The sequence below is a fragment of the Chlorocebus sabaeus genome, chromosome 8 (assembly GCF_047675955.1).
Source record: "Chlorocebus sabaeus isolate Y175 chromosome 8, mChlSab1.0.hap1, whole genome shotgun sequence".
NCBI classification, from domain to species: Eukaryota; Metazoa; Chordata; class Mammalia; order Primates; family Cercopithecidae; genus Chlorocebus; species Chlorocebus sabaeus.
In genome coordinates, this window is record NC_132911.1 from 47,622,556 (window position 1) to 47,693,144 (window position 70,589).

Genomic DNA, 70,589 nt, shown 5'->3' on the forward strand with positions numbered 1-70,589 from the left:
ACATCTTTCCCTTCAAGAAGCCTTTCGCTAAGGCTGTTCTTGCGGAATTGGAAAAGGGATATTTGGAAGCCCATAGAGGGCTACGGTGAAAAAGGAAATATCTTCCGTTCAAACTGGAAGGAAGCTTTCTGAGAAACTGCTCTGTGTTCTCTTAATTCATCTCACAGAGTTACATCTTTCCCTTCAAGCATCCTTTCTCTAAGGCTGTTCTTGTGGAATTGGCAAAGGGTATTCCGAAGCCCATAGAGGGCTATGGTGAAAAAGGAAATATCTTCCCTTCAAAACTGGAAAGAAGCTTTCTGAGAAACTGCTCTGTGTTCTGTTAATTCATCTCAGAGAGTTACATCTTTCTCTTCAAGAAGCCTTTCGCTAAAGCTGTTCTTGTGGAATTGACAAAGGGATATTTGGAAGCCCATAGAGGGCTATGGTGAAAAAGGAAATATCTTCCCTTCAAAACTGGAAAGAAGCTTTCTGAGAAACTGCTCTGTGTTCTGTTAATTCTCCTCACAGAGTTACATTATTCCCTTCAAGAAGTCTTTCGCTAAGGCTTTTCTTGTGAAATCGGCAAAAGAATATTTGGAAGCCCATAGAGGGCTATGTTGAAAAAGGAAATATCTTCCGTTCAAAACTGGAATGAAGCTTTCTGAGAAACTGCTCTGTGTTCTGTTAATTAATCTCACACAGTTACATCTTTCCCTTCAAGAAGGTTTCCCTAAGGCTGTTCTTGTGGAATTGGCAAAGGGATATTTGGAAGCCCATAGAGAGCTATGGTGAAAAAGGAAATATCTTCCTTTCAAAACTGAAAAGAAGCTTTCTGAGAAACTGCTCTGTGTTCTCTTAATTCATTTCACAGAATTACATCTTTCCCTTCAAGAAGCCTTTCGCTAAGGCTGTTCTTGTTTAATTGGCAAAGGGATATTTGGAAGCCCATAGAGGGCTATGGTGAAAAAGGAAATATCTTCCGTTCAAAACTGGAAAGAAGCTTTCAGAGAAACTGCTTTGTTTTCTGTTAATTCATCTCACAGAGTTACATCTTTCCCTTCAAGAAGGCTTTCGCTAAGCCTGTTGTTGTGGAATTGACAAAGGGATATTTGGAAGCCCATAGAGGGCTACGGTGAAATAGGAAAAATCTTCCATTCAAAACTGGAAAGAAGCTTTCTGAGAAACTACTCTGTGTTCTGTTAATTCATCTCACAGAGTTACATCTTTCACTCCAAGAGGCCTTTCGCTAAGGCTGTTCTTGTGGAATTGGCAAAGGGATATTTGGAAGTCCATAGAGGGATATGGTGAATAAGGACATATCATCCATTCAAAACCGGAAGGAAGCTTTCTGAGAAACTGCTCTGTGTTCTGTTAATTCATCTGATGGAGTTACATCTTTCCCTTCAAGAAGCCTTTCGCTAAGGCTGTTCTTGTGGAATTGGCAAAGGAATATTTGGAAGCCCATAGAGGGCTATGGTGAAAAAGGAAATATCTTCCCTTCAAAACTGGAAAGAAGCTTTCTGAGAAACTGCTCTGTGTTCTGTTAATTGATCTCACAAAGTTACATCTTTCACTTCAAGGAACCTTTCGCTAAGGTTGTTCTTGTGGAATTGGCAAAGGGATATTTGGAAGCCCATAGAGGGCTATGGGGAAAAAGGAAATATCTTCCGTTCAAAACTGGAAAGAAGCTTTCTGAGAAACTTCTCTCTGTTCTGTTAATTCATCTCACAGAGTTACATCTTTCCCTTCAAGAAGCCTTTCGCTAAGGCTGTTCTTGTGGAGTTGGCAAAGGGATATTTGGAAGCCCATAGAGGGCTATGGTGAAAAAGGACATATCTTCCGTTCAAAACTGGAAAGAAGCTTTCTGAGAAACTGCTCTGTGTTCTGCTAATTCATCTCACAGAGTTACATCTTTCCCTTCAAGAAGCCTTTCGCTAAGGCTGTTCATGTGGAATTGGCAAAGGGATATTTGGAAGCCCATAGAGGGCTATGGTGAAAAAGGAAGTATCTTCCCTTCAAAACTGGAAAGAAGCTTTCTGAGAAACTGCTCTGTGTTCTGTTAATTCATCTCACACAGTTACATCTTTCCCTTCAAGCATCCTTTCGATAAGGCTGTTCTTGTGGAATTGGCAAAGGGTATTCGGAAGCCCATAGAGGGCTACGGTGAAAAAGGAAATATCTTCCCTTCAAAACTGGAAAGAAGCTTTCTGAGAAACTGCTCTGTGTTCTTTTACTTCATCTCACGGAGTTACATCTTTCTCTTCAAGAAGCCTTTCGCTAAAGCTCTTCTTGTGGAATTGGCAAAGGGATATTTCGAAGCCCATAGAGGGCTATGGTGAAAAAGGAAATATCTTCCGTTCAAAACTGGAAAGAAGCTTTCTGAGAAACTGCTCTGTGTTCTGTTAATTCATCTCACAGAGTTACATCTTTCCCTTCAAGAAACCTTTCGCTAAGGTTGTTCTTGTGGAATTGGCAAAGGGATATTTGGAAGCCCCTCGAGGGCTATGGTGAAAAAGGAAATATCTTCCCTTCAAAACTGGAAAGAAGCTTTCTGAGAAACTGCTCTGTGTTCTGATAATACATCTCACAGAGTTACATCTTTCCCTTCAAGAAGTCTTTCGCTAAGTCTGTTCTTGTGGAATTGACAAAGGGATATTTGGAAGCCCATAGAGGGCTATGGTGAAATAGGAAAAATCTTCCGTTCAAAACCGGAAATAAGCTTGCTGAAAAACTGCTCTGTGTTCTGTTAATTCATCACACAGAGTTACATCTTTTCCTTCAAGAAGCCTTTCGCTGAGGCTGTTCTTGTGGAATTGGCAAAGGGATATTTAGAAGCCCTAGAGGGCTATGGTGAAAAAGGACATATCTTCCGTTCAAAACTGGAAAGAAGCTTTCTGAGAAACTGCTCTGTGTTCTGTTAATTCATCTCACAGAGTTACATCTTTCCCTTCAAGAAGCCTTTAGCTAAGGCTGTTCTTGTGAAATTGGCAAAGGCATATTATGAAGCCCAAAGAGGGCTATGGTGAAAAAGGAAATATCTTCCGTTCAAAACTGGAAAGAAGCTTTCTGAGAAACTGCTCTGTGTTCTGTTAATTCATCTCACAGTGTTACATCTTTCCCTTCAAGAATTCTTCCGCTAAGGCTGTTCTTGAGGAATTGGCAAAGGGATATTTGGAAGCCCATAGAGGGCTATGGTGAAAAAGGAAATATCTTCCGTTCAAAACTGTAAAGAAGCTTTCTGAGAAACTGCTCTGTGTTCTGTTAATTCATCTCACAGAGTTACATCTTTCCCTTCAAGAAGCCTTTCGCTAAGGCTCTTCTTGTGGAATTGGCAAAGGGATATTTGGAAGCCCATAGAGGGCTATGGTGAAAAAGGAAATATCTTCCGTTCAAAACTGGAAAGAAGCTTTCTGAGAAACTGCTCTGTGTTCTGTTAATTCATCTCACAGAGTTACATCTTTCCCTTCAAGAAGCCTTTCGCTAAGGCTGTTCTTGTGGAATTGGCAAAGGGATATTTGGAAGCCCATAGAGGGCTATGGTGAAAAAGGAAATATCTTCCGTTCAAAACTGGAAAGAAGCTTTCTGAGAAACTTCTCTGTGTTCTCTTAATTCATCTCACAGAGTTACATCTTTCCCTTCAAGAAGCCTTTCGCTAAGGCTGTTCTTATGGAATTCGCAAAGGGATATTTGGAAGCCCCGGAGGGCTATGGTGAAAAAGGAAATATCTTCCGTTCAAACTGGAAAGAAGCTTTCTGAGAAACTGCTCTGTGTTCTGTTAATTCATCTCACAGAGTTACATCTTTCCCTTCAAGAAGCCTTTCGCTAAGGCTGTTCTTGTGGAATTGGAAAAGGGATATTTGGAAGCCCATAGAGGGCTACGGTGAAAAAGGAAATATCTTCCGTTCAAACTGGAAGGAAGCTTTCTGAGAAACTGCTCTGTGTTCTCTTAATTCATCTCACAGAGTTACATCTTTCCCTTCAAGCATCCTTTCGCTAAGGCTGTTCTTGTGGAATTGGCAAAGGGTATTCCGAAGCCCATAGAGGGCTATGGTGAAAAAGGAAATATCTTCCCTTCAAAACTGGAAAGAAGCTTTCTGAGAAACTGCTCTGTGTTCTGTTAATTCATCTCAGAGAGTTACATCTTTCTCTTCAAGAAGCTTTCGCTAAAGCTGTTCTTGTGGAATTGACAAAGGGATATTTGGAAGCCCATAGAGATCTATGGTGAAAAAGGAAATATCTTCCCTTCAAAACTGGAAAGAAGCTTTCTGAGAAACTGCTCTGTGTTCTGTTAATTCTCCTCACAGAGTTACATTATTCCCTTCAAGAAGTCTTTCGCTAAGGCTTTTCTTGTGAAATCGGCAAAAGAATATTTGGAAGCCCATAGAGGGCTATGTTGAAAAAGGAAATATCTTCCGTTCAAAACTGGAATGAAGCTTTCTGAGAAACTGCTCTGTGTTCTGTTAATTAATCTCACACAGTTACATCTTTCCCTTCAAGAAGGTTTCCCTAAGGCTGTTCTTGTGGAATTGGCAAAGGGATATTTGGAAGCCCATAGAGAGCTATGGTGAAAAAGGAAATATCTTCCTTTCAAAACTGGAAAGAAGCTTTCTGAGAAACTGCTCTGTGTTCTCTTAATTCATTTCACAGAATTACATCTTTCCCTTCAAGAAGCCTTTCGCTAAGGCTGTTCTTGTGGAATTGGCAAAGGGATATTTGGAAGCCCCTAGAGGGCTATTGTGAAAAAGGAAATATCTTCCATTCAAAACTGGAAAGAAGCTTTCTGAGAAACTGCTCTGTGTTCCGTTAATTCATCTCACAGTGTTACATCTTTCCCTTCAAGAATCCTTTCGCTAAGGCTGTTCTTGTGGAATTCGCAAAGGGATATTTGGAAGCCCATAGAGGGCTATGGTGAAAAAGGAAATATCTTCCGTTCAAAACTGGAAAGAAGCTTTCTGAGAAACTTCTCTGTGTTCTGTTAATTCATCACACAGAGTTACATCTTTCCCTTCAAGATGCCTTTCGCTAAGGCTGTTCTTGTGGAATTGGCAAAGGTATATTTGGAAGCCCATAGAGGGCTACGGTGAAAAAGGAAATATCTTACGTTCAAAACTGGAAAGAAGCTTTCTGAGAAACTGCTCTGTGTTCTGTTAATTCTCCTCACAGAGTTACATCTTTCCCTTCAAGAAACCTTTCGCTAAGGCTGTTCTTGTGAAATCGGCAAAAGGATATTTGGAAGCCCATAGAGGGCTATGGTGAAAAAGGAAATATCTTCCCTTCAAAACTGGAAAGAAGCTTTCTGAGAAACTGCTCTGTGTTCTGTTAATTCATCTCACAGAATTACATCTTTTCCTTCAAAAAGGTTTCCCTAAGGCTGTTCTTGTGGAATTGGCAAAGGGATATTTGGAAGCCCATAGAGGGCTATGGTGAAAAAGGAAATATCTTCCTTTCAAAACTGGAAAGAAGCTTTCTGAGAAACTGCTCTGTGTTCTCTTAATTCATCTCACAGAGTTACATCTGTCCCCTCAGGAAGCCTTTCGCTACGGCTGTTCTTGTGGAATTGGCAAAGGGATATTTGGAAGCCCATAGAGGGCTATGGTGAAAAAGGAAGTATCTTCCGTTCAAAACTGGAAAGAAGCTTTCTGAGAAACTGCTCTGTGTTCTGTTAATTCATCTCACAGAGTTACATCTTTCCCTTCCAGAATTCTTTCGCTAAGGCTGTTCTTGTGGAATTGGCAAAGGGATATTTGGAAGCCCATAGAGGGCTACGGTGAAAAAGGAAATATCTTCCGTTCAAACTGGAAGGAAGCTTTCTGAGAAACTGCTTTGTGTTCTCTTAATTCATCTCACAGAGTTACATCTTTCCCTTCAAGCATCCTTTCGCTAAGGCTGTTCTTGTGGAATTGGCAAAGGGTATTCCGAAGCCCATAGAGGGCTATGGTGAAAAAGGAAATATCTTCCCTTCAAAACTGGAAAGAAGCTTTCTGAGAAACTGCTCTGTGTTCTGTTAATTCATCTCAGAGAGTTACATCTTTCTCTTCAAGAAGCCTTTCGCTAAAGCTGTTCTTGTGGAATTGACAAAGGGATATTTGGACGCCCATAGAGGGCTATGGTGAAAAAGGAAATATCTTCCCTTCAAAACTGGAAAGAAGCTTTCTGAGAAACTGCTCTGTGTTCTGTTAATTCTCCTCACAGAGTTACATTATTCCCTTCAAGAAGTCTTTCGCTAAGGCTTTTCTTGTGAAATCGGCAAAAGAATATTTGGAAGCCCATAGAGGGCTATGTTGAAAAAGGAAATATCTTCCGTTCAAAACTGGAATGAAGCTTTCTGAGAAACTGCTCTGTGTTCTGTTAATTAATCTCACACAGTTACATCTTTCCCTTCAAGAAGGTTTCCCTAAGGCTGTTCTTGTGGAATTGGCAAAGGGATATTTGGAAGCCCATAGAGAGCTATGGTGAAAAAGGAAATATCTTCCTTTCAAAACTGAAAAGAAGCTTTCTGAGAAACTGCTCTGTGTTCTCTTAATTCATTTCACAGAATTACATCTTTCCCTTCAAGAAGCCTTTCGCTAAGGCTGTTCTTGTTTAATTGGCAAAGGGATATTTGGAAGCCCATAGAGGGCTATGGTGAAAAAGGAAATATCTTCCGTTCAAAACTGGAAAGAAGCTTTCAGAGAAACTGCTTTGTTTTCTGTTAATTCATCTCACAGAGTTACATCTTTCCCTTCAAGAAGGCTTTCGCTAAGCCTGTTGTTGTGGAATTGACAAAGGGATATTTGGAAGCCCATAGAGGGCTACGGTGAAATAGGAAAAATCTTCCATTCAAAACTGGAAAGAAGCTTTCTGAGAAACTACTCTGTGTTCTGTTAATTCATCTCACAGAGTTACATCTTTCACTCCAAGAGGCCTTTCGCTAAGGCTGTTCTTGTGGAATTGGCAAAGGGATATTTGGAAGTCCATAGAGGGATATGGTGAATAAGGACATATCATCCATTCAAAACCGGAAGGAAGCTTTCTGAGAAACTGCTCTGTGTTCTGTTAATTCATCTGATGGAGTTACATCTTTCCCTTCAAGAAGCCTTTCGCTAAGGCTGTTCTTGTGGAATTGGCAAAGGAATATTTGGAAGCCAATAGAGGGCTATGGTGAAAAAGGAAATATCTTCCCTTCAAAACTGGAAAGAAGCTTTCTGAGAAACTGCTCTGTGTTCTGTTAATTGATCTCACAAAGTTACATCTTTCACTTCAAGGAACCTTTCGCTAAGGTTGTTCTTGTGGAATTGGCAAAGGGATATTTGGAAGCCCATAGAGGGCTATGGGGAAAAAGGAAATATCTTCCGTTCAAAACTGGAAAGAAGCTTTCTGAGAAACTTCTCTCTGTTCTGTTAATTCATCTCACAGAGTTACATCTTTCCCTTCAAGAAGCCTTTCGCTAAGGCTGTTCTTGTGGAATTGGCAAAGGGATATTTGGAAGCCCCTAGAGGGCTATGGTGAAAAAGGAAATATCTTCCATTCAAAACTGGAAAGAAGCTTTCTGAGAAACTGCTCTGTGTTCCGTTAATTCATCTCACAGTGTTACATCTTTCCCTTCAAGAATCCTTTCGCTAAGGCTGTTCTTGTGGAATTCGCAAAGGGATATTTGGAAGCCCATAGAGGGCTATGGTGAAAAAGGAAATATCTTCCGTTCAAAACTGGAAAGAAGCTTTCTGAGAAACTTCTCTGTGTTCTGTTAATTCATCACACAGAGTTACATCTTTCCCTTCAAGATGCCTTTCGCTAAGGCTGTTCTTGTGGAATTGGCAAAGGTATATTTGGAAGCCCATAGAGGGCTATGGTGAAAAAGGAAATATCTTACGTTCAAAACTGGAAAGAAGCTTTCTGAGAAACTGCTCTGTGTTCTGTTAATTCTCCTCACAGAGTTACATCTTTCCCTTCAAGAAACCTTTCGCTAAGGCTGTTCTTGTGAAATCGGCAAAAGGATATTTGGAAGCCCATAGAGGGCTATGGTGAAAAAGGAAATATCTTCCGTTCAAAACTGGAAAGAAGCTTTCTGAGAAACTGCTCTGTGTTCTGTTAATTCATCTCACAGAATTACATCTTTTCCTTCAAAAAGGTTTCCCTAAGGCTGTTCTTGTGGAATTGGCAAAGGGATATTTGGAAGCCCATAGAGGGCTATGGTGAAAAAGGAAATATCTTCCTTTCAAAACTGGAAAGAAGCTTTCTGAGAAACTGCTCTGTGTTCTCTTAATTCATCTCACAGAGTTACATCTGTCCCCTCAGGAAGCCTTTCTCTACGGCTGTTCTTGTGGAATTGGCAAAGGGATATTTGGAAGCCCATAGAGGGCTATGGTGAAAAAGGAAGTATCTTCCGTTCAAAACTGGAAAGAAGCTTTCTGAGAAACTGCTCTGTGTTCTGTTAATTCATCTCACAGAGTTACATCTTTCCCTTCCAGAATTCTTTCGCTAAGGCTGTTCTTGTGGAATTGGCAAAGGGATATTTGGAAGCCCTTAGAGGGCTATGGTGAAAAAGGAAATATCTTCCGTTCAAAACTGGAAAGAAGCTTTCTGAGAAACTGCTCTGTGTTCTGTTAATTCATCTCACAGTGTTACATCTTTCCCTTCAAGAAGCCTTTCGCTAAGGCTGTTCTTGTGGAATTGGCAAAGGGATATTTGGAAGCCCATAGAGGGCTATGGTGAAAAAGGAAATATCTTCCGTTCAAAACTGGAAAGAAGCTTTCTGAGAAACTGCTCTGTGTTCTGTTTATTCATCTCACAGAGTTACATCTATCCCTTCAAGAAGCCTTTCGCTAAGGCTGTTCTTGTTTAATTGGCAAAGGGATATTTGGAAGCCCATAGAGGGCTATGGTGAAAAAGGAAATATCTTCCGTTCAAAACTGGAAAGAAGCTTTCAGAGAAACTGCTTTGTTTTCTGTTAATTCATCTCACAGAGTTACATCTTTCCCTTCAAGAAGGCTTTCGCTAAGCCTGTTGTTGTGGAATTGACAAAGGGATATTTGGAAGCCCATAGAGGGCTACGGTGAAATAGGAAAAATCTTCCATTCAAAACTGGAAAGAAGCTTTCTGAGAAACTACTCTGTGTTCTGTTAATTCATCTCACAGAGTTACATCTTTCACTCCAAGAGGCCTTTCGCTAAAGCTGTTCTTGTGGAATTGGCAAAGGGATATTTGGAAGTCCATAGAGGGATATGGTGAATAAGGACATATCATCCATTCAAAACCGGAAGGAAGCTTTCTGAGAAACTGCTCTGTGTTCTGTTAATTCATCTGATGGAGTTACATCTTTCCCTTCAAGAAGCCTTTCGCTAAGGCTGTTCTTGTGGAATTGGCAAAGGAATATTTGGAAGCCCATAGAGGGCTATGGTGAAAAAGGAAATATCTTCCCTTCAAAACTGGAAAGAAGCTTTCTGAGAAACTGCTCTGTGTTCTGTTAATTGATCTCACAAAGTTACATCTTTCACTTCAAGGAACCTTTCGCTAAGGTTGTTCTTGTGGAATTGGCAAAGGGATATTTGGAAGCCCCTAGAGGGCTATGGGGAAAAAGGAAATATCTTCCGTTCAAAACTGGAAAGAAGCTTTCTGAGAAACTTCTCTCTGTTCTGTTAATTCATCTCACAGAGTTACATCTTTCCCTTCAAGAAGCCTTTCGCTAAGGCTGTTCTTGTGGAGTTGGCAAAGGGATATTTGGAAGCCCATAGAGGGCTATGGTGAAAAAGGACATATCTTCCGTTCAAAACTGGAAAGAAGCTTTCTGAGAAACTGCTCTGTGTTCTGCTAATTCATCTCACAGAGTTACATCTTTCCCTTCAAGAAGCCTTTCGCTAAGGCTGTTCATGTGGAATTGGCAAAGGGATATTTGGAAGCCCATAGAGGGCTATGGTGAAAAAGGAAGTATCTTCCCTTCAAAACTGGAAAGAAGCTTTCTGAGAAACTGCTCTGTGTTCTGTTAATTCATCTCACACAGTTACATCTTTCCCTTCAAGCATCCTTTCGATAAGGCTGTTCTTGTGGAATTGGCAAAGGGTATTCGGAAGCCCATAGAGGGCTACGGTGAAAAAGGAAATATCTTCCCTTCAAAACTGGAAAGAAGCTTTCTGAGAAACTGCTCTGTGTTCTTTTACTTCATCTCACGGAGTTACATCTTTCTCTTCAAGAAGCCTTTCGCTAAAGCTCTTCTTGTGGAATTGGCAAAGGGATATTTCGAAGCCCATAGAGGGCTATGGTGAAAAAGGAAATATCTTCCGTTCAAAACTGGAAAGAAGCTTTCTGAGAAACTGCTCTGTGTTCTGTTAATTCATCTCACAGAGTTACATCTTTCCCTTCAAGAAACCTTTCGCTAAGGTTGTTCTTGTGGAATTGGCAAAGGGATATTTGGAAGCCCCTCGAGGGCTATGGTGAAAAAGGAAATATCTTCCCTTCAAAACTGGAAAGAAGCTTTCTGAGAAACTGCTCTGTGTTCTGATAATACATCTCACAGAGTTACATCTTTCCCTTCAAGAAGTCTTTCGCTAAGTCTGTTCTTGTGGAATTGACAAAGGGATATTTGGAAGCCCATAGAGGGCTATGGTGAAATAGGAAAAATCTTCCGTTCAAAACCGGAAATAAGCTTGCTGAAAAACTGCTCTGTGTTCTGTTAATTCATCACACAGAGTTACATCTTTTCCTTCAAGAAGCCTTTCGCTGAGGCTGTTCTTGTGGAATTGGCAAAGGGATATTTAGAAGCCCTAGAGGGCTATGGTGAAAAAGGACATATCTTCCGTTCAAAACTGGAAAGAAGCTTTCTGAGAAACTGCTCTGTGTTCTGTTAATTCATCTCACAGAGTTACATCTTTCCCTTCAAGAAGCCTTTAGCTAAGGCTGTTCTTGTGAAATTGGCAAAGGCATATTATGAAACCCAAAGAGGGCTATGGTGAAAAAGGAAATATCTTCCGTTCAAAACTGGAAAGAAGCTTTCTGAGAAACTGCTCTGTGTTCTGTTAATTCATCTCACAGTGTTACATCTTTCCCTTCAAGAATTCTTCCGCTAAGGCTGTTCTTGAGGAATTGGCAAAGGGATATTTGGAAGCCCATAGAGGGCTATGGTGAAAAAGGAAATATCTTCCGTTCAAAACTGTAAAGAAGCTTTCTGAGAAACTGCTCTGTGTTCTGTTAATTCATCTCACAGAGTTACATCTTTCCCTTCAAGAAGCCTTTCGCTAAGGCTCTTCTTGTGGAATTGGCAAAGGGATATTTGGAAGCCCATAGATGGCTATGGTGAAAAAGGAAATATCTTCCGTTCAAAACTGGAAAGAAGCTTTCTGAGAAACTGCTCTGTGTTCTGTTAATTCATCTCACAGAGTTACATCTTTCCCTTCAAGAAGCCTTTCGCTAAGGCTGTTCTTGTGGAATTGGCAAAGGGATATTTGGAAGCCCATAGAGGGCTATGGTGAAAAAGGAAATATCTTCCGTTCAAACCTGGAAAGAAGCTTTCTGAGAAACTTCTCTGTGTTCTCTTAATTCATCTCACAGTGTTACATCTTTCCCTTCAAGAAGCCTTTCGCTAAGGCTGTTCTTATGGAATTCGCAAAGGGATATATGGAAGCCCCGGAGGGCTATGGTGAAAAAGGAAATATCTTCCGTTCAAACTGGAAAGAAGCTTTCTGAGAAACTGCTCTGTGTTCTGTTAATTCATCTCACAGAGTTACATCTTTCCCTTCAAGAAGCCTTTCGCTAAGGCTGTTCTTGTGGAATTGGAAAAGGGATATTTGGAAGCCCATAGAGGGCTACGGTGAAAAAGGAAATATCTTCCGTTCAAACTGGAAGGAAGCTTTCTGAGAAACTGCTCTGTGTTCTCTTAATTCATCTCACAGAGTTACATCTTTCCCTTCAAGCATCCTTTCGCTAAGGCTGTTCTTGTGGAATTGGCAAAGGGTATTCCGAAGCCCATAGAGGGCTATGGTGAAAAAGGAAATATCTTCCCTTCAAAACTGGAAAGAAGCTTTCTGAGAAACTGCTCTGTGTTCTGTTAATTCATCTCAGAGAGTTACATCTTTCTCTTCAAGAAGCCTTTCGCTAAAGCTGTTCTTGTGGAATTGACAAAGGGATATTTGGAAGCCCATAGAGGGCTATGGTGAAAAAGGAAATATCTTCCCTTCAAAACTGGAAAGAAGCTTTCTGAGAAACTGCTCTGTGTTCTGTTAATTCTCCTCACAGAGTTACATTATTCCCTTCAAGAAGTCTTTCGCTAAGGCTTTTTTGTGAAATCGGCAAAAGAATATTTGGAAGCCCATAGAGGGCTGTGTTGAAAAAGGAAATATCTTCCGTTCAAAACTGGAATGAAGCTTTCTGAGAAACTGCTCTGTGTTCTGTTAATTAATCTCACACAGTTACATCTTTCCCTTCAAGAAGGTTTCCCTAAGGCTGTTCTTGTGGAATTGGCAAAGGGATATTTGGAAGCCCATAGAGAGCTATGGTGAAAAAGGAAATATCTTCCTTTCAAAACTGGAAAGAAGCTTTCTGAGAAACTGCTCTGTGTTCTCTTAATTCATTTCACAGAATTACATCTTTCCCTTCAAGAAGCCTTTCGCTAAGGCTGTTCTTGTGGAATTGGCAAAGGGATATTTGGAAGCCCCTAGAGGGCTATGGTGAAAAAGGAAATATCTTCCATTCAAAACTGGAAAGAAGCTTTCTGAGAAACTGCTCTGTGTTCCGTTAATTCATCTCACAGTGTTACATCTTTCCCTTCAAGAATCCTTTCGCTAAGGCTGTTCTTGTGGAATTCGCAAAGGGATATTTGGAAGCCCATAGAGGGCTATGGTGAAAAAGGAAATATCTTCCGTTCAAAACTGGAAAGAAGCTTTCTGAGAAACTTCTCTGTGTTCTGTTAATTCATCACACAGAGTTACATCTTTCCCTTCAAGATGCCTTTCGCTAAGGCTGTTCTTGTGGAATTGGCAAAGGTATATTTGGAAGCCCATAGAGGGCTACGGTGAAAAAGGAAATATCTTACGTTCAAAACTGGAAAGAAGCTTTCTGAGAAACTGCTCTGTGTTCTGTTAATTCTCCTCACAGAGTTACATCTTTCCCTTCAAGAAACCTTTCGCTAAGGCTGTTCTTGTGAAATCGGCAAAAGGATATTTGGAAGCCCTTAGAGGGCTATGGTGAAAAAGGAAATATCTTCCGTTCAAAACTGGAAAGAAGCTTTCTGAGAAACTGCTCTGTGTTCTGTTAATTCATCTCACAGAATTACATCTTTTCCTTCAAAAAGGTTTCCCTAAGGCTGTTCTTGTGGAATTGGCAAAGGGATATTTGGAAGCCCATAGAGGGCTATGGTGAAAAAGGAAATATCTTCCTTTCAAAACTGGAAAGAAGCTTTCTGAGAAACTGCTCTGTGTTCTCTTAATTCATCTCACAGAGTTACATCTGTCCCCTCAGGAAGCCTTTCGCTACGGCTGTTCTTGTGGAATTGGCAAAGGGATATTTGGAAGCCCATAGAGGGCTATGGTGAAAAAGGAAGTATCTTCCGTTCAAAACTGGAAAGAAGCTTTCTGAGAAACTGCTCTGTGTTCTGTTAATTCATCTCACAGAGTTACATCTTTCCCTTCCAGAATTCTTTCGCTAAGGCTGTTCTTGTGGAATTGGCAAAGGGATATTTGGAAGCCCTTAGAGGGCTATGGTGAAAAAGGAAATATCTTCCGTTCAAAACTGGAAAGAAGCTTTCTGAGAAACTGCTCTGTGTTCTGTTAATTCATCTCACAGTGTTACATCTTTCCCTTCAAGAAGCCTTTCGCTAAGGCTGTTCTTGTGGAATTGGCAAAGGGATATTTGGAAGCCCATAGAGGGCTATGGTGAAAAAGGAAATATCTTCCGTTCAAAACTGGAAAGAAGCTTTCTGAGAAACTGCTCTGTGTTCTGTTTATTCATCTCACAGAGTTACATCTTTCCCTTCAAGAAGCCTTTCGCTAAGGCTGTTCTTGTTTAATTGGCAAAGGGATATTTGGAAGCCCATAGAGGGCTATGGTGAAAAAGGAAATATCTTCCGTTCAAAATTGGAAAGAAGCTTTCAGAGAAACTGCTTTGTTTTCTGTTAATTCATCTCACAGAGTTACATCTTTCCCTTCAAGAAGGCTTTCGCTAAGCCTGTTGTTGTGGAATTGACAAAGGGATATTTGGAAGCCCATAGAGGGCTACGGTGAAATAGGAAAAATCTTCCATTCAAAACTGGAAAGAAGCTTTCTGAGAAACTACTCTGTGTTCTGTTAATTCATCTCACAGAGTTACATCTTTCACTCCAAGAGGCCTTTCGCTAAGGCTGTTCTTGTGGAATTGGCAAAGGGATAATTGGAAGTCCATAGAGGGATATGGTGAATAAGGACATATCATCCATTCAAAACCGGAAGGAAGCTTTCTGAGAAACTGCTCTGTGTTCTGTTAATTCATCTGATGGAGTTACATCTTTCCCTTCAAGAAGCCTTTCGCTAAGGCTGTTCTTGTGGAATTGGCAAAGGAATATTTGGAAGCCCATAGAGGGCTATGGTGAAAAAGGAAATATCTTCCCTTCAAAACTGGAAAGAAGCTTTCTGAGAAACTGCTCTGTGTTCTGTTAATTGATCTCACAAAGTTACATCTTTCACTTCAAGGAACCTTTCGCTAAGGTTGTTCTTGTGGAATTGGCAAAGGGATATTTGGAAGCCCATAGAGGGCTATGGGGAAAAAGGAAATATCTTCCGTTCAAAACTGGAAAGAAGCTTTCTGAGAAACTTCTCTCTGTTCTGTTAATTCATCTCACAGAGTTACATCTTTCCCTTCAAGAAGCCTTTCGCTAAGGCTGTTCTTGTGGAGTTGGCAAAGGGATATTTGGAAGCCCATAGAGGGCTATGGTGAAAAAGGACATATCTTCCGTTCAAAACTGGAAAGAAGCTTTCTGAGAAACTGCTCTGTGTTCTGCTAATTCATCTCACAGAGTTACATCTTTCCCTTCAAGAAGCCTTTCGCTAAGGCTGTTCATGTGGAATTGGCAAAGGGATATTTGGAAGCCCATAGAGGGCTATGGTGAAAAAGGAAGTATCTTCCCTTCAAAACTGGAAAGAAGCTTTCTGAGAAACTGCTCTGTGTTCTGTTAATTCATCTCACACAGTTACATCTTTCCCTTCAAGCATCCTTTCGATAAGGCTGTTCTTGTGGAATTGGCAAAGGGTATTCGGAAGCCCATAGAGGGCTACGGTGAAAAAGGAAATATCTTCCCTTCAAAACTGGAAAGAAGCTTTCTGAGAAACTGCTCTGTGTTCTTTTACTTCATCTCACGGAGTTACATCTTTCTCTTCAAGAAGCCTTTCGCTAAAGCTCTTCTTGTGGAATTGGCAAAGGGATATTTCGAAGCCCATAGAGGGCTATGGTGAAAAAGGAAATATCTTCCGTTCAAAACTGGAAAGAAGCTTTCTGAGAAACTGCTCTGTGTTCTGTTAATTCATCTCACAGAGTTACATCTTTCCCTTCAAGAAACCTTTCGCTAAGGTTGTTCTTGTGGAATTGGCAAAGGGATATTTGGAAGCCCCTCGAGGGCTATGGTGAAAAAGGAAATATCTTCCCTTCAAAACTGGAAAGAAGCTTTCTGAGAAACTGCTCTGTGTTCTGATAATACATCTCACAGAGTTACATCTTTCCCTTCAAGAAGTCTTTCGCTAAGTCTGTTCTTGTGGAATTGACAAAGGGACATTTGGAAACCCATAGAGGGCTATGGTGAAATAGGAAAAATCTTCCGTTCAAAACCGGAAATAAGCTTGCTGAAAAACTGCTCTGTGTTCTGTTAATTCATCACACAGAGTTACATCTTTTCCTTCAAGAAGCCTTTCGCTGAGGCTGATCTTGTGGAATTGGCAAAGGGATATTTAGAAGCCCTAGAGGGCTATGGTGAAAAAGGACATATCTTCCGTTCAAAACTGGAAAGAAGCTTTCTGAGAAACTGCTCTGTGTTCTGTTAATTCATCTCACAGAGTTACATCTTTCCCTTCAAGAAGCCTTTAGCTAAGGCTGTTCTTGTGAAATTGGCAAAGGCATATTATGAAGCCCAAAGAGGGCTATGGTGAAAAAGGAAATATCTTATATTCAAAACTGGAAAGAAGCTTTCTGAGAAACTGCTCTGTGTTCTGTTAATTCATCTCACAGTGTTACATCTTTCCCTTCAAGAATTCTTTCGCTAAGGCTGTTCTTGTGGAATTGGCAAAGGGATATTTGGAAGCCCATAGAGGGCTATGGTGAAAAAGGAAATATCTTCCGTTCAAAACTGGAAAGAAGCTTTCTGAGAAACTGCTCTGTGTTCTGTTAATTCATCTCACAGTGTTACATCTTTCCCTTCAAGAAGCCTTTCGCTAAGGCTGTTCTTGTGGAATATGCAAAGGGATATTTGGAAGCCCATAGAGGGCTATGGTGAAAAAGGAAATATCTTCCGTTAAAAACTGGAAAGAAGCTTTCTGAGAAACTTCTCTGTGTTCTGTTAATTCATCTCACAGAGTTACATCTTTCCCTTCAAGAAGCCTTTCGCTAAGGCTGTTCTTATGGAATTGGCAAATGGATATTTGGAAGCCCCTGGAGGGCTATGGTGAAAAAGGAAATATCTTCCGTTCAAAACTGGAAAGAAGCTTTCTGAGAAACTGCTCTGTGTTCTGTTAATTCATCTCACAGAGTTACATCTTTCCCTTCAAGAAGCCTTTCGCTAAGGCTGTTCTTGTGAAATTGGCAAAGGCATATTATGATACCCAAAGAGGGCTATGGTGAAAAAGGAAATATCTTCCATTCAAAACTGGAAAGAAGCTTTCTGAGAAACTGCTCTGTGTTCTGTTAATTCATCTCACAGTGTTACATCTTTCCCTTCAAGAATTCTTCCGCTGAGGCTGTTCTTGAGGAATTGGCAAAGGGATATTTGGAAGCCCATAGAGGGCTATGGTGAAAAAGGAAATATCTTCCGTTCAAAACTGGAAAGAAGCTTTCTGAGAAACTGCTCTGTGTTCTGTTAATTCATCTCACAGTGTTACATCTTTCCCTTCAAGAAGCCTTTCGCTAAGGCTGTTCTTGTGGAATTGGCAAAGGGATATTTGGAAGCCCATAGAGGGCTATGGTGAAAAAGGAAATATCTTCCGTTCAAAACTGTAAAGAAGCTTTCTGAGAAACTGCTCTGTGTTCTGTTAATTCATCTCACAGAGTTACATCTTTCCCTTCAAGCATCCTTTCGCTAAGGCTGTTCTTGTGGAATTGGCAAAGGGATATTTGGAAGCCCATAGAGGGCTATGGTGAAAAAGGAAATATCTTCCGTTCAAAACTGTAAAGAAGCTTTCTGAGAAACTGCTCTGTGTTCTGTTAATTCTCCTCACAGAGTTACATTATTCCCTTCAAGAAGTCTTTCGCTAAGGCTTTTCTTGTGAAATCGGCAAAAGAATATTTGGAAGCCCATAGAGGGCTATGTTGAAAAAGGAAATATCTTCCGTTCAAAACTGGAATGAAGCTTTCTGAGAAACTGCTCTGTGTTCTGTTAATTAATCTCACACAGTTACATCTTTCCCTTCAAGAAGGTTTCCCTAAGGCTGTTCTTGTGGAATTGGCAAAGGGATATTTGGAAGCCCATAGAGAGCTATGGTGAAAAAGGAAATATCTTCCTTTCAAAACTGAAAAGAAGCTTTCTGAGAAACTGCTCTGTGTTCTCTTAATTCATTTCACAGAATTACATCTTTCCCTTCAAGAAGCCTTTCGCTAAGGCTGTTCTTGTTTAATTGGCAAAGGGATATTTGGAAGCCCATAGAGGGCTATGGTGAAAAAGGAAATATCTTCCGTTCAAAACTGGAAAGAAGCTTTCAGAGAAACTGCTTTGTTTTCTGTTAATTCATCTCACAGAGTTACATCTTTCCCTTCAAGAAGGCTTTCGCTAAGCCTGTTGTTGTGGAATTGGCAAAGGGATATTTGGAAGCCCATAGAGGGCTACGGTGAAATAGGAAAAATCTTCAATTCAAAACTGGAAAGAAGCTTTCTGAGAAACTACTCTGTGTTCTGTTAATTCATCTCACAGAGTTACATCTTTCACTCCAAGAGGCCTTTCGCTAAGGCTGTTCTTGTGGAATTGGCAAAGGGATATTTGGAAGTCCATAGAGGGATATGGTGAATAAGGACATATCATCCATTCAAAACCGGAAGGAAGCTTTCTGAGAAACTGCTCTGTGTTCTGTTAATTCATCTGATGGAGTTACATCTTTCCCTTCAAGAAGCCTTTCGCTAAGGCTGTTCTTGTGGAATTGGCAAAGGAATATTTGGAAGCCCATAGAGGGCTATGGTGAAAAAGGAAATATCTTCCCTTCAAAACTGGAAAGAAGCTTTCTGAGAAACTGCTCTGTGTTCTGTTAATTGATCTCACAAAGTTACATCTTTCACTTCAAGGAACCTTTCGCTAAGGTTGTTCTTGTGGAATTGGCAAAGGGATATTTGGAAGCCCATAGAGGGCTATGGGGAAAAAGGAAATATCTTCCGTTCAAAACTGGAAAGAAGCTTTCTGAGAAACTTCTCTCTGTTCTGTTAATTCATCTCACAGAGTTACATCTTTCCCTTCAAGAAGCCTTTCGCTAAGGCTGTTCTTGTGGAGTTGGCAAAGGGATATTTGGAAGCCCATAGAGGGCTATGGTGAAAAAGGACATATCTTCCGTTCAAAACTGGAAAGAAGCTTTCTGAGAAACTGCTCTGTGTTCTGCTAATTCATCTCACAGAGTTACATCTTTCCCTTCAAGAAGCCTTTCGCTAAGGCTGTTCATGTGGAATTGGCAAAGGGATATTTGGAAGCCCATAGAGGGCTATTTTGAAAAAGGAAGTATCTTCCCTTCAAAACTGGAAAGAAGCTTTCTGAGAAACTGCTCTGTGTTCTGTTAATTCATCTCACACAGTTACATCTTTCCCTTCAAGCATCCTTTCGATAAGGCTGTTCTTGTGGAATTGGCAAAGTGTATTCGGAAGCCCATAGAGGGCTACGGTGAAAAAGGAAATATCTTCCCTTCAAAACTGGAAAGAAGCTTTCTGAGAAACTGCTCTGTGTTCTTTTACTTCATCTCACGGAGTTACATCTTTCTCTTCAAGAAGCCTTTCGCTAAAGCTCTTCTTGTGGAATTGGCAAAGGGATATTTCGAAGCCCATAGAGGGCTATGGTGAAAAAGGAAATATCTTCCGTTCAAAACTGGAAAGAAGCTTTCTGAGAAACTGCTCTGTGTTCTGTTAATTCATCTCACAGAGTTACATCTTTCCCTTCAAGAAACCTTTCGCTAAGGTTGTTCTTGTGGAATTGGCAAAGGGATATTTGGAAGCCCCTCGAGGGCTATGGTGAAAAAGGAAATATCTTCCCTTCAAAACTGGAAAGAAGCTTTCTGAGAAACTGCTCTGTGTTCTGATAATACATCTCACAGAGTTACATCTTTCCCTTCAAGAAGTCTTTCGCTAAGTCTGTTCTTGTGGAATTGACAAAGGGATATTTGGAAGCCCATAGAGGGCTATGGTGAAATAGGAAAAATCTTCCGTTCAAAACCGGAAATAAGCTTGCTGAAAAACTGCTCTGTGTTCTGTTAATTCATCACACAGAGTTACATCTTTTCCTTCAAGAAGCCTTTCGCTGAGGCTGTTCTTGTGGAATTGGCAAAGGGATATTTGGAAGCCCTAGAGGGCTATGGTGAAAAAGGACATATCTTCCGTTCAAAACTGGAAAGAAGCTTTCTGAGAAACTGCTCTGTGTTCTGTTAATTCATCTCACAGAGTTACATCTTTCCCTTCAAGAAGCCTTTAGCTAAGGCTGTTCTTGTGAAATTGGCAAAGGCATATTATGAAGCCCAAAGAGGGCTATGGTGAAAAAGGAAATATCTTCCGTTCAAAACTGGAAAGGATCTTTCTGAGAAACTGCTCTGTGTTCTGTTAATTCATCTCACAGTGTTACATCTTTCCCTTCAAGAATTCTTCCGCTAAGGCTGTTCTTGAGGAATTGGCAAAGGGATATTTGGAAGCCCATAGAGGGCTATGGTGAAAAAGGAAATATCTTCCGTTCAAAACTGTAAAGAAGCTTTCTGAGAAACTGCTCTGTGTTCTGTTAATTCATCTCACAGAGTTACATCTTTCCCTTCAAGAAGCCTTTCGCTAAGGCTCTTCTTGTGGAATTGGCAAAGGGATATTTGGAAGCCCATAGAGGGCTATGGTGAAAAAGGAAATATCTTCCGTTCAAAACTGGAAAGAAGCTTTCTGAGAAACTGCTCTGTGTTCTGTTAATTCATCTCACAGAGTTACATCTTTCCCTTCAAGAAGCCTTTCGCTAAGGCTGTTCTTGTGGAATTGGAAAAGGGATATTTGGAAGCCCATAGAGGGCTACGGTGAAAAAGGAAATATCTTCCGTTCAAACTGGAAGGAAGCTTTCTGAGAAACTGCTCTGTGTTTTCTTAATTCATCTCACAGAGTTACATCTTTCCCTTCAAGCATCCTTTCGCTAAGGCTGTTCTTGTGGAATTGGCAAAGGGTATTCCGAAGCCCATAGAGGGCTATGGTGAAAAAGGAAATATCTTCCCTTCAAAACTGGAAAGAAGCTTTCTGAGAAACTGCTCTGTGTTCTGTTAATTCATCTCAGAGAGTTACATCTTTCTCTTCAAGAAGCCTTTCGCTAAAGCTGTTCTTGTGGAATTGACAAAGGGATATTTGGAAGCCCATAGAGATCTATGGTGAAAAAGGAAATATCTTCCCTTCAAAACTGGAAAGAAGCTTTCTGAGAAACTGCTCTGTGTTCTGTTAATTCTCCTCACAGAGTTACATTATTCCCTTCAAGAAGTCTTTCGCTAAGGCTTTTCTTGTGAAATCGGCAAAAGAATATTTGGAAGCCCATAGAGGGCTATGTTGAAAAAGGAAATATCTTCCGTTCAAAACTGGAATGAAGCTTTCTGAGAAACTGCTCTGTGTTCTGTTAATTAATCTCACACAGTTACATCTTTCCCTTCAAGAAGGTTTCCCTAAGGCTGTTCTTGTGGAATTGGCAAAGGGATATTTGGAAGCCCATAGAGAGCTATGGTGAAAAAGGAAATATCTTCCTTTCAAAACTGGAAAGAAGATTTCTGAGAAACTGCTCTGTGTTCTCTTAATTCATTTCACAGAATTACATCTTTCCCTTCAAGAAGCCTTTCGCTAAGGCTGTTCTTGTGGAATTGGCAAAGGGATATTTGGAAGCCCCTAGAGGGCTATGGTGAAAAAGGAAATATCTTCCATTCAAAACTGGAAAGAAGCTTTCTGAGAAACTGCTCTGTGTTCCGTTAATTCATCTCACAGTGTTACATCTTTCCCTTCAAGAATCCTTTCGCTAAGGCTGTTCTTGTGGAATTCGCAAAGGGATATTTGGAAGCCCATAGAGGGCTATGGTGAAAAAGGAAATATCTTCCGTTCAAAACTGGAAAGAAGCTTTCTGAGAAACTTCTCTGTGTTCTGTTAATTCATCACACAGAGTTACATCTTTCCCTTCAAGATGCCTTTCGCTAAGGCTGTTCTTGTGGAATTGGCAAAGGTATATTTGGAAGCCCATAGAGGGCTATGGTGAAAAAGGAAATATCTTACGTTCAAAACTGGAAAGAAGCTTTCTGAGAAACTGCTCTGTGTTCTGTTAATTCTCCTCACAGAGTTACATCTTTCCCTTCAAGAAACCTTTCGCTAAGGCTGTTCTTGTGAAATCGGCAAAAGGATATTTGGAAGCCCATAGAGGGCTATGGTGAAAAAGGAAATATCTTCCGTTCAAAACTGGAAAGAAGCTTTCTGAGAAACTGCTCTGTGTTCTGTTAATTCATCTCACAGAATTACATCTTTTCCTTCAAAAAGGTTTCCCTAAGGCTGTTCTTGTGGAATTGGCAAAGGGATATTTGGAAGCCCATAGAGGGCTATGGTGAAAAAGGAAATATCTTCCTTTCAAAACTGGAAAGAAGCTTTCTGAGAAACTGCTCTGTGTTCTCTTAATTCATCTCACAGAGTTACATCTGTCCCCTCAGGAAGCCTTTCGCTACGGCTGTTCTTGTGGAATTGGCAAAGGGATATTTGGAAGCCCATAGAGGGCTATGGTGAAAAAGGAAGTATCTTCCGTTCAAAACTGGAAAGAAGCTTTCTGAGAAACTGCTCTGTGTTCTGTTAATTCATCTCACAGAGTTACATCTTTCCCTTCCAGAATTCTTTCGCTAAGGCTGTTCTTGTGGAATTGGCAAAGGGATATTTGGAAGCCCTTAGAGGGCTATGGTGAAAAAGGAAATATCTTCCGTTCAAAACTGGAAAGAAGCTTTCTGAGAAACTGCTCTGTGTTCTGTTAATTCATCTCACAGTGTTACATCTTTCCCTTCAAGAAGCCTTTCGCTAAGGCTGTTCTTGTGGAATTGGCAAAGGGATATTTGGAAGCCCATAGAGGGCTATGGTGAAAAAGGAAATATCTTCCGTTCAAAACTGGAAAGAAGCTTTCTGAGAAACTGCTCTGTGTTCTGTTTATTCATCTCACAGAGTTACATCTTTCCCTTCAAGAAGCCTTTCGCTAAGGCTGTTCTTGTTTAATTGGCAAAGGGATATTTGGAAGCCCATAGAGGGCTATGGTGAAAAAGGAAATATCTTCCGTTCAAAACTGGAAAGAAGCTTTCAGAGAAACTGCTTTGTTTTCTGTTAATTCATCTCACAGAGTTACATCTTTCCCTTCAAGAAGGCTTTCGCTAAGCCTGTTGTTGTGGAATTGACAAAGGGATATTTGGAAGCCCATAGAGGGCTACGGTGAAATAGGAAAAATCTTCCATTCAAAACTGGAAAGAAGCTTTCTGAGAAACTACTCTGTGTTCTGTTAATTCATCTCACAGAGTTACATCTTTCACTCCAAGAGGCCTTTCGCTAAAGCTGTTCTTGTGGAATTGGCAAAGGGATATTTGGAAGTCCATAGAGGGATATGGTGAATAAGGACATATCATCCATTCAAAACCGGAAGGAAGCTTTCTGAGAAACTGCTCTGTGTTCTGTTAATTCATCTGATGGAGTTACATCTTTCCCTTCAAGAAGCCTTTCGCTAAGGCTGTTCTTGTGGAATTGGCAAAGGAATATTTGGAAGCCCATAGAGGGCTATGGTGAAAAAGGAAATATCTTCCCTTCAAAACTGGAAAGAAGCTTTCTGAGAAACTGCTCTGTGTTCTGTTAATTGATCTCACAAAGTTACATCTTTCACTTCAAGGAACCTTTCGCTAAGGTTGTTCTTGTGGAATTGGCAAAGGGATATTTGGAAGCCCATAGAGGGCTATGGGGAAAAAGGAAATATCTTCCGTTCAAAACTGGAAAGAAGCTTTCTGAGAAACTTCTCTCTGTTCTGTTAATTCATCTCACAGAGTTACATCTTTCCCTTCAAGAAGCCTTTCGCTAAGGCTGTTCTTGTGGAGTTGGCAAAGGGATATTTGGAAGCCCATAGAGGGCTATGGTGAAAAAGGACATATCTTCCGTTCAAAACTGGAAAGAAGCTTTCTGAGAAACTGCTCTGTGTTCTGCTAATTCATCTCACAGAGTTACATCTTTCCCTTCAAGAAGCCTTTCGCTAAGGCTGTTCATGTGGAATTGGCAAAGGGATATTTGGAAGCCCATAGAGGGCTATGGTGAAAAAGGAAGTATCTTCCCTTCAAAACTGGAAAGAAGCTTTCTGAGAAACTGCTCTGTGTTCTGTTAATTCATCTCACACAGTTACATCTTTCCCTTCAAGCATCCTTTCGATAAGGCTGTTCTTGTGGAATTGGCAAAGGGTATTCGGAAGCCCATAGAGGGCTACGGTGAAAAAGGAAATATCTTCCCTTCAAAACTGGAAAGAAGCTTTCTGAGAAACTGCTCTGTGTTCTTTTACTTCATCTCACGGAGTTACATCTTTCTCTTCAAGAAGCCTTTCGCTAAAGCTCTTCTTGTGGAATTGGCAAAGGGATATTTCGAAGCCCATAGAGGGCTATGGTGAAAAAGGAAATATCTTCCGTTCAAAACTGGAAAGAAGCTTTCTGAGAAACTGCTCTGTGTTCTGTTAATTCATCTCACAGAGTTACATCTTTCCCTTCAAGAAACCTTTCGCTAAGGTTGTTCTTGTGGAATTGGCAAAGGGATATTTGGAAGCCCCTCGAGGGCTATGGTGAAAAAGGAAATATCTTCCCTTCAAAACTGGAAAGAAGCTTTCTGAGAAACTGCTCTGTGTTCTGATAATACATCTCACAGAGTTACATCTTTCCCTTCAAGAAGTCTTTCGCTAAGTCTGTTCTTGTGGAATTGACAAAGGGATATTTGGAAGCCCATAGAGGGCTATGGTGAAATAGGAAAAATCTTCCGTTCAAAACCGGAAATAAGCTTGCTGAAAAACTGCTCTGTGTTCTGTTAATTCATCACACAGAGTTACATCTTTTCCTTCAAGAAGCCTTTCGCTGAGGCTGTTCTTGTGGAATTGGCAAAGGGATATTTAGAAGCCCTAGAGGGCTATGGTGAAAAAGGACATATCTTCCGTTCAAAACTGGAAAGAAGCTTTCTGAGAAACTGCTCTGTGTTCTGTTAATTCGTCTCACAGAGTTACATCTTTCCCTTCAAGAAGCCTTTAGCTAAGGCTGTTCTTGTGAAATTGGCAAAGGCATATTATGAAGCCCAAAGAGGGCTATGGTGAAAAAGGAAATATCTTCCGTTCAAAACTGGAAAGAAGCTTTCTGAGAAACTGCTCTGTGTTCTGTTAATTCATCTCACAGTGTTACATCTTTCCCTTCAAGAATTCTTCCGCTAAGGCTGTTCTTGAGGAATTGGCAAAGGGATATTTGGAAGCCCATAGAGGGCTATGGTGAAAAAGGAAATATCTTCCGTTCAAAACTGTAAAGAAGCTTTCTGAGAAACTGCTCTGTGTTCTGTTAATTCATCTCACAGAGTTACATCTTTCCCTTCAAGAAGCCTTTCGCTAAGGCTCTTCTTGTGGAATTGGCAAAGGGATATTTGGAAGCCCATAGATGGCTATGGTGAAAAAGGAAATATCTTCCGTTCAAAACTGGAAAGAAGCTTTCTGAGAAACTGCTCTGTGTTCTGTTAATTCATCTCACAGAGTTACATCTTTCCCTTCAAGAAGCCTTTCGCTAAGGCTGTTCTTGTGGAATTGGCAAAGGGATATTTGGAAGCCCATAGAGGGCTATGGTGAAAAAGGAAATATCTTCCGTTCAAAACTGGAAAGAAGCTTTCTGAGAAACTTCTCTGTGTTCTCTTAATTCATCTCACAGAGTTACATCTTTCCCTTCAAGAAGCCTTTCGCTAAGGCTGTTCTTATGGAATTCGCAAAGGGATATATGGAAGCCCCGGAGGGCTATGGTGAAAAAGGAAATATCTTCCGTTCAAAACTGGAAAGAAGCTTTCAGAGAAACTGCTTTGTTTTCTGTTAATTCATCTCACAGAGTTACATCTTTCCCTTCAAGAAGGCTTTCGCTAAGCCTGTTGTTGTGGAATTGACAAAGGGATATTTGGAAGCCCATAGAGGGCTACGGTGAAATAGGAAAAATCTTCCATTCAAAACTGGAAAGAAGCTTTCTGAGAAACTACTCTGTGTTCTGTTAATTCATCTCACAGAGTTACATCTTTCACTCCAAGAGGCCTTTCGCTAAAGCTGTTCTTGTGGAATTGGCAAAGGGATATTTGGAAGTCCATAGAGGGATATGGTGAATAAGGACATATCATCCATTCAAAACCGGAAGGAAGCTTTCTGAGAAACTGCTCTGTGTTCTGTTAATTCATTTGATGGAGTTACATCTTTCCCTTCAAGAAGCCTTTCGCTAAGGCTGTTCTTGTGGAATTGGCAAAGGAATATTTGGAAGCCCATAGAGGGCTATGGTGAAAAAGGAAATATCTTCCCTTCAAAACTGGAAAGAAGCTTTCTGAGAAACTGCTCTGTGTTCTGTTAATTGATCTCACAAAGTTACATCTTTCACTTCAAGGAACCTTTCGCTAAGGTTGTTCTTGTGGAATTGGCAAAGGGATATTTGGAAGCCCATAGAGGGCTATGGGGAAAAAGGAAATATCTTCCGTTCAAAACTGGAAAGAAGCTTTCTGAGAAACTTCTCTCTGTTCTGTTAATTCATCTCACAGAGTTACATCTTTCCCTTCAAGAAGCCTTTCGCTAAGGCTGTTCTTGTGGAGTTGGCAAAGGGATATTTGGAAGCCCATAGAGGGCTATGGTGAAAAAGGACATATCTTCCGTTCAAAACTGGAAAGAAGCTTTCTGAGAAACTGCTCTGTGTTCTGCTAATTCATCTCACAGAGTTACATCTTTCCCTTCAAGAAGCCTTTCGCTAAGGCTGTTCATGTGGAATTGGCAAAGGGATATTTGGAAGCCCATAGAGGGCTATGGTGAAAAAGGAAGTATCTTCCCTTCAAAACTGGAAAGAAGCTTTCTGAGAAACTGCTCTGTGTTCTGTTAATTCATCTCACACAGTTACATCTTTCCCTTCAAGCATCCTTTCGATAAGGCTGTTCTTGTGGAATTGGCAAAGGGTATTCGGAAGCCAATAGAGGGCTACGGTGAAAAAGGAAATATCTTCCCTTCAAAACTGGAAAGAAGCTTTCTGAGAAACTGCTCTGTGTTCTTTTACTTCATCTCACGGAGTTACATCTTTCTCTTCAAGAAGAATTTCGCTAAAGCTCTTCTTGTGGAATTGGCAAAGGGATATTTCGAAGCCCATAGAGGGCTATGGTGAAAAAGGAAATATCTTCCGTTCAAAACTGGAAAGAAGCTTTCTGAGAAACTGCTCTGTGTTCTGTTAATTCATCTCACAGAGTTACATCTTTCCCTTCAAGAAACCTTTCGCTAAGGTTGTTCTTGTGGAATTGGCAAAGGGATATTTGGAAGCCCCTCGAGGGCTATGGTGAAAAAGGAAATATCTTCCCTTCAAAACTGGAAAGAAGCTTTCTGAGAAACTGCTCTGTGTTCTGATAATACATCTCACAGAGTTACATCTTTCCCTTCAAGAAGTCTTTCGCTAAGTCTGTTCTTGTGGAATTGACAAAGGGATATTTGGAAGCCCATAGAGGGCTATGGTGAAATAGGAAAAATCTTCCGTTCAAAACCGGAAATAAGCTTGCTGAAAAACTGCTCTGTGTTCTGTTAATTCATCACACAGAGTTACATCTTTTCCTTCAAGAAGCCTTTCGCTGAGGCTGTTCTTGTGGAATTGGCAAAGGGATATTTAGAAGCCCTAGAGGGCTATGGTGAAAAAGGACATATCTTCCGTTCAAAACTGGAAAGAAGCTTTCTGAGAAACTGCTCTGTGTTCTGTTAATTCATCTCACAGAGTTACATCTTTCCCTTCAAGAAGCCTTTAGCTAAGGCTGTTCTTGTGAAATTGGCAAAGGCATATTATGAAGCCCAAAGAGGGCTATGGTGAAAAAGGAAATATCTTATATTCAAAACTGGAAAGAAGCTTTCTGAGAAACTGCTCTGTGTTCTGTTAATTCATCTCACAGTGTTACATCTTTCCCTTCAAGAATTCTTTCGCTAAGGCTGTTCTTGTGGAATTGGCAAAGGGATATTTGGAAGCCCATAGAGGGCTATGGTGAAAAAGGAAATATCTTCCGTTCAAAACTGGAAAGAAGCTTTCTGAGAAACTGCTCTGTGTTCTGCTAATTCATCTCACAGTGTTACATCTTTCCCTTCAAGAAGCCTTTCGCTAAGGCTGTTCTTGTGGAATATGCAAAGGGATATTTGGAAGCCCATAGAGGGCTATGGTGAAAAAGGAAATATCTTCCGTTAAAAACTGGAAAGAAGCTTTCTGAGAAACTTCTCTGTGTTCTGTTAATTCATCTCACAGAGTTACATCTTTCCCTTCAAGAAGCCTTTCGCTAAGGCTGTTCTTATGGAATTGGCAAATGGATATTTGGAAGCCCCTGGAGGGCTATGGTGAAAAAGGAAATATCTTCCGTTCAAAACTGGAAAGAAGCTTTCTGAGAAACTGCTCTGTGTTCTGTTAATTCATCTCACAGAGTTACATCTTTCCCTTCAAGAAGCCTTTCGCTAAGGCTCTTCTTGTGGAATTGGCAAAGGGATATTTGGAAGCCCATAGAGGGCTATGGTGAAAAAGGAAATATCTTCCGTTCAAAACTGGAATGAAGCTTTCTGAGAAACTGCTCTGTGTTCTGTTAATTCATCTCACACAGTTACATCTTTCCCTTCAAGAAGGTTTCCCTAAGGCTGTTCTTGTGGAATTGGAAAAGGGATATTTGGAAGCCCATAGAGAGCTACGGTGAAAAAGGAAATATCTTCCTTTCAAAACTGGAAAGAAGCTTTCTGAGAAACTGCTCTGTGTTCTCTTAATTCATCTCACAGAGTTACATTTTTCCCTTCAAGAAGCCTTTCGCTAAGGCTGTTCTTGTGGAATATACAAAGGGATATTTGGAAGCCCATAGAGGGCTATGGTGAAAAAGGAAATATCTTCCGTTAAAAACTGGAAAGAAGCTTTCTGAGAAACTTCTCTGTGTTCTGATAATTCATCTCACAGAGTTACATCTTTCCCTTCAAGATGCCTTTCGCTAAGGCTGTTCTTGTGGAATTGGCAAAGGGATATTTGGAAGCCCATAGAGGGCTATGGTGAAAAAGGAAATATCTTCCGTTCAAAACTGGAAAGAAGCTTTCTGAGAAACTGCTCTGTGTTCTGTTAATTCATCTCACAGAGTTACATCTTTCCCTTCAAGAAGCCTTTCGCTAAGGCTGTTCTTGTGGAATTGGCAAAGGGATATTTGGAAGCCCATAGAGGGCTATGGTGAAAAAGGAAATATCTTCCGTTCAAAACTGGAAAGAAGCTTTCTGAGAAACTTCTCTGTGTTCTCTTAATTCATCTCACAGAGTTACATCTTTCCCTTCAAGAAGCCTTTCGCTAAGGCTGTTCTTATGGAATTCGCAAAGGGATATTTGGAAGCCCCGGAGGGCTATGGTGAAAAAGGAAATATCTTCCGTTCAAACTGGAAAGAAGCTTTCTGAGAAACTGCTCTGTGTTCTGTTAATTCATCTCACAGAGTTACATCTTTCCCTTCAAGAAGCCTTTCGCTAAGGCTGTTCTTGTGGAATTGGAAAAGGGATATTTGGAAGCCCATAGAGGGCTACGGTGAAAAAGGAAATATCTTCCGTTCAAACTGGAAGGAAGCTTTCTGAGAAACTGCTCTGTGTTCTGTTAATTCATCTCACAGAGTTACATCTTTCCCTTCAAGCATCCTTTCGCTAAGGCTGTTCTTGTGGAATTGGCAAAGGGTATTCCGAAGCCCATAGAGGGCTATGGAGAAAAAGGAAATATCTTCCCTTCAAAACTGGAAAGAAGCTTTCTGAGAAACTGCTCTGTGTTCTGTTAATTCATCTCACAGAGTTACATCTTTCTCTTCAAGAAGCCTTTCGCTAAAGCTGTTCTTGTGGAATTGACAAAGGGATATTTGGAAGCCCATAGAGGGCTATGGTGAAAAAGGAAATATCTTCCCTTCAAAACTGGAAAGAAGCTTTCTGAGAAACTGCTCTGTGTTCTGTTAATTCTCCTCACAGAGTTACATTATTCCCTTCAAGAAGTCTTTCGCTAAGGCTTTTCTTGTGAAATCGGCAAAAGAATATTTGGAAGCCCATAGAGGGCTATGTTGAAAAAGGAAATATCTTCCGTTCAAAACTGGAATGAATCTTTCTGAGAAACTGCTCTGTGTTCTGTTAATTAATCTCACACAGTTACATCTTTCCCTTCAAGAAGGTTTCCCTAAGGCTGTTCTTGGGGAATTGGCAAAGGGATATTTGGAAGCCCATAGAGGGCTATGGTGAAAAAGGAAGTATCTTCCATTCAAAACTGGAAAGAAGCTTTCTGAGAAACTGCTCTGTGTTCCGTTAATTCATCTCACAGTGTTACATCTTTCCCTTCAAGAATCCTTTCGCTAAGGCTGTTCTTGTGGAATTCGCAAAGGGATATTTGGAAGCCCATAGAGGGCTATGGTGAAAAAGGAAATATCTTCCGTTAAAAACTGGAAAGAAGCTTTCTGAGAAACTTCTCTGTGTTCTGTTAATTCATAACACAGAGTTACATCTTTCCCTTCAAGATGCCTTTCGCTAAGGCTGTTCTTGTGGAATTGGCAAAGGGATATTTGGAAGCCCATAGAGGGCTATGGTGAAAAAGGAAATATCTTACGTTCAAAATTGGAAAGAAGCTTTCTGAGAAACTGCTCTGTGTTCTGTTAATTCTCCTCACAGATTTACATCTTTCCCTTCAAGAAGTCTTTCGCTAAGGCGGTTCTTGTGAAATCGGCAAAAGGATATTTGGAAGCCCATAGAGGGCTATGGTGAAAAAGGAAATATCTTCCGTTCAAAACTGGAAAGAAGCTTTCTGAGAAACTGCTCTGTGTTCTGTTAATTCATCTCACAGAATTACATCTTTTCCTTCAAAAAGGTTTCCCTAAGGCTGTTCTTGTGGAATTTGCAAAGGGATATTTGGAAGCCCATAGAGGGCTATGGTGAAAAAGGAAATATCTTCCTTTCAAAACTGGAAAGAAGCTTTCTGTGAAACTGCTCTGTGTTCTCTTAATTCATCTCACAGAGTTACATCTGTCCCCTCAGGAAGCCTTTCGCTACGGCTGTTCTTGTGGAATTGGCAAAGGGATATTTGGAAGCCCATAGAGGGCTATGGTGAAAAAGGAAGTATCTTCCCTTCAAAACTGGAAAGAAGCTTTCTGAGAAACTGCTCTGTGTTCTGTTAATTCATCTCACAGAGTTACATCTTTCCCTTCCAGAATTCTTTCGCTAAGGCTGTTCTTGTGGAATTGGCAAAGGGATATTTGGAAGCCCTTAGAGGGCTATGGTGAAAAAGGAAATATCTTCCGTTCAAAACTGGAAAGAAGCTTTCTGAGAAACTGCTCTGTGTTCTGTTAATTCATCTCACAGTGGTACATCTTTCCCTTCAAGAAGCCTTTCGCTAAGGCTGTTCTTGTGGAATTGGCAAAGGGATATTTGGAAGCCCTTAGAGGGCTATGGTGAAAAAGGAAATATCTTCCGTTCAAAACTGGAAAGAAGCTTTCTGAGAAACTGCTCTGTGTTCTGTTTATTCATCTCACAGAGTTACATCTTTCCCTTCAAGAAGCCTTTCGCTAAGGCTGTTCTTGTTTAATTGGCAAAGGGATATTTGGAAGCCCATAGAGGGCTATGGTGAAAAAGGAAATATCTTCCGTTCAAAACTGGAAAGAAGCTTTCAGAGAAACTGCTTTGTTTTCTGTTAATTCATCTCACAGAGTTACATCTTTCCCTTCAAGAAGGCTTTCGCTAAGCCTGTTGTTGTGGAATTGACAAAGGGATATTTGGAAGCCCATAGAGGGCTACGGTGAAATAGGAAAAATCTTCCATTCAAAACTGGAAAGAAGCTTTCTGAGAAACTGCTCTGTGTTCTCTTAATTCATCTCACAGAGTTACATCTTTCCCTTCAAGAAGCCTTTCGCTACGGCTGTTCTTGTGGAATTCACAAAGGGATATGTGGAAGCCCATAGAGGGCTATGGTGAAAAAGTCAATATCTTCCGTTCAAAACCGGAAAGAAGCTTTCTGAGAAACTGCTCTGTGTTCGGTTAATTCATCTCACAGAGTTACATCTTTCCCTTCAAGAAGCCTTTCGCTAAGGCTGTTCTTGTGGAATTGGCAAAGGGATATTTCGAAGCCCATAGAGGGCTATGGTGAAAAATGAAATATCTTCCGTTCAAAACTGGAAAGAAGCTTTCTGAGAAACTGCTCTGTGTTCTGTGAATTCATCTCACAGAGTTACATCTTTCCCTTCAAGAAGCCTTTCGCTAAGGCTGTTCTTGTGGAATTGGCAAAGGGATATTTGGAAGCCCATAGAGGGCTATGGTGAAAAAGGAAATATCTTCCATTCAAAACTGGAAAGAAGCTTTCTGAGAAACTGCTCTGTGTTCTGTTAATTCATCTCACAGTGTTACATCTTTCCCTTCAAGAATTCTTTCGCTAAGGCTGTTCTTGTGGAATTGGCAAAGGGATATTTGGAAGCCCATAGAGGGCTATGGTGAAAAAGGAAATATCTTCCGTTCAAAACTGGAAAGAAGCTTTCTGAGAAACTGCTCTGTGTTCTGTTAATTCATCTCACAGAGTTACATCTTTCCCTTCAAGAAGCCTTTAGCTAAGGCTGTTCTTGTGAAATTGGCAAAGGCATATTATGAAGCCCAAAGAGGGCTATGGTGAAAAAGGAAATATCTTCCGTTCAAAACTGGAAAGAAGCTTTCTGAGAAACTGCTCTGTGTTCTGTTAATTCATCTCACAGTGTTACATCTTTCCCTTCAAGAATTCTTCCGCTAAGGCTGTTCTTGAGGAATTGGCAAAGGGATATTTGGAAGCCCATAGAGGGCTATGGTGAAAAAGGAAATATCTTCCGTTCAAAACTGTAAAGAAGCTTTCTGAGAAACTGCTCTGTGTTCTGTTAATTCATCTCACAGAGTTACATCTTTCCCTTCAAGAAGCCTTTCGCTAAGGCTCTTCTTGTGGAATTGGCAAAGGGATATTTGGAAGCCCATAGAGGGCTATGGTGAAAAAGGAAATATCTTCCGTTCAAAACTGGAAAGAAGCTTTCTGAGAAACTGCTCTGTGTTCTGTTAATTCATCTCACAGAGTTACATCTTTCCCTTCAAGAAGCCTTTCGCTAAGGCTGTTCTTGTGGAATTGGCAAAGGGATATTTGGAAGCCCATAGAGGGCTATGGTGAAAAAGGAAATATCTTCCGTTCAAAACTGGAAAGAAGCTTTCTGAGAAACTTCTCTGTGTTCTCTTAATTCATCTCACAGAGTTACAACTTTCCCTTCAAGAAGCCTTTCGCTAAGGCTGTTCTTATGGAATTCGCAAAGGGATATTTGGAAGCCCCGGAGGGCTATGGTGAAAAAGGAAATATCTTCCGTTCAAACTGGAAAGAAGCTTTCTGAGAAACTGCTCTGTGTTCTGTTAATTCATCTCACAGAGTTACATCTTTCCCTTCAAGAAGCCATTCGCTAAGGCTGTTCTTGTGGAATTGGAAAAGGGATATTTGGAAGCCCATAGAGGGCTACGGTGAAAAAGGAAATATCTTCCGTTCAAACTGGAAGGAAGCTTTCTGAGAAACTGCTCTGTGTTCTCTTAATTCATCTCACAGAGTTACATCTTTCCCTTCAAGCATCCTTTCGCTAAGGCTGTTCTTGTGGAATTGGCAAAGGGTATTCCGAAGCCCATAGAGGGCTATGGTGAAAAAGGAAATATCTTCCCTTCAAAACTGGAAAGAAGCTTTCTGAGAAACTGCTCTGTGTTCTGTTAATTCATCTCAGAGAGTTACATCTTTCTCTTCAAGAAGCCTTTCGCTAAAGCTGTTCTAGTGGAATTGACAAAGGGATATTTGGAAGCCCATAGAGGGCTATGGTGAAAAAGGAAATATCTTCCCTTCAAAACTGGAAAGAAGCTTTCTGAGAAACTGCTCTGTGTTCTGTTAATTCTCCTCACAGAGTTACATTATTCCCTTCAAGAAGTCTTTCGCTAAGGCTTTTCTTGTGAAATCGGCAAAAGAATATTTGGAAGCCCATAGAGGGCTATGTTGAAAAAGGAAATATCTTCCGTTCAAAACTGGAATGAAGCTTTCTGAGAAACTGCTCTGTGTTCTGTTAATTAATCTCACACAGTTACATCTTTCCCTTCAAGAAGGTTTCCCTAAGGCTGTTCTTGTGGAATTGGCAAAGGGATATTTGGAAGCCCATAGAGAGCTATTGTGAAAAAGGAAATATCTTCCTTTCAAAACTGGAAAGAAGCTTTCTGAGAAACTGCTCTGTGTTCTCTTAATTCATTTCACAGAATTACATCTTTCCCTTCAAGAAGCCTTTCGCTAAGGCTGTTCTTGTGGAATTGGCAAAGGGATATTTGGAAGCCCCTAGAGGGCTATGGTGAAAAAGGAAATATCTTCCATTCAAAACTGTTAAGAAGCTTTCTGAGAAACTGCTCTGTGTTCCGTTAATTCATCTCACAGTGTTACATCTTTCCCTTCAAGAATCCTTTCGCTAAGGCTGTTCTTGTGGAATTCGCAAAGGGATATTTGGAAGCCCATACAGGGCTATGGTGAAAAAGGAAATATCTTCCGTTCAAAACTGGAAAGAAGCTTTCTGAGAAACTTCTCTGTGTTCTGTTAATTCATCACACAGAGTTACATCTTTCCCTTCAAGATGCCTTTCGCTAAGGCTGTTCTTGTGGAATTGGCAAAGGTATATTTGGAAGCCCATAGAGGGCTATGGTGAAAAAGGAAATATCTTACGTTCAAAACTGGAAAGAAGCTTTCTGAGAAACTGCTCTGTGTTCTGTTAATTCTCCTCACAGAGTTACATCTTTCCCTTCAAGAAACCTTTCGCTAAGGCTGTTCTTGTGAAATCGGCAAAAGGATATTTGGAAGCCCATAGAGGGCTATGGTGAAAAAGGAAATATCTTCCGTTCAAAACTGGAAAGAAGCTTTCTGAGAAACTGCTCTGTGTTCTGTTAATTCATCTCACAGAATTACATCTTTTCCTTCAAAAAGGTTTCCCTAAGGCTGTTCTTGTGGAATTGGCAAAGGGATATTTGGAAGCCCATAGAGGGCTATGGTGAAAAAGGAAATATCTTCCTTTCAAAACTGGAAAGAAGCTTTCTGAGAAACTGCTCTGTGTTCTCTTAATTCATCTCACAGAGTTACATCTGTCCCCTCAGGAAGCCTTTCGCTACGGCTGTTCTTGTGGAATTGGCAAAGGGATATTTGGAAGCCCATAGAGGGCTATGGTGAAAAAGGAAGTATCTTCCGTTCAAAACTGGAAAGAAGCTTTCTGAGAAACTGCTCTGTGTTCTGTTAATTCATCTCACAGAGTTACATCTTTCCCTTCCAGAATTCTTTCGCTAAGGCTGTTCTTGTGGAATTGGCAAAGGGATATTTGGAAGCCCTTAGAGGGCTATGGTGAAAAAGGAAATAACTTCCGTTCAAAACTGGAAAGAAGCTTTCTGAGAAACTGCTCTGTGTTCTGTTAATTCATCTCACAGTGTTACATCTTTCCCTTCAAGAAGCCTTTCGCTAAGGCTGTTCTTGTGGAATTGGCAAAGGGATATTTGGAAGCCCATAGAGGGCTATGGTGAAAAAGGAAATATCTTCCGTTCAAAACTGGAAAGAAGCTTTCTGAGAAACTGCTCTGTGTTCTGTTTATTCATCTCACAGAGTTACATCTTTCCCTTCAAGAAGCCTTTCGCTAAGGCTGTTCTTGTGGAATTGGCAAAGGAATATTTGGAAGCCCATAGAGGGCTATGGTGAAAAAGGAAATATCTTCCCTTCAAAACTGGAAAGAAGCTTTCTGAGAAACTGCTCTGTGTTCTGTTAATTGATCTCACAAAGTTACATCTTTCACTTCAAGGAACCTTTCGCTAAGGTTGTTCTTGTGGAATTGGCAAAGGGATATTTGGAAGCCCATAGAGGGCTATGGGGAAAAAGGAAATATCTTCCGTTCAAAACTGGAAAGAAGCTTTCTGAGAAACTTCTCTCTGTTCTGTTAATTCATCTCACAGAGTTACATCTTTCCCTTCAAGAAGCCTTTCGCTAAGGCTGTTCTTGTGGAGTTGGCAAAGGGATATTTGGAAGCCCATAGAGGGCTATGGTGAAAAAGGACATATCTTCCGTTCAAAACTGGAAAGAAGCTTTCTGAGAAACTGCTCTGTGTTCTGCTAATTCATCTCACAGAGTTACATCTTTCCCTTCAAGAAGCCTTTCGCTAAGGCTGTTCATGTGGAATTGGCAAAGGGATATTTGGAAGCCCATAGAGGGCTATGGTGAAAAAGGAAGTATCTTCCCTTCAAAACTGGAAAGAAGCTTTCTGAGAAACTGCTCTGTGTTCTGTTAATTCATCTCACACAGTTACATCTTTCCCTTCAAGCATCCTTTCGATAAGGCTGTTCTTGTGGAATTGGCAAAGGGTATTCGGAAGCCCATAGAGGGCTATGGTGAAAAAGGAAATATCTTCCCTTCAAAACTGGAAAGAAGCTTTCTGAGAAACTGCTCTGTGTTCTTTTACTTCATCTCACGGAGTTACATCTTTCTCTTCAAGAAGCCTTTCGCTAAAGCTCTTCTTGTGGAATTGGCAAAGGGATATTTCGAAGCCCATAGAGGGCTATGGTGAAAAAGGAAATATCTTCCGTTCAAAACTGGAAAGAAGCTTTCTGAGAAACTGCTCTGTGTTCTGTTAATTCATCTCACAGAGTTACATCTTTCCCTTCAAGAAACCTTTCGCTAAGGTTGTTCTTGTGGAATTGGCAAAGGGATATTTGGAAGCCCCTCGAGGGCTATGGTGAAAAAGGAAATATCTTCCCTTCAAAACTGGAAAGAAGCTTTCTGAGAAACTGCTCTGTGTTCTGATAATACATCTCACAGAGTTACATCTTTCCCTTCAAGAAGTCTTTCGCTAAGTCTGTTCTTGTGGAATTGACAAAGGGATATTTGGAAGCCCATAGAGGGCTATGGTGAAATAGGAAAAATCTTCCGTTCAAAACCGGAAATAAGCTTGCTGAAAAACTGCTCTGTGTTCTGTTAATTCATCACACAGAGTTACATCTTTTCCTTCAAGAAGCCTTTCGCTGAGGCTGTTCTTGTGGAATTGGCAAAGGGATATTTAGAAGCCCTAGAGGGCTATGGTGAAAAAGGACATATCTTCCGTTCAAAACTGGAAAGAAGCTTTCTGAGAAACTGCTCTGTGTTCTGTTAATTCATCTCACAGAGTTACATCTTTCCCTTCAAGAAGCCTTTAGCTAAGGCTGTTCTTGTGAAATTGGCAAAGGCATATTATGAAGCCCTTAGAGGGCTATGGTGAAAAAGGAAATATCTTATATTCAAAACTGGAAAGAAGCTTTCTGAGAAACTGCTCTGTGTTCTGTTAATTCATCTCACAGTGTTACATCTTTCCCTTCAAGAATTCTTTCGCTAAGGCTGTTCTTGTGGAATTGGCAAAGGGATATTTGGAAGCCCATAGAGGGCTATGGTGAAAAAGGAAATATCTTCCGTTCAAAACTGGAAAGAAGCTTTCTGAGAAACTGCTCTGTGTTCTGTTAATTCATCTCACAGTGTTACATCTTTCCCTTCAAGAAGCCTTTCGCTAAGGCTGTTCTTGTGGAATATGCAAAGGGATATTTGGAAGCCCATAGAGGGCTATGGTGAAAAAGGAAATATCTTCCGTTAAAAACTGGAAAGAAGCTTTCTGAGAAACTTCTCTGTGTTCTGTTAATTCATCTCACAGAGTTACATCTTTCCCTTCAAGAAGCCTTTCGCTAAGGCTGTTCTTATGGAATTGGCAAATGGATATTTGGAAGCCCCTGGAGGGCTATGGTGAAAAAGGAAATATCTTCCGTTCAAAACTGGAAAGAAGCTTTCTGAGAAACTGCTCTGTGTTCTGTTAATTCATCTCACAGAGTTACATCTTTCCCTTCAAGAAGCCTTTCGCTAAGGCTGTTCTTGTGAAATTGGCAAAGGCATATTATGAAGCCCAAAGAGGGCTATGGTGAAAAAGGAAATATCTTCCATTCAAAACTGGAAAGAAGCTTTCTGAGAAACTGCTCTGTGTTCTGTTAATTCATCTCACAGTGTTTCATCTTTCCCTTCAAGAATTCTTCCGCTGAGGCTGTTCTTGAGGAATTGGCAAAGGGATATTTGGAAGCCCATAGAGGGCTATGGTGAAAAAGGAAATATCTTCCGTTCAAAACTGGAAAGAAGCTTTCTGAGAAACTGCTCTGTGTTCTGTTAATTCATCTCACAGTGTTACATCTTTCCCTTCAAGAAGCCTTTCGCTAAGGCTGTTCTTGTGGAATTGGCAAAGGGATATTTGGAAGCCCATAGAGGGCTATGGTGAAAAAGGAAATATCTTCCGTTCAAAACTGTAAAGAAGCTTTCTGAGAAACTGCTCTGTGTTCTGTTAATTCATCTCACAGAGTTACATCTTTCCCTTCAAGAAGCCTTTCGCTAAGGCTCTTCTTGTGGAATTGGCAAAGGGATATTTGGAAGCCCATAGAGGGCTATGGTGAAAAAGGAAATATCTTCCGTTCAAAACTGGAATGAAGCTTTCTGAGAAACTGCTCTGTGTTCTGTTAATTCATCTCACACAGTTACATCTTTCCCTTCAAGAAGGTTTCCCTAAGGCTGTTCTTGTGGAATTGGAAAAGGGATATTTGGAAGCCCATAGAGAGCTACGGTGAAAAAGGAAATATCTTCCTTTCAAAACTGGAAAGAAGCTTTCTGAGAAACTGCTCTGTGTTCTCTTAATTCATCTCACAGAGTTACATTTTTCCCTTCAAGAAGCCTTTCGCTAAGGCTGTTCTTGTGGAATATGCAAAGGGATATTTGGAAGCCCATAGAGGGCTATGGTGAAAAAGGAAATATCTTCCGTTCAAAACTGTAAAGAAGCTTTCTGAGAAACTGCTCTGTGTTCTGTTAATTCATCTCACAGAGTTACATCTTTCCCTTCAAGAAGCCTTTCGCTAAGGCTGTTCTTGTGAAATTGGCAAAGGCATATTATGAAGCCCAAAGAGGGCTATGGTGAAAAAGGAAATATCTTCCATTCAAAACTGGAAAGAAGCTTTCTGAGAAACTGCTCTGTGTTCTGTTAATTCATCTCACAGTGTTACATCTTTCCCTTCAAGAATTCTTTCGCTAAGGCTGTTCTTGTGGAATTGGCAAAGGGATATTTGGAAGCCCATAGAGGGCTATGGTGAAAAAGGAAATATCTTCCGTTCAAAACTGGAAAGAAGCTTTCTGAAAAACTTCTCTGTGTTCTGTTAATTCATCTCACAGAGTTACATCTTTCCCTTCAAGAAGCCTTTCGCTAAGGCTGTTCTTATGGAATTGGCAAATGGATATTTGGAAGCCCCTGGAGGGCTATGGTGAAAAAGGAAATATCTTCCGTTCAAAACTGGAAAGAAGCTTTCTGAGAAACTGCTCTGTGTTCTGTTAATTCATCTCACAGTGTTACATCTTTCCCTTCAAGAAGCCTTTCGCTAAGGCTGTTCTTGTGGAATTGGCAAAGGGATATTTGGAAGCCCATAGAGGGCTATGGTGAAAAAGGAAATATCTTCCGTTCAAAACTGTAAAGAAGCTTTCTGAGAAACTGCTCTGTGTTCTGTTAATTCATCTCACAGAGTTACATCTTTCCCTTCAAGAAGCCTTTCGCTAAGGCTGTTCTTGTGGAATTGGCAAAGGGATATTTGGAAGCCCATAGAGGGCTATGGTGAAAAAGGAAATATCTTCCGTTCAAAACTGGAATGAAGCTTTCTGAGAAACTGCTCTGTGTTCTGTTAATTCATCTCACACAGTTACATCTTTCCCTTCAAGAAGGTTTCCCTAAGGCTGTTCTTGTGGAATTGGAAAAGGGATATTTGGAAGCCCATAGAGAGCTACGGTGAAAAAGGAAATATCTTCCTTTCAAAACTGGAAAGAAGCTTTCTGAGAAACTGCTCTGTGTTCTCTTAATTCATCTCACAGAGTTACATTTTTCCCTTCAAGAAGCCTTTCGCTAAGGCTGTTCTTGTGGAATATACAAAGGGATATTTGGAAGCCCATAGAGGGCTATGGTGAAAAAGGAAATATCTTCCGTTAAAAACTGGAAAGAAGCTTTCTGAGAAACTTCTCTGTGTTCTGATAATTCATCTCACAGAGTTACATCTTTCCCTTCAAGATGCCTTTCGCTAAGGCTGTTCTTGTGGAATTGGCAAAGGGATATTTGGAAGCCCATAGAGGGCTATGGTGAAAAAGGAAATATCTTCCGTTCAAAACTGGAAAGAAGCTTTCTGAGAAACTGCTCTGTGTTCTGTTAATTCATCTCACAGAGTTACATCTTTCCCTTCAAGAAGCCTTTCGCTAAGGCTGTTCTTGTGGAATTGGCAAAGGGATATTTGGAAGCCCATAGAGGGCTATGGTGAAAAAGGAAATATCTTCCGTTCAAAACTGGAAAGAAGCTTTCTGAGAAACTTCTCTGTGTTCTCTTAATTCATCTCACAGAGTTACATCTTTCCCTTCAAGAAGCCTTTCGCTAAGGCTGTTCTTATGGAATTCGCAAAGGGATATTTGGAAGCCCCGGAGGGCTATGGTGAAAAAGGAAATATCTTCCGTTCAAACTGGAAAGAAGCTTTCTGAGAAACTGCTCTGTGTTCTGTTAATTCATCTCACAGAGTTACATCTTTCCCTTCAAGAAGCCTTTCGCTAAGGCTGTTCTTGTGGAATTGGAAAAGGGATATTTGGAAGCCCATAGAGGGCTACGGTGAAAAAGGAAATATCTTCCGTTCAAACTGGAAGGAAGCTTTCTGAGAAACTGCTCTGTGTTCTCTTAATTCATCTCACAGAGTTACATCTTTCCCTTCAAGCATCCTTTCGCTAAGGCTGTTCTTGTGGAATTGGCAAAGGGTATTCCGAAGCCCATAGAGGGCTATGGAGAAAAAGGAAATATCTTCCCTTCAAAACTGGAAAGAAGCTTTCTGAGAAACTGCTCTGTGTTCTGTTAATTCATCTCACAGAGTTACATCTTTCTCTTCAAGAAGCCTTTCGCTAAAGCTGTTCTTGTGGAATTGACAAAGGGATATTTGGAAGCCCATAGAGGGCTATGGTGAAAAAGGAAATATCTTCCCTTCAAAACTGGAAAGAAGCTTTCTGAGAAACTGCTCTGTGTTCTGTTAATTCTCCTCACAGAGTTACATTATTCCCTTCAAGAAGTCTTTCGCTAAGGCTTTTCCTGTGAAATCGGCAAAAGAATATTTGGAAGCCCATAGAGGGCTATGTTGAAAAAGGAAATATCTTCCGTTCAAAACTGGAATGAAGCTTTCTGAGAAACTGCTCTGTGTTCTGTTAATTAATCTCACACAGTTACATCTTTCCCTTCAAGAAGGTTTCCCTAAGGCTGTTCTTGGGGAATTGGCAAAGGGATATTTGGAAGCCCATAGAGGGCTATGGTGAAAAAGGAAATATCTTCCATTCAAAACTGGAAAGAAGCTTTCTGTGAAACTGCTCTGTGTTCCGTTAATTCATCTCACAGTGTTACATCTTTCCCTTCAAGAATCCTTTCGCTAAGGCTGTTCTTGTGGAATTCGCAAAGGGATATTTGGAAGCCCATAGAGGGCTATGGTGAAAAAGGAAATATCTTCCGTTAAAAACTGGAAAGAAGCTTTCTGAGAAACTTCTCTGTGTTCTGTTAATTCATCACACAGAGTTACATCTTTCCCTTCAAGATGCCTTTCGCTAAGGCTGTTCTTGTGGAATTGGCAAAGGGATATTTGGAAGCCCATAGAGGGCTATGGTGAAAAAGGAAATATCTTACGTTCAAAATTTGAAAGAAGCTTTCTGAGAAACTGCTCTGTGTTCTGTTAATTCTCCTCACAGAGTTACATCTTTCTCTTCAAGAAGTCTTTCGCTAAGGCGGTTCTTGTGAAATCGGCAAAAGGATATTTGGAAGCCCATAGAGGGCTATGGTGAAAAAGGAAATATCTTCCGTTCAAAACTGGAAAGAAGCTTTCTGAGAAACTGCTCTGTGTTCTGTTAATTCATCTCACAGAATTACATCTTTTCCTTCAAAAAGGTTTCCCTAAGGCTGTTCTTGTGGAATTTGCAAAGGGATATTTGGAAGCCCATAGAGGGCTATGGTGAAAAAGGAAATATCTTCCTTTCAAAACTGGAAAGAAGCTTTCTGAGAAACTGCTCTGTGTTCTCTTAATTCATCTCACAGAGTTACATCTGTCCCCTCAGGAAGCCTTTCGCTACGGCTGTTCTTGTGGAATTGGCAAAGGGATATTTGGAAGCCCATAGAGGGCTATGGTGAAAAAGGAAGTATCTTCCGTTCAAAACTGTAAAGAAGCTTTCTGAGAAACTGCTCTGTGTTCTGTTAATTCATCTCACAGAGTTACATCTTTTCCTTCAAAAAGGTTTCCCTAAGGCTGTTCTTGTGGAATTGGCAAAGGGATATTTGGAAGCCCATAGAGGGCTATGGTGAAAAATTAAATATCTTCCTTTCAAAACTGGAAAGAAGCATTCTGAGAAACTGCTCTGTGTTCTCTTAATTCATCTCACAGAGTTACATCTGTCCCCTCAGGAAGCCTTTCGCTACGGCTGTTCTTGTGGAATTGGCAAAGGGATATTTGGAAGCCCTTAGGGGGCTATGGTGAAAAAGGAAATATCTTCCGTTCAAAACTGGAAAGAAGCTTTCTGAGAAACTGCTCAGTGTTCTGTTAATTCATCTCACAGAGTTACATCTTTCCCTTCAAGAAGCCTTTCGCTACGGCTGTTCTTGTGGAATTCACAAAGGGTTATGTGGAAGCCCATAGAGGGCTATGGTGAAAAAGTCAATATCTTCCGTTCAAAACCGGAAAGAAGCTTTCTGAGAAACTGCTCTGTGTTCTGTTAATTCATCTCACAGAGTTACATCATTCATTCAAGAAGCCTTTCGCTAAGGCTGTTCTTGTGGAATTGGCAAAGGGATATTTCGAAGCCCATAGTGGGCTATGTTGTAAAATGAAATATCTTCCGTTCAAAACTGGAAAGAAGCTTTCTGAGAAACTGCTCTGTGTTCTGTGAATTCATCTCACAGAGTTACATCTTTCCCTTCCAGAAGCCTTTCGCTAAGGCTGTTCTTGTGGAATTGGCAAAGGGATATTTGGAAGCCCATAGAGGGCTATGGTGAAGAAGGAAATATCTTCCTTTCAAAATTGGAAAGAAGCTTTCTGAGAAACTGCTCTGTGTTCTGTTAATTCTCCTCACAGAGTTACAACTTTCCCTTCAAGAAGTCTTTCGCTAAGGCTGTTCTTGTGAAATCGGCAAAAGGTTATTTGGAAGCCCATAGAGGGCTATGGTGAAAAAGGAAATATCTTCCGTTCAAAACTGGAAAGAAGCTTTCTGAGAAACTGCTCTGTGTTCTGTTAATTCATCTCACACAGTTACATCTTTCCCTTCAAGAAGGTTTCCCTAAGGCTGTTCTTGTGGAATTGGCAAAGGGATATTTGGAAGCCCATAGAGGTCTATGGTGAAAAAGGAAATATCTTCCTTTCAAAACTGGAAAGAAGCTTTCAGAGAAACTGCTCTGTGTTCTCTTAATTCATCTCACAGAGTTACATCGTTCCCTTCAAGAAGCCTTTCGCCAAGGCTGTTCTTGTGGAATTGGCAAAGGGATATTTGGAAGCCCCTAGAGGGCTATGGTGAAAAAGGAAATATCTTCCGTTCAAAACTGGAAAGAAGCTTTCTGAGAAACTGCTCTGTGTTCTGTTAATTCATCTCACAGAGTTACATCTTTCCCTTCAAGAAGTCTTTCGCTAAGGCTGTTCTTGTGAAATTGGCAAAGGGATATTTGGAAGCCCATAGAGGGCTATGGTGAAAAAGGAAATATCTTCCGTTCAAAACTGGAAAGAAGCTTTCTGAGAAACTGCTCTGTGTTCTGTTAATTCATCTCACAGAGTTACATCTTTCCCTTCAAGAAACCTTTCGCTAAGGCTGTTCTTGTGGAATTGGCAAATGTATATTTGGAAGCCCATAGAGGGCTATGGTGAAAAAGCAAATATCTTCCCTTCAAAACTGGAAAGAAGCTTTCTGAGAAACTGCTCTGTGTTCTGTTAATTCATCTCACAGAGTTACATCTTTCCCTTCAAGAAACCTTTCGCTAAGGTTGTTCTTGTGGAATTGGCAAAGGGATATTTGGAAGCCCATAGATGGCTATGGTGAAAAAGGAAATATCTTCCGTTCAAAACTGGAAAGAAGCTTTCTGAGAAACTGCTCTGTGTTCTGTTAATTCATCTCACAGAGTTACATCTTTCCCTTCAAGAAGCCTTTTGCTAAGGCTGTTCTTGTGGAATTGGCAAAGGGATATTTGGAAGCCCATAGAGGGCTATGGTGAAATAGGAAAAATCTTCCGTTTAAAACCGGAAATAAGCTTTCTGAAAAACTGCTCTGTGTTCTGTTAATTCATCTCACTGGCTTACGTCTTTCCCTTCAAGAAGCCTTTCGCTAAGGCTGTTCTTGTGGAATTGGCAAAGGGATATTTGGACGCCCATAGAGGGCTATGACGAAAAGAGAAATATCTTCCGTTCAAAACTGGAAAGAAGCTTTCAGAGAAACTGCTCTGTGTTCTGTTAATTCATCTCACAGAGTTACATCTTTCCCTTCAAGAATTCTTTCGCTGAGGGTGTTCTTGTGGAATTGGCAAAATGATATTTGGAAGCCCATAGAGGGCTATGGTGAAAAAGGAAATATCTTCCGTTAAAAACTGGAAAGAAGCTTTCTGAGAAACTTCTCTGTGTTCTGTTAATTCATCTCACAGAGTTACATCTTTCCCTTCAAGAAGCCTTTCGCTAAGGCTGTTCCTGTGGGTTGACAAAGGGATATTTGGAAGAGCATAGAGGGCTATGGTGAAAAAGGACATAACTTCCGTTGAAAACTAGAAAGAAGCTTTCTGAGAAACTGCTCTGTGTTCTGTTAATTCATCTCACAGAGTTACATCTTTCCCTTCAAGAAGGTTTCCCTAAGGCTGTTCTTGTGGAATTGACAAAGGGATACTTGGAAGCCCATAGAGAGCTATGGTGAAAAAGGAAATATCTTCCGTTCAAAACTGGAAAGAAGCTTTCTGAGAAACTGCTCTGTGTTCTGTAAATTCATCTCACAGAGTTACATCTTTCCCTTCAAGAAGCCTTTCGCTAAGGCTGTTCTTGTGTAATTGGCAAAGGGATATGTGGAAGCCCATAGAGGGCTATGGTGAAAAAGGAAATATCTTCCGTTCAAAACTGGAAAGAAGCTTTCTGAGAAACTGCTCTGTGTTCTGCTAATTCTCCTCACAGAGTTACATGTTTCCCTTCAAGAAGTCTTTCGCTAAGGCTGTTCTTGTGAAATCGGCAAAATGATATTTGAAAGCCCATAGAGGGCTATGGTGAAAAAGGAAATATCTTCCGTTCAAAACTGGAATGAAGCTTTCTGAGAAACTGCTCTGTGTTCTGTTAATTCATCTCACAGAGTTACATCTTTCCCTTCAAGAAGGTTTCCCTAAGGCTGTTCTTGTGGAATTGACAAAGGGATACTTGGAAGCCCATAGAGAGCTATGGTGAAAAAGGAAATATCTTCCGTTCAAAACCGGAAAGAAGCTTTCTGAGAAACTGCTCTGTGTTCTGTTAATTCATCTCACAGTGTTATATCTTTCCCTTCAAGCATTCTTTCGCTAAGGCTGTTCTTGTGGAATTGGCAAAGGGATATTTGGAAGCCCATAGAGGACCATGGTGAAAAGGGAAATATCTTCCATTCAAAACTGGAAAGAAGCTTTCTGAGAAACTGCGCTCTGTTCTGTTAATTCATCTCCCAGAGTTACATCTTTCCCTTCAATATGCCTTTCGATAAGGCTGTTCTTGTGGAATTGGCAAAGGGATATTTGGAAGCCCATAGAGGGCTATGGTGAAAAAGGAAATATCTTCCGTTCAAAACCGGAAAGAAGCTTTCTCAGAAACTGCTCTGTGTTCTGTTAATTCAACTCACAGAGTTACATCTTTCCCTTCAAGAAGCCTTTCGCTAAGGCTGTTCTTGTGGAATTGGCAAACGGATATTTGGAAGCCCTTAGAGTTCTGTGGTGAAAAAGGAAATATCTTCCGTTCAAAACTGGAAAGAAGCTTTCTGAGAAACTGCTTTGTGTTCTCTTAATTCATCTCACAGAGTTACATCTTTCCCTTCCAGAAGCCTTTCGGTAAGGCTGTTCTTGTGGAATTGGCAAAGGGATATTTGGAAGCCCATAGAGGGCTATGGTGAAAAAGGAAATATCTTCCCTTCAAAACTGGAAAGAAGCTTTCTGAGAAACTCCTCTGTGTTCCGTTAATTCATCTCACACAGTTACATCTTTCTCTTCAAGAAGCCTTTCGCTAAAGCTGTTCTTGTGGAATTGACAAAGGGATATTTGGAAGCCCATAGAGGGCTATGGTGAAAAAGGAAATATCTTCCGTTCAAAACTGGAAAGAATCTTTCTGAGAAACTGCTCAGTGTTCTGTTAATTCATCTCACAGAGTTACATATTTCCCTTCAAGAAACCTTTCGCTAAGGTTGTTCTTGTGGAATCGGCAAAAGGATATTTGGAAGCCCATAGAGAGCTACGGTGAAAAAGGAAATATCTTCCGTTCAAAACTGGAAAGAATCTTTCTGAGAAACTGCTCAGTGTTCTGTTAATTCATCTCACAGAGTTACATCTTTCCCTTGAAGAAGCCTTTCGCTAAGGCTGTTCTTATGGAATTGGCAAAGGGATATTTGGAAGACCCTGGAGGGCTATGGTGAAAAAGGAAATATCTTCCGTTCAAAACTGGAAAGAAGCTTTCTGAGAAACTGCTCTGTGTTCTGTTAATTCATCTCAGAGTGTTACATCTTTCCCTTCAAGAAGCCTTTCGCTAAGGCTGTTCTTGTGGAATATGCAAAGGGATATTTGGAAGCCCATAGAGGGCTATGGTGAAAAAGGAAATATCTTCCGTTAAAAACTGGAAAGAAGCTTTCTGAGAAACTTCTCTGTGTTCTGTTAATTCATCTCACAGAGTTACATCTTTCCCTTCAAGAAGCCTTTCGCTAAGGCTGTTCTTGTGGAATTGGCAAAGGGATATTTGGAAGCCCATAGAGGGCTATGGTGAAAAAGGAAATATCTTCCGTTCAAAACTGGAAAGAAGCTTTCTGAGAAACTGCTCTGTGTTCTGTTAATTCATCTCACAGTGTTACATCTTTACCTTCAAGAAGCCTTTCGCTAAGGCTGTTCTTGTGGAATATGCAAAGAGATATTTGGAAGCCCATAGAGGGCTATGGTGAAAAAGGAAATATCTTCCGTTAAAAACTGGAAAGAAGCTTTCTGAGAACCTTCTCTGTGTTCTGTTAATTCATCTCACAGAGTTACATCTTTCCCTTCAAGATGCCTTTCGCTAAGGCTGTTCTTGTGGAATTGGCAAAGGGATATTTGGAAGCCCATAGAGGGCTATGGTGTAAAAGGAAATGTCTTCCGTTCAAAACTGGAAAGAAGCTTTCTGAGAAACTGCTCTGTGTTCTGTTAATTCATCTCACAGAGTTACATCTTTCCCTTCAAGAAGCCTTTCGCTAAGGCTCTTCTTGTGGAATTGGCAAAGGGATATTTGGAAGCCCATAGAGGGCTATGGTGAAAAAGGAAATATCTTCCGTTCAAAACTGGAATGAAGCTTTCTGAGAAACTGCTCTGTGTTCTGTTAATTCATCTCACACACTTACATCTTTCCCTTCAAGAAGGTTTCCCTAAGGCTGTTCTTGTGGAATTGGCAAAGGGATATTTGGAAGCCCATAGAGAGCTACGGTGAAAAAGGAAATATCTTCCTTTCAAAACTGGAAAGAAGCTTTCTGAGAAACTGCTCTGTGTTCTCTTAATTCATCTCACAGAGTTACATCTTTCCCTTCAAGAAGCCTTTCGCTAAGGCTGTTCTTGTGGAATATGCAAAGGGATATTTGGAAGCCCATAGAGGGCTATGGTGAAAAAGGAAATATCTTCCGTTAAAAACTGGAAAGAAGCTTTCTGAGAAACTTCTCTGTGTTCTGTTAATTCATCTCACAGAGTTACATCTTTCCCTTCAAGAAGCCTTTCGCTAAGGCTGTTCTTGTGGAATTGGCAAAGGGATATTTGGAAGCCCATAGAGGGCTATGGTGAAAAAGGAAATATCTTCCGTTCAAAACTGGCAAGAAGCTTTCTGAGAAACTGCTCTGTGTTCTGTTAATTCTCCTCACAGAGTTACATCTTTCCCTTCAAGAAACCTTTCGCTAAGGTTGTTCTTGTCAAATCGGCAAAGGGATATTTGGAAGCCCATAGAGGGCTATGGTGAAAAAGGGAATATATTCCGTTAAAAACTGGAAAGAAGCTTTCTGAGAAACTTCTCTGTGTTCTGTTAATTCATCTCACAGAGTTACATCTTTCCCTTCAAGAAGCCTTTCGCTAAGGCTGTTCCTGTGGGTTGACAAAGGGATATTTGGAAGCCCATAGGGGGCTATGGTGAAAAAGGACATAACTTCCATTGAAAACTAGAAAGAAGCTTTCTGAGAAACTGCTCTGTGTTGTGTTAATTCATCTCACAGAGTTACATCTTTCCCTTGAAGAAGCCTTTCGCTAAGGCTGTTCTTGTGGAATTGGCAAAGGGATATTTGGAAGCCCATAGAGGGCTATGGTGAAAAAGGAAATATCTTCCGTTCAAAACTGGAAAGAAGCTTTCTGAGAAACTGCTCTGTGTTCTGTTAATTCATCTCACACAGTTACATCTTTCCCTTCAAGAAGCCTTTCGCTAAGGCTGTTCTTGTGAAATTGGCAAAGGCATATTATGAAGCCCAAAGAGGGCTATGGTGAAAAAGGAAATATCTTCCGTTAAAAACTGGAAAGAAGCTTTCTGAGAAACTGCTCTGTGTTCTGTTAATTCATCTCACACAGTTACATCTTTCCCTTCAAGAAGGTTTCCCTAAGGCTGTTCTTGTGGAATTGGCAAAGGGATATTTGGAAGCCCATAGAGAGCTACGGTGAAAAAGGAAATATCTTCCTTTCAAAACTTGAAAGAAGCTTTCTGAGAAACTGCTCTGAGTTCTCTTAATTCATCTCACAGAGTTACATCTTTCCCTTCAAGAAGCCTTTCGCTAAGGCTGTTCTTATGGAATTGGCAAAGGGATATTTGGAAGACCCTGGTGGGCTATGGTGAAAAAGGAAATATCTTCCGTTCAAAACTGGAAAGAAGCTTTCTGAGAAACTGCTCTGTGTTCTGTTAATTCATCTCACAGTGTTACATCTTTCCCTTCAAGAAGCCTTTCGCTAAGGCTGTTCTTGTGGAATATGCAAAGGGATATTTGGAAGCCCATAGAGGGCTATGGTGAAAAAGGAAATATCTTCCGTTAAAAACTGGAAAGAAGCTTTCTGAGAAACTTCTCTGTGTTCTGTTAATTCATCTCACAGAGTTACATCTTTCCCTTCAAGAAGCCTTTCGCTAAGGCTGTTCTTGTGGAATTGGCAAAGGGATATTTGGAAGCCCATAGAGGGCTATGGTGAAAAAGGAAATATCTTCCGTTCAAAACTGGAAAGAAGCTTTCTGAGAAACTGCTCTGTGTTCTGTTAATTCATCTCACAGTGTTACATCTTTACCTTCAAGAAGCCTTTCGCTAAGGCTGTTCTTGTGGAATATGCAAAGGGATATTTGGAAGCCCATAGAGGGCTATGGTGAAAAAGGAAATATCTTCCGTTAAAAACTGGAAAGAAGCTTTCTGAGAACCTTCTCTGTGTTCTGTTAATTCATCTCACAGAGTTACATCTTTCCCTTCAAGATGCCTTTCGCTAAGGCTGTTCTTGTGGAATTGGCAAAGGGATATTTGGAAGCCCATAGAGGGCTATGGTGTAAAAGGAAATATCTTCCGTTCAAAACTGGAAAGAAGCTTTCTGAGAAACTGCTCTGTGTTCTGTTAATTCATCTCACAGAGTTACATCTTTCCCTTCAAGAAGCCTTTCGCTAAGGCTCTTCTTGTGGAATTGGCAAAGGGATATTTGGAAGCCCATAGAGGGCTATGGTGAAAAGGGAAATATCTTCCGTTCAAAACTGGAATGAAGCTTTCTGAGAAACTGCTCTGTGTTCTGTTAATTCATCTCACACACTTACATCTTTCCCTTCAAGAAGGTTTCCCTAAGGCTGTTCTTGTGGAATTGGCAAAGGGATATTTGGAAGCCCATGGAGAGCTACGGTGAAAAACGAAATATCTTCCTTTCAAAACTGGAAAGAAGCTTTCTGAGAAACTGCTCTGTGTTCTCTTAATTCATCTCACAGAGTTACATCTTTCATTCAAGAAGCCTTTCGCTAAGGCTGTTCTTGTGGAATTGGCAAAGGGATATTTCGAAGCCCATAAAGGGCTATGTTGTAAAATGAAATATCTTCAGTTCAAAACTGGAAAGAATCTTTCTGAGAAACTGCTCTGTGTTCTGTGAATTCATCTCACAGAGTTACATCTTTCCCTTCCAGAAGCCTTTCGCTAAGGCTGTTCTTGTGGAATTGGCAAAGGGATATTTGGAAGCCCATAGAGGGCTATGGTGAAAAAGGAAATATCTTCCGTTCAAAACTGGAAAGAAGCTTTCTGAAAAACTGCTCTGTGTTCTGTTAATTCATCTCACACAGTTACATCTTTCCCTTCAAGAAGGTTTCCCTAAGGCTGTTCTTGTGGAATTGGCAAAGGGATATTTGGAAGCCCATAGAGGTCTATGGTGAAAAAGGAAATATCTTCCTTTCAAAACTGGAAAGAAGCTTTCAGAGAAACTGCTCTGTGTTCTCTTAATTCATCTCACAGAGTTACATCGTTCCCTTCAAGAAGCCTTTCGCCAAGGCTGTTCTTGTGGAATTGGCAAAGGGATATTTGGAAGCCCCTAGAGGGCTATGGTGAAAAAGGGAATATCTTCCGTTCAAAACTGGAAAGAAGCTTTCTGAGAAACTGCTCTGTGTTCTGTTAATTCATCTCACAGAGTTACATCTTTTCCTTCAAGAAGTCTTTCGCTAAGGCTGTTCTTGTGGAATTGGCAAAGGGATATTTGGAAGCCCATAGAGGGCTATGGTGAAAAAGGAAATATCTTCCGTTCAAAACTGGAAAGAAGCTTTCTGAGAAACTGCTCTGTGTTCTGTTAATTCATATCACAGAGTTACATCTTTCCCTTCCAGAAGCCTTTCGCTAAGGCTGTTCTTGGGGAATTGGCAAAGGGATATTTGGAAGACCATAGTGGGCAATGGTGAAAAAGGAAATATCTTCCGTTCAAAACTGGAAAGAAGCTTTCTGAGAAACTGCTCTGTGTTCTGTTAATTCACCTCACAGAGTTACATCTTTCCCTTCAAGAAGTCTTTCGCTAAGGCTGTTCTTGTGAAATCGGCAAAAGGATATTTGGAAGCCCATAGAGGGCAGTGGTGAAAAAGGAAACATCTTCCGTTCAAAACTGGAAAGAAGCTTTCTGAGAAACTGCTCTGTGTTCTGTTAATTCATCTCACAGTGTTACATCTTTCCCTTCAAGAAGCCTTTCGCTAAGGCTGTTCTTGTGGAATATGCAAAGGGATATTTGGAAGCCCATAGAGGGCTATGGTGAAAAAGGAAATAGCTTCCGTTAAAAACTGGAAAGAAGCTTTCTGAGAACCTTCTCTGTGTTCTGTTAATTCATCTCACAGAGTTACATCTTTCCCTTCAAGATGCCTTTCGCTAAGGCTGTTCTTGTGGAATTGGCAAAGGGATATTTGGAAGCCCATAGAGGGCTATGGTGTAAAAGGAAATATCTTCCGTTCAAAACTGGAAAGAAGCTTTCTGAGAAACTGCTCTGTGTTCTGTTAATTCATCTCACAGAGTTACATCTTTCCCTTCAAGAAGCCTTTCGCTAAGGCTCTTCTTGTGGAATTGGCAAAGGGATATTTGGAAGCCCATAGAGGGCTATGGTGAAAAAGGAAATATCTTCCGTTCAAAACTGGAATGAAGCTTTCTGAGAAACTGCTCTGTGTTCTGTTAATTCATCTCACACACTTACATCTTTCCCTTCAAGAAGGTTTCCCTAAGGCTGTTCTTGTGGAATTGGCAAAGGGATATTTGGAAGCCCATAGAGAGCTACGGTGAAAAAGGAAATATCTTCCTTTCAAAACTGGAAAGAAGCTTTCTGAGAAACTGCTCTGTGTTCTCTTAATTCATCTCACAGAGTTACATCTTTCCCTTCAAGAAGCCTTTCGCTAAGGCTGTTCTTGTGGAATATGCAAAGGGATATTTGGAAGCCCATAGAGGGCTATGGTGAAAAAGGAAATATCTTGCGTTAAAAACTGGAAAGAAGCTTTCTGAGAAACTTCTCTGTGTTCTGTTAATTCATCTCACAGAGTTACATCTTTCCCTTCAAGAAGCCTTTCGCTAAGGCTGTTCTTGTGGAATTGGCAAAGGGATATTTGGAAGCCCATAGAGGGCTATGGTGAAAAAGGAAATATCTTCCGTTCAAAACTGGCAAGAAGCTTTCTGAGAAACTGCTCTGTGTTCTGTTAATTCTCCTCACAGAGTTACATCTTTCCCTTCAAGAAACCTTTCGCTAAGGTTGTTCTTGTCAAATCGGCAAAGGGATATTTGGAAGCCCATAGAGGGCTATGGTGAAAAAGGGAATATATTCCGTTAGAAACTGGAAAGAAGCTTTCTGAGAAACTTCTCTGTGTTCTGTTAATTCATCTCACAGAGTTACATCTTTCCCTTCAAGAAGCCTTTCGCTAAGGCTGTTCCTGTGGGTTGACAAAGGGATATTTGGAAGCCCATAGAGGGCTATGGTGAAAAAGGACATAACTTCCATTGAAAACTAGAAAGAAGCTTTCTGAGAAACTGCTCTGTGTTGTGTTAATTCATCTCACAGAGTTACATCTTTCCCTTGAAGAAGCCTTTCGCTAAGGCTGTTCTTGTGGAATTGGCAAAGGGATATTTGGAAGCCCATAGAGGGCTATGGTGAAAAAGGAAATATCTTCTGTTCAAAACTGGAAAGAAGCTTTCTGAGAAACTGCTCTGTGTTCTGTTAATTCATCTCACACAGTTACATCTTTCCCTTCAAGAAGCCTTTCGCTAAGGCTGTTCTTGTGAAATTGGCAAAGGCATATTATGAAGCCCAAAGAGGGCTATGGTGAAAAAGGAAATATCTTCCGTTAAAAACTGGAAAGAAGCTTTCTGAGAAACTGCTCTGTGTTCTGTTAATTCATCTCACACAGTTACATCTTTCCCTTCAAGAAGGTTTCCCTAAGGCTGTTCTTGTGGAATTGGCAAAGGGATATTTGGAAGCCCATAGAGAGCTACGGTGAAAAAGGAAATATCTTCCTTTCAAAACTTGAAAGAAGCTTTCTGAGAAACTGCTCTGAGTTCTCTTAATTCATCTCACAGAGTTACATCTTTCCCTTCAAGAAGCCTTTCGCTAAGGCTGTTCTTATGGAATTGGCAAAGGGATATTTGGAAGACCCTGGTGGGCTATGGTGAAAAAGGAAATATCTTCCGTTCAAAACTGGAAAGAAGCTTTCTGAGAAACTGCTCTGTGTTCTGTTAATTCATTTCACAGTGTTACATCTTTCCCTTCAAGAAGCCTTTCGCTAAGGCTGTTCTTGTGGAATATGCAAAGGGATATTTGGAAGCCCATAGAGGGCTATGGTGAAAAAGGAAATATCTTCCGTTAAAAACTGGAAAGAAGCTTTCTGAGAAACTTCTCTGTGTTCTGTTAATTCATCTCACAGAGTTACATCTTTCCCTTCAAGAAGCCTTTCGCTAAGGCTGTTCTTGTGGAATTGGCAAAGGGATATTTGGAAGCCCATAGAGGGCTATGGTGAAAAAGGAAATATCTTCCGTTCAAAACTGGAAAGAAGCTTTCTGAGAAACTGCTCTGTGTTCTGTTAATTCATCTCACAGTGTTACATCTTTACCTTCAAGAAGCCTTTCGCTAAGGCTGTTCTTGTGGAATATGCAAAGGGATATTTGGAAGCCCATAGAGGGCTATGGTGAAAAAGGAAATATCTTCCGTTAAAAACTGGAAAGAAGCTTTCTGAGAACCTTCTCTGTGTTCTGTTAATTCATCTCACAGAGTTACATCTTTCCCTTCAAGATGCCTTTCGCTAAGGCTGTTCTTGTGGAATTGGCAAAGGGATATTTGGAAGCCCATAGAGGGCTATGGTGTAAAAGGAAATATCTTCCGTTCAAAACTGGAAAGAAGCTTTCTGAGAAACTGCTCTGTGTTCTGTTAATTCATCTCACAGAGTTACATCTTTCCCTTCAAGAAGCCTTTCGCTAAGGCTCTTCTTGTGGAATTGGCAAAGGGATATATGGAAGCCCATAGAGGGCTATGGTGAAAAGGGAAATATCTTCCGTTCAAAACTGGAATGAAGCTTTCTGAGAAACTGCTCTGTGTTCTGTTAATTCATCTAACACACTTACATCTTTCCCTTCAAGAAGGTTTCCCTAAGGCTGTTCTTGTGGAATTGGCAAAGGGATATTTGGAAGCCCATGGAGAGCTACGGTGAAAAAGGAAATATCTTCCTTTCAAAACTGGAAAGAAGCTTTCTGAGAAACTGCTCTGTGTTCTCTTAATTCATCTCACAGAGTTACATCTTTCATTCAAGAAGCCTTTCGCTAAGGCTGTTCTTGTGGAATTGGCAAAGGGATATTTCGAAGCCCATAAAGGGCTATGTTGTAAAATGAAATATCTTCAGTTCAAAACTGGAAAGAATCTTTCTGAGAAACTGCTCTGTGTTCTGTGAATTCATCTCACAGAGTTACATCTTTCCCTTCCAGAAGCCTTTCGCTAAGGCTGTTCTTGTGGAATTGGCAAAGGGATATTTGGAAGCCCATAGAGGGCTATGGTGAAAAAGGAAATATCTTCCGTTCAAAACTGGAAAGAAGCTTTCTGAAAAACTGCTCTGTGTTCTGTTAATTCATCTCACACAGTTACATCTTTCCCTTCAAGAAGGTTTCCCTAAGGCTGTTCTTGTGGAATTGGCAAAGGGATATTTGGAAGCCCATAGAGGTCTATGGTGAAAAAGGAAATATCTTCCTTTCAAAACTGGAAAGAAGCTTTCAGAGAAACTGCTCTGTGTTCTCTTAATTCATCTCACAGAGTTACATCGTTCCCTTCAAGAAGCCTTTCGCCAAGGCTGTTCTTGTGGAATTGGCAAAGGGATATTTGGAAGCCCCTAGAGGGCTATGGTGAAAAAGGGAATATCTTCCGTTCAAAACTGGAAAGAAGCTTTCTGAGAAACTGCTCTGTGTTCTGTTAATTCATCTCACAGAGTTACATCTTTCCCTTCAAGAAGTCTTTCGCTAAGGCTGTTCTTGTGGAATTGGCAAAGGGATATTTGGAAGCCCATAGAGGGCTATGGTGAAAAAGGAAATATCTTCCGTTCAAAACTGGAAAGAAGCTTTCTGAGAAACTGCTCTGTGTTCTGTTAATTCATATCACAGAGTTACATCTTTCCCTTCCAGAAGCCTTTCGCTAAGGCTGTTCTTGGGGAATTGGCAAAGGGATATTTGGAAGACCATAGTGGGCAATGGTGAAAAAGGAAATATCTTCCGTTCAAAACTGGAAAGAAGCTTTCTGAGAAACTGCTCTGTGTTCTGTTAATTCACCTCACAGAGTTACATCTTTCCCTTCAAGAAGTCTTTCGCTAAGGCTGTTCTTGTGAAATCGGCAAAAGGATATTTGGAAGCCCATAGAGGGCAATGGTGAAAAAGGAAACATCTTCCGTTCAAAACTGGAAAGAAGCTTTCTGAGAAACTGCTCTGTGTTTTGTTAATTCATCTCACAGAGTTACATCTTTCCCTTCAAAAAGGTTTCCCTAAGGCTGTTCTTGTGGAATTGGCAAAGGGATATTTGGAAGCCCCTAGAGGGCTATGGTGAAAAAGGAAATATCTTCCTTTCAAAACTGGAAAGAAGCTTTCTGAGAAACTGCTCCGTGTTCTCTTAATTCATCTCACAGAGTTACATCTTTCCCTTCAGGAAGCCTTTCGCTAAGGCTGTTCTTGTGGAATTGGCAAAGGGATAATTGGACGCCCCTAGAGGGCTATGGTGAAAAAGGAAATATCTTCCGTTCAAAACTGGAAAGAAGCTTTCTGAGAAACTGCTCTGTGTTCTGTTAATTCATCTCACAGAGTTACATCTTTCCCTTCAATAATTCTTTCGCTAAGGCTGTTCTTGTGGAATTGGCAAAGGGATATTTGGAAGCCCATAGAGGGCTATGGTGAAAAAGGAAATATCTTCCGTTAAAAACTGGAAAGAAGCTTTCTGAGAAACTTCTCTGTGTTCTGTTAATTAATCTCACAGAGTTACATCTTTCCCTTCAAGAAACCTTTCGCTAAGGCTGTTCTTGTGGAATCGTCAAAAGGATATTTGGAAGCCCCTAGAGGGCTATGGTGAAAAACGAAATATTTTCCGTTCAAAACTGGAAAGAAGCTTTCTGAAAAACTGCTCTGTGTTCTGTTAATTCATCTCACAGAGTTACATCTTTCCCTTCAAGAAGCCTTTCGCTAAGGCTGTTCTTGTGGAATTCAAAAAGGGGTATGTGGAAGCCCATAGAGGGCTATGGTGAAAAAGGAAATATCTTCCGTTCAAAAGTGGAAAGAAGCTTTCTGAGAAACTGCTCTGTGTTCTGTAAATTCATCTCACAGAGTTACATCTTTCCCTTCAAGAAGCCTTTCGCTAAGGCTGTTCTTGTGGAATTGGCAAAGGGATATTTGGAAGCCCATAGAGGGCTATGGTGAAAAAGGAAATATCTCCCGTTCAAAACTGGAAAGAAGCTTTCTGAGAAACTGCTCTGTGTTCTGCTAATTCTCCTCACAGAGTTTCATCTTTCCCTTCAAGAAGTCTTTCGCTAAGGCTGTTCTTGTGAAATCGGCAAAATGATATTTGAAAGCCCATAGAGGGCTATGGCGAAAAAGGAAATATCTTCCGTTCAAAACTGGAATGAAGCTTTCTGAGAAACTGCTCTGTGTTCTGTTAATTTATCTCACAGAGTTACATCTTTCCCTTCAAAAGGTTTCCCTAAGGCTGTTCTTGTGGAATTGGCAAAGGGATATTTGGAAGCCCCTAGAGGGCTATGGTGAAAAAGGAAATATCTTCCTTTCAAAACTGGAAAGAAGCTTTCTGAGAAACTGCTCTGTGTTCTCTTAATTCATCTCACAGAGTTACATCTTTCCCTTCAGGAAGCCTTTCGCTAAGGCTGTTCTTGCGGAATTGGCAAAGGGATATTTGGACGCCCCTAGAGGGCTATGGTGAAAAAGGAAATATCTTCCGTTCAAAACTGGAAAGAAGCTTTCTGAGAAACTGCTCTGTGTTCTGTTAATTCATCTCACAGAGTTACATCTTTCCCTTCAAGAATTCTTTCGCTAAGGCTGTTCTTGTGGAATTGGCAAAGGGATATTTGGAAGCCCATAGAGGGCTATGGTGAAAAAGGAAATATCTTCCGTTAAAAACTGGAAAGAAGCTTTCTGAGAAACTTCTCTGTGTTCTGTTAATTCATCTCACAGAGTTACATCTTTCCCTTCAAGAAACCTTTCGCTAAGGCTGTTCTTGTGGAATCGTCAAAAGGATATTTGGAAGCCCCTAGAGGGCTATGGTGAAAAACGAAATATTTTCCGTTCAAAACTGGAAAGAAGCTTTCTGAAAAACTGCTCTGTGTTCTGTTAATTCATCTCACAGAGTTACATCTTTCCCTTCAAGAAGCCTTTCGCTAAGGCTGTTCTTGTGGAATTCAAAAAGGGGTATGTGGAAGCCCATAGAGGGCTATGTTGAAAAAGGAAATATCTTCCGTTAAAAAGTGGAAAGAAGCTTTCTGAGAAACTGCTCTGTGTTCTGTAAATTCATCTCACAGAGTTACATCTTTCCCTTCAAGAAGCCTTTCGCTAAGGCTGTTCTTGTGGAATTGGCAAAGGGATATTTGGAAGCCCATAGAGGGCTATGGTGAAAAAGGAAATATCTCCCGTTCAAAACTGGAAAGAAGCTTTCTGAGAAACTGCTCTGTGTTCTGCTAATTCTCCTCACAGAGTTTCATCTTTCCCTTCAAGAAGTCTTTCGCTAAGGCTGTTCTTGTGAAATCGGCAAAATGATATTTGAAAGCCCATAGAGGGCTATGGCGAAAAAGGAAATATCTTCCGTTCAAAACTGGAATGAAGCTTTCTGAGAAACTGCTCTGTGTTCTGTTAATTTATCTCACAGAGTTACATCTTTCCCTTCAAAAGGTTTCCCTAAGGCTGTTCTTGTGGAATTGGCAAAGGGATACTTGGAAGCCCATAGAGAGCTATGGTGAAAAAGGAAATATCTTCCGTTCAAAACCGGAAAGAAGCTTTCTGAGAAACTGCTCTGTGTTCTGTTAATTCATCTCACAGTGTTATATCTTTCCCTTCAAGAATTCTTTCGCTAAGGCTGTTCTTTTGGAATTGGCAAAGGGATATTTGGAAGCCCATAGAGGGCCATGGTGAAAAGGGAAATATCTTCCGTTCAAAACTGGAAAGAAGCTTTCTGAGAAACTGCGCTGTGTTCTGTTAATTCATCTCCCAGAGTTACATCTTTCCCTTCAAGATGCCTTTCGATAAGGCTGTTCTTGTGGAATTGGCAAAGGGATATTTGGAAGCCCATAGAGGGCTATGGTGAAAAAGGAAATATCTTCCGTTCAAAACCGGAAAGAAGCTTTCTCAGAAACTGCTCTGTGTTCTGTTAATTCAACTCACAGAGTTACATCTTTCCCTTCAAGGAGCCTTTCGCTAAGGCTGTTCTTGTGGAATTGGCAAACGGATATTTGGAAGCCCATAGAGTTCTATGGTGAAAAAGGAAATATCTTCCGTTCAAAACTGGAAAGAAGCTTTCTGAGAACCTGCTTTGTGTTCTCTTAATTCATCTCACAGAGTTACATCTTTCTCTTCCAGAAGCCTTTCGCTAAGGCTGTTCTTGTGGAATTGGCAAAGGGATATTTGGAAGCCCATAGAGGGCTATGGTGAAAAAGGAAATATCTTCCCTTCAAAACTGGAAAGAAGCTTTCTGAGAAACTGCTCTGTGTTCTGTTAATTCATCTCACACAGTTACATCTTTCTCTTCAAGAAGCCTTTCGCTAAAGCTGTTCTTGTAGAATTGACAAAGGGATATTTGGAACCCCTAGAGGGCTATGGTAAAAAAGGAAATATCTTCCGTTCAAAACTGGAAAGAATCTTTCTGAGAAACTGCTCAGTGTTCTGTTAATTCATCTCACAGAGTTACATCTTTCCCTTCAAGAAACCTTTCGCTAAGGTTGTTCTTGTGGAATCGGCAAAAGGATATTTGGAAGCCCATAGAGGGCTATGGTGAAAAAGGAAATATCTTCCGTTCAAAACTGGAAAGAAGCTTTCTGAAAAACTGCTCTGTGTTCTGTTAATTCATCTCACAGAGTTACATCTTTCCCTTCAAGAAGCCTTTCGCTAAGGCTGTTCTTGTGGAATTCAAAAAGGGGTATGTGGAAGCTCATAGAGGGCTATGGTGAAAAAGGAAATATCTTCCGTTCAAAAGTGGAAAGAAGCTTTCTGAGAAACTGCTCTGTGTTCTGTAAATTCATCTCACAGAGTTACATCTTTCCCTTCAAGTAGCCTTTCGCTAAGGCTGTTCTTGTGGAATTGGCAAAGGGATATTTGGAAGCCCATAGAGGGCTATGGTGAAAAAGGAAATATCTTCCGTTCAAAACTGGAAAGAAGCTTTCTGAGAAACTGCTCTGTGTTCTGCTAATTCTCCTCACAGAGTTACATCTTTCCCTTCAAGAAGTCTTTCGCTAAGGCTGTTCTTGTGAAATCGGCAAAATGATATTTGAAAGCCCATAGAGGGCTATGGCGAAAAAGGAAATATCTTCCGTTCAAAACTGGAATGAAGCTTTCTGAGAAACTGCTCTGTGTTCTGTTAATTCATCTCACAGAGTTACATCTTTCCCTTCAAGAAGGTTTCCCTAAGGCTGTTCTTGTGGAATTGACAAAGGGATACTTGGAAGCCCATAGAGAGCTATGGTGAAAAAGGAAATATCTTCCGTTCAAAACTGGAAAGAAGCTTTCTGAGAAACTGCTCTGTGTTCTGTAAATTCATCTCACAGAGTTACATCTTTCCCTTCAAGAAGCCTTTCGCTAAGGCTGTTCTTGTGTAATTGGCAAAGGGATATGTGGAAGCCCATAGAGGGCTATGGTGAAAAAGGAAATATCTTCCGTTCAAAACTGGAAAGAAGCTTTCTGAGAAACTGCTCTGTGTTCTGCTAATTCTCCTCACAGAGTTACATGTTTCCCTTCAAGAAGTCTTTCGCTAAGGCTGTTCTTGTGAAATCGGCAAAATGATATTTGAAAGCCCATAGAGGGCTATGGTGAAAAAGGAAATATCTTCCGTTCAAAACTGGAATGAAGCTTTCTGAGAAACTGCTCTGTGTTCTGTTAATTCATCTCACAGAGTTACATCTTTCCCTTCAAGAAGGTTTCCCTAAGGCTGTTCTTGTGGAATTGACAAAGGGATACTTGGAAGCCCATAGAGAGCTATGGTGAAAAAGGAAATATCTTCCGTTCAAAACCGGAAAGAAGCTTTCTGAGAAACTGCTCTGTGTTCTGTTAATTCATCTCACAGTGTTATATCTTTCCCTTCAAGCATTCTTTCGCTAAGGCTGTTCTTGTGGAATTGGCAAAGGGATATTTGGAAGCCCATAGAGGACCATGGTGAAAAGGGAAATATCTTCCATTCAAAACTGGAAAGAAGCTTTCTGAGAAACTGCGCTCTGTTCTGTTAATTCATCTCCCAGAGTTACATCTTTCCCTTCAATATGCCTTTCGATAAGGCTGTTCTTGTGGAATTGGCAAAGGGATATTTGGAAGCCCATAGAGGGCTATGGTGAAAAAGGAAATATCTTCCGTTCAAAACCGGAAAGAAGCTTTCTCAGAAACTGCTCTGTGTTCTGTTAATTCAACTCACAGAGTTACATCTTTCCCTTCAAGAAGCCTTTCGCTAAGGCTGTTCTTGTGGAATTGGCAAACGGATATTTGGAAGCCCTTAGAGTTCTGTGGTGAAAAAGGAAATATCTTCCGTTCAAAACTGGAAAGAAGCTTTCTGAGAAACTGCTTTGTGTTCTCTTAATTCATCTCACAGAGTTACATCTTTCCCTTCCAGAAGCCTTTCGGTAAGGCTGTTCTTGTGGAATTGGCAAAGGGATATTTGGAAGCCCATAGAGGGCTATGGTGAAAAAGGAAATATCTTCCCTTCAAAACTGGAAAGAAGCTTTCTGAGAAACTCCTCTGTGTTCCGTTAATTCATCTCACACAGTTACATCTTTCTCTTCAAGAAGCCTTTCGCTAAAGCTGTTCTTGTGGAATTGACAAAGGGATATTTGGAAGCCCATAGAGGGCTATGGTGAAAAAGGAAATATCTTCCGTTCAAAACTGGAAAGAATCTTTCTGAGAAACTGCTCAGTGTTCTGTTAATTCATCTCACAGAGTTACATATTTCCCTTCAAGAAACCTTTCGCTAAGGTTGTTCTTGTGGAATCGGCAAAAGGATATTTGGAAGCCCATAGAGAGCTACGGTGAAAAAGGAAATATCTTCCGTTCAAAACTGGAAAGAATCTTTCTGAGAAACTGCTCAGTGTTCTGTTAATTCATCTCACAGAGTTACATCTTTCCCTTGAAGAAGCCTTTCGCTAAGGCTGTTCTTATGGAATTGGCAAAGGGATATTTGGAAGACCCTGGAGGGCTATGGTGAAAAAGGAAATATCTTCCGTTCAAAACTGGAAAGAAGCTTTCTGAGAAACTGCTCTGTGTTCTGTTAATTCATCTCAGAGTGTTACATCTTTCCCTTCAAGAAGCCTTTCGCTAAGGCTGTTCTTGTGGAATATGCAAAGGGATATTTGGAAGCCCATAGAGGGCTATGGTGAAAAAGGAAATATCTTCCGTTAAAAACTGGAAAGAAGCTTTCTGAGAAACTTCTCTGTGTTCTGTTAATTCATCTCACAGAGTTACATCTTTCCCTTCAAGAAGCCTTTCGCTAAGGCTGTTCTTGTGGAATTGGCAAAGGGATATTTGGAAGCCCATAGAGGGCTATGGTGAAAAAGGAAATATCTTCCGTTCAAAACTGGAAAGAAGCTTTCTGAGAAACTGCTCTGTGTTCTGTTAATTCATCTCACAGTGTTACATCTTTACCTTCAAGAAGCCTTTCGCTAAGGCTGTTCTTGTGGAATATGCAAAGAGATATTTGGAAGCCCATAGAGGGCTATGGTGAAAAAGGAAATATCTTCCGTTAAAAACTGGAAAGAAGCTTTCTGAGAACCTTCTCTGTGTTCTGTTAATTCATCTCACAGAGTTACATCTTTCCCTTCAAGATGCCTTTCGCTAAGGCTGTTCTTGTGGAATTGGCAAAGGGATATTTGGAAGCCCATAGAGGGCTATGGTGTAAAAGGAAATGTCTTCCGTTCAAAACTGGAAAGAAGCTTTCTGAGAAACTGCTCTGTGTTCTGTTAATTCATCTCACAGAGTTACATCTTTCCCTTCAAGAAGCCTTTCGCTAAGGCTCTTCTTGTGGAATTGGCAAAGGGATATTTGGAAGCCCATAGAGGGCTATGGTGAAAAAGGAAATATCTTCCGTTCAAAACTGGAATGAAGCTTTCTGAGAAACTGCTCTGTGTTCTGTTAATTCATCTCACACACTTACATCTTTCCCTTCAAGAAGGTTTCCCTAAGGCTGTTCTTGTGGAATTGGCAAAGGGATATTTGGAAGCCCATAGAGAGCTACGGTGAAAAAGGAAATATCTTCCTTTCAAAACTGGAAAGAAGCTTTCTGAGAAACTGCTCTGTGTTCTCTTAATTCATCTCACAGAGTTACATCTTTCCCTTCAAGAAGCCTTTCGCTAAGGCTGTTCTTGTGGAATATGCAAAGGGATATTTGGAAGCCCATAGAGGGCTATGGTGAAAAAGGAAATATCTTCCGTTAAAAACTGGAAAGAAGCTTTCTGAGAAACTTCTCTGTGTTCTGTTAATTCATCTCACAGAGTTACATCTTTCCCTTCAAGAAGCCTTTCGCTAAGGCTGTTCTTGTGGAATTGGCAAAGGGATATTTGGAAGCCCATAGAGGGCTATGGTGAAAAAGGAAATATCTTCCGTTCAAAACTGGCAAGAAGCTTTCTGAGAAACTGCTCTGTGTTCTGTTAATTCTCCTCACAGAGTTACATCTTTCCCTTCAAGAAACCTTTCGCTAAGGTTGTTCTTGTCAAATCGGCAAAGGGATATTTGGAAGCCCATAGAGGGCTATGGTGAAAAAGGGAATATATTCCGTTAAAAACTGGAAAGAAGCTTTCTGAGAAACTTCTCTGTGTTCTGTTAATTCATCTCACAGAGTTACATCTTTCCCTTCAAGAAGCCTTTCGCTAAGGCTGTTCCTGTGGGTTGACAAAGGGATATTTGGAAGCCCATAGAGGGCTATGGTGAAAAAGGACATAACTTCCATTGAAAACTAGAAAGAAGCTTTCTGAGAAACTGCTCTGTGTTGTGTTAATTCATCTCACAGAGTTACATCTTTCCCTTGAAGAAGCCTTTCGCTAAGGCTGTTCTTGTGGAATTGGCAAAGGGATATTTGGAAGCCCATAGAGGGCTATGGTGAAAAAGGAAATATCTTCCGTTCAAAACTGGAAAGAAGCTTTCTGAGAAACTGCTCTGTGTTCTGTTAATTCATCTCACACAGTTACATCTTTCCCTTCAAGAAGCCTTTCGCTAAGGCTGTTCTTGTGAAATTGGCAAAGGCATATTATGAAGCCCAAAGAGGGCTATGGTGAAAAAGGAAATATCTTCCGTTAAAAACTGGAAAGAAGCTTTCTGAGAAACTGCTCTGTGTTCTGTTAATTCATCTCACACAGTTACATCTTTCCCTTCAAGAAGGTTTCCCTAAGGCTGTTCTTGTGGAATTGGCAAAGGGATATTTGGAAGCCCATAGAGAGCTACGATGAAAAAGGAAATATCTTCCTTTCAAAACTTGAAAGAAGCTTTCTGAGAAACTGCTCTGAGTTCTCTTAATTCATCTCACAGAGTTACATCTTTCCCTTCAAGAAGCCTTTCGCTAAGGCTGTTCTTATGGAATTGGCAAAGGGATATTTGGAAGACCCTGGTGGGCTATGGTGAAAAAGGAAATATCTTCCGTTCAAAACTGGAAAGAAGCTTTCTGAGAAACTGCTCTGTGTTCTGTTAATTCATCTCACAGTGTTACATCTTTCCCTTCAAGAAGCCTTTCGCTAAGGCTGTTCTTGTGGAATATGCAAAGGGATATTTGGAAGCCCATAGAGGGCTATGGTGAAAAAGGAAATATCTTCCGTTAAAAACTGGAAAGAAGCTTTCTGAGAAACTTCTCTGTGTTCTGTTAATTCATCTCACAGAGTTACATCTTTCCCTTCAAGAAGCCTTTCGCTAAGGCTGTTCTTGTGGAATTGGCAAAGGGATATTTGGAAGCCCATAGAGGGCTATGGTGAAAAAGGAAATATCTTCCGTTCAAAACTGGAAAGAAGCTTTCTGAGAAACTGCTCTGTGTTCTGTTAATTCATCTCACAGTGTTACATCTTTACCTTCAAGAAGCCTTTCGCTAAGGCTGTTCTTGTGGAATATGCAAAGGGATATTTGGAAGCCCATAGAGGGCTATGGTGAAAAAGGAAATATCTTCCGTTAAAAACTGGAAAGAAGCTTTCTGAGAACCTTCTCTGTGTTCTGTTAATTCATCTCACAGAGTTACATCTTTCCCTTCAAGATGCCTTTCGCTAAGGCTGTTCTTGTGGAATTGGCAAAGGGATATTTGGAAGCCCATAGAGGGCTATGGTGTAAAAGGAAATATCTTCCGTTCAAAACTGGAAAGAAGCTTTCTGAGAAACTGCTCTGTGTTCTGTTAATTCATCTCACAGAGTTACATCTTTCCCTTCAAGAAGCCTTTCGCTAAGGCTCTTCTTGTGGAATTGGCAAAGGGATATTTGGAAGCCCATAGAGGGCTATGGTGAAAAGGGAAATATCTTCCGTTCAAAACTGGAATGAAGCTTTCTGAGAAACTGCTCTGTGTTCTGTTAATTCATCTCACACACTTACATCTTTCCCTTCAAGAAGGTTTCCCTAAGGCTGTTCTTGTGGAATTGGCAAAGGGATATTTGGAAGCCCATGGAGAGCTACGGTGAAAAACGAAATATCTTCCTTTCAAAACTGGAAAGAAGCTTTCTGAGAAACTGCTCTGTGTTCTCTTAATTCATCTCACAGAGTTACATCTTTCATTCAAGAAGCCTTTCGCTAAGGCTGTTCTTGTGGAATTGGCAAAGGGATATTTCGAAGCCCATAAAGGGCTATGTTGTAAAATGAAATATCTTCAGTTCAAAACTGGAAAGAATCTTTCTGAGAAACTGCTCTGTGTTCTGTGAATTCATCTCACAGAGTTACATCTTTCCCTTCCAGAAGCCTTTCGCTAAGGCTGTTCTTGTGGAATTGGCAAAGGGATATTTGGAAGCCCATAGAGGGCTATGGTGAAAAAGGAAATATCTTCCGTTCAAAACTGGAAAGAAGCTTTCTGAAAAACTGCTCTGTGTTCTGTTAATTCATCTCACACAGTTACATCTTTCCCTTCAAGAAGGTTTCCCTAAGGCTGTTCTTGTGGAATTGGCAAAGGGATATTTGGAAGCCCATAGAGGTCTATGGTGAAAAAGGAAATATCTTCCTTTCAAAACTGGAAAGAAGCTTTCAGAGAAACTGCTCTGTGTTCTCTTAATTCATCTCACAGAGTTACATCGTTCCCTTCAAGAAGCCTTTCGCCAAGGCTGTTCTTGTGGAATTGGCAAAGGGATATTTGGAAGCCCCTAGAGGGCTATGGTGAAAAAGGGAATATCTTCCGTTCAAAACTGGAAAGAAGCTTTCTGAGAAACTGCTCTGTGTTCTGTTAATTCATCTCACAGAGTTACATCTTTTCCTTCAAGAAGTCTTTCGCTAAGGCTGTTCTTGTGGAATTGGCAAAGGGATATTTGGAAGCCCATAGAGGGCTATGGTGAAAAAGGAAATATCTTCCGTTCAAAACTGGAAAGAAGCTTTCTGAGAAACTGCTCTGTGTTCTGTTAATTCATATCACAGAGTTACATCTTTCCCTTCCAGAAGCCTTTCGCTAAGGCTGTTCTTGGGGAATTGGCAAAGGGATATTTGGAAGACCATAGTGGGCAATGGTGAAAAAGGAAATATCTTCCGTTCAAAACTGGAAAGAAGCTTTCTGAGAAACTGCTCTGTGTTCTGTTAATTCACCTCACAGAGTTACATCTTTCCCTTCAAGAAGTCTTTCGCTAAGGCTGTTCTTGTGAAATCGGCAAAAGGATATTTGGAAGCCCATAGAGGGCAGTGGTGAAAAAGGAAACATCTTCCGTTCAAAACTGGAAAGAAGCTTTCTGAGAAACTGCTCTGTGTTCTGTTAATTCATCTCACAGTGTTACATCTTTCCCTTCAAGAAGCCTTTCGCTAAGGCTGTTCTTGTGGAATATGCAAAGGGATATTTGGAAGCCCATAGAGGGCTATGGTGAAAAAGGAAATAGCTTCCGTTAAAAACTGGAAAGAAGCTTTCTGAGAACCTTCTCTGTGTTCTGTTAATTCATCTCACAGAGTTACATCTTTCCCTTCAAGATGCCTTTCGCTAAGGCTGTTCTTGTGGAATTGGCAAAGGGATATTTGGAAGCCCATAGAGGGCTATGGTGTAAAAGGAAATATCTTCCGTTCAAAACTGGAAAGAAGCTTTCTGAGAAACTGCTCTGTGTTCTGTTAATTCATCTCACAGAGTTACATCTTTCCCTTCAAGAAGCCTTTCGCTAAGGCTCTTCTTGTGGAATTGGCAAAGGGATATTTGGAAGCCCATAGAGGGCTATGGTGAAAAAGGAAATATCTTCCGTTCAAAACTGGAATGAAGCTTTCTGAGAAACTGCTCTGTGTTCTGTTAATTCATCTCACACACTTACATCTTTCCCTTCAAGAAGGTTTCCCTAAGGCTGTTCTTGTGGAATTGGCAAAGGGATATTTGGAAGCCCATAGAGAGCTACGGTGAAAAAGGAAATATCTTCCTTTCAAAACTGGAAAGAAGCTTTCTGAGAAACTGCTCTGTGTTCTCTTAATTCATCTCACAGAGTTACATCTTTCCCTTCAAGAAGCCTTTCGCTAAGGCTGTTCTTGTGGAATATGCAAAGGGATATTTGGAAGCCCATAGAGGGCTATGGTGAAAAAGGAAATATCTTCCGTTAAAAACTGGAAAGAAGCTTTCTGAGAAACTTCTCTGTGTTCTGTTAATTCATCTCACAGAGTTACATCTTTCCCTTCAAGAAGCCTTTCGCTAAGGCTGTTCTTGTGGAATTGGCAAAGGGATATTTGGAAGCCCATAGAGGGCTATGGTGAAAAAGGAAATATCTTCCGTTCAAAACTGGCAAGAAGCTTTCTGAGAAACTGCTCTGTGTTCTGTTAATTCTCCTCACAGAGTTACATCTTTCCCTTCAAGAAACCTTTCGCTAAGGTTGTTCTTGTCAAATCGGCAAAGGGATATTTGGAAGCCCATAGAGGGCTATGGTGAAAAAGGGAATATATTCCGTTAGAAACTGGAAAGAAGCTTTCTGAGAAACTTCTCTGTGTTCTGTTAATTCATCTCACAGAGTTACATCTTTCCCTTCAAGAAGCCTTTCGCTAAGGCTGTTCCTGTGGGTTGACAAAGGGATATTTGGAAGCCCATAGAGGGCTATGGTGAAAAAGGACATAACTTCCATTGAAAACTAGAAAGAAGCTTTCTGAGAAACTGCTCTGTGTTGTGTTAATTCATCTCACAGAGTTACATCTTTCCCTTGAAGAAGCCTTTCGCTAAGGCTGTTCTTGTGGAATTGGCAAAGGGATATTTGGAAGCCCATAGAGGGCTATGGTGAAAAAGGAAATATCTTCTGTTCAAAACTGGAAAGAAGCTTTCTGAGAAACTGCTCTGTGTTCTGTTAATTCATCTCACACAGTTACATCTTTCCCTTCAAGAAGCCTTTCGCTAAGGCTGTTCTTGTGAAATTGGCAAAGGCATATTATGAAGCCCAAAGAGGGCTATGGTGAAAAAGGAAATATCTTCCGTTAAAAACTGGAAAGAAGCTTTCTGAGAAACTGCTCTGTGTTCTGTTAATTCATCTCACACAGTTACATCTTTCCCTTCAAGAAGGTTTCCCTAAGGCTGTTCTTGTGGAATTGGCAAAGGGATATTTGGAAGCCCATAGAGAGCTACGGTGAAAAAGGAAATATCTTCCTTTCAAAACTTGAAAGAAGCTTTCTGAGAAACTGCTCTGAGTTCTCTTAATTCATCTCACAGAGTTACATCTTTCCCTTCAAGAAGCCTTTCGCTAAGGCTGTTCTTATGGAATTGGCAAAGGGATATTTGGAAGACCCTGGTGGGCTATGGTGAAAAAGGAAATATCTTCCGTTCAAAACTGGAAAGAAGCTTTCTGAGAAACTGCTCTGTGTTCTGTTAATTCATTTCACAGTGTTACATCTTTCCCTTCAAGAAGCCTTTCGCTAAGGCTGTTCTTGTGGAATATGCAAAGGGATATTTGGAAGCCCATAGAGGGCTATGGTGAAAAAGGAAATATCTTCCGTTAAAAACTGGAAAGAAGCTTTCTGAGAAACTTCTCTGTGTTCTGTTAATTCATCTCACAGAGTTACATCTTTCCCTTCAAGAAGCCTTTCGCTAAGGCTGTTCTTGTGGAATTGGCAAAGGGATATTTGGAAGCCCATAGAGGGCTATGGTGAAAAAGGAAATATCTTCCGTTCAAAACTGGAAAGAAGCTTTCTGAGAAACTGCTCTGTGTTCTGTTAATTCATCTCACAGTGTTACATCTTTACCTTCAAGAAGCCTTTCGCTAAGGCTGTTCTTGTGGAATATGCAAAGGGATATTTGGAAGCCCATAGAGGGCTATGGTGAAAAAGGAAATATCTTCCGTTAAAAACTGGAAAGAAGCTTTCTGAGAACCTTCTCTGTGTTCTGTTAATTCATCTCACAGAGTTACATCTTTCCCTTCAAGATGCCTTTCGCTAAGGCTGTTCTTGTGGAATTGGCAAAGGGATATTTGGAAGCCCATAGAGGGCTATGGTGTAAAAGGAAATATCTTCCGTTCAAAACTGGAAAGAAGCTTTCTGAGAAACTGCTCTGTGTTCTGTTAATTCATCTCACAGAGTTACATCTTTCCCTTCAAGAAGCCTTTCGCTAAGGCTCTTCTTGTGGAATTGGCAAAGGGATATATGGAAGCCCATAGAGGGCTATGGTGAAAAGGGAAATATCTTCCGTTCAAAACTGGAATGAAGCTTTCTGAGAAACTGCTCTGTGTTCTGTTAATTCATCTCACACACTTACATCTTTCCCTTCAAGAAGGTTTCCCTAAGGCTGTTCTTGTGGAATTGGCAAAGGGATATTTGGAAGCCCATGGAGAGCTACGGTGAAAAAGGAAATATCTTCCTTTCAAAACTGGAAAGAAGCTTTCTGAGAAACTGCTCTGTGTTCTCTTAATTCATCTCACAGAGTTACATCTTTCATTCAAGAAGCCTTTCGCTAAGGCTGTTCTTGTGGAATTGGCAAAGGGATATTTCGAAGCCCATAAAGGGCTATGTTGTAAAATGAAATATCTTCAGTTCAAAACTGGAAAGAATCTTTCTGAGAAACTGCTCTGTGTTCTGTGAATTCATCTCACAGAGTTACATCTTTCCCTTCCAGAAGCCTTTCGCTAAGGCTGTTCTTGTGGAATTGGCAAAGGGATATTTGGAAGCCCATAGAGGGCTATGGTGAAAAAGGAAATATCTTCCGTTCAAAACTGGAAAGAAGCTTTCTGAAAAACTGCTCTGTGTTCTGTTAATTCATCTCACACAGTTACATCTTTCCCTTCAAGAAGGTTTCCCTAAGGCTGTTCTTGTGGAATTGGCAAAGGGATATTTGGAAGCCCATAGAGGTCTATGGTGAAAAAGGAAATATCTTCCTTTCAAAACTGGAAAGAAGCTTTCAGAGAAACTGCTCTGTGTTCTCTTAATTCATCTCACAGAGTTACATCGTTCCCTTCAAGAAGCCTTTCGCCAAGGCTGTTCTTGTGGAATTGGCAAAGGGATATTTGGAAGCCCCTAGAGGGCTATGGTGAAAAAGGGAATATCTTCCGTTCAAAACTGGAAAGAAGCTTTCTGAGAAACTGCTCTGTGTTCTGTTAATTCATCTCACAGAGTTACATCTTTCCCTTCAAGAAGTCTTTCGCTAAGGCTGTTCTTGTGGAATTGGCAAAGGGATATTTGGAAGCCCATAGAGGGCTATGGTGAAAAAGGAAATATCTTCCGTTCAAAACTGGAAAGAAGCTTTCTGAGAAACTGCTCTGTGTTCTGTTAATTCATATCACAGAGTTACATCTTTCCCTTCCAGAAGCCTTTCGCTAAGGCTGTTCTTGGGGAATTGGCAAAGGGATATTTGGAAGACCATAGTGGGCAATGGTGAAAAAGGAAATATCTTCCGTTCAAAACTGGAAAGAAGCTTTCTGAGAAACTGCTCTGTGTTCTGTTAATTCACCTCACAGAGTTACATCTTTCCCTTCAAGAAGTCTTTCGCTAAGGCTGTTCTTGTGAAATCGGCAAAAGGATATTTGGAAGCCCATAGAGGGCAATGGTGAAAAAGGAAACATCTTCCGTTCAAAACTGGAAAGAAGCTTTCTGAGAAACTGCTCTGTGTTCTGTTAATTCATCTCACAGAGTTACATCTTTCCCTTCAAAAAGGTTTCCCTAAGGCTGTTCTTGTGGAATTGGCAAAGGGATATTTGGAAGCCCCTAGAGGGCTATGGTGAAAAAGGAAATATCTTCCTTTCAAAACTGGAAAGAAGCTTTCTGAGAAACTGCTCCGTGTTCTCTTAATTCATCTCACAGAGTTACATCTTTCCCTTCAGGAAGCCTTTCGCTAAGGCTGTTCTTGTGGAATTGGCAAAGGGATAATTGGACGCCCCTAGAGGGCTATGGTGAAAAAGGAAATATCTTCCGTTCAAAACTGGAAAGAAGCTTTCTGAGAAACTGCTCTGTGTTCTGTTAATTCATCTCACAGAG